The sequence below is a fragment of the Puma concolor genome, chromosome F2 (genome assembly GCF_028749965.1).
Source record: "Puma concolor isolate L17-30 chromosome F2, mPumCon1.1.hap2, whole genome shotgun sequence".
NCBI classification, from domain to species: Eukaryota; Metazoa; Chordata; class Mammalia; order Carnivora; family Felidae; genus Puma; species Puma concolor.
Genome location: NC_141684.1, coordinates 46526758 through 46596695, shown reverse-complemented (window position 1 = coordinate 46596695; position 69938 = coordinate 46526758). Strand labels below are relative to the sequence as shown.

General features: G+C 39.5%; 1 protein-coding gene across 1 annotated transcript; it reads left to right on the top strand.

Moving 5' to 3' along the window:
* Window positions 1–23832: 23832 nt before the first annotated feature.
* Window positions 23833–63960, top strand: DECR1 (2,4-dienoyl-CoA reductase 1). Its single transcript, XM_086695766.1, has 10 exons — window positions 23833–23971; window positions 36018–36220; window positions 38250–38307; window positions 38432–38518; window positions 39479–39626; window positions 55950–56049; window positions 60876–60948; window positions 63033–63179; window positions 63642–63704; window positions 63805–63960. Exons 1-10 carry the CDS (start codon window positions 23921–23923, stop codon window positions 63862–63864), a joined length of 990 nt encoding a protein of 329 aa, XP_086551892.1. The 5' UTR covers window positions 23833–23920; the 3' UTR covers window positions 63865–63960.
* Window positions 63961–69938: the final 5978 nt, after the last annotated feature.

The following is a 69938-nucleotide window of genomic DNA, read 5'->3' as shown; positions in this document are numbered from 1 at the left end:
AGTGAAGATAAAGATTTTACCCCGCGTCAACTCCTTATTTTTGCCCTTATCCAAGCCTTAATCAACTTCTCCTAACTTCTCTACTTCACAACATTACCCTTCCATCTAATCAGGAGCTAAACATTGGGGAGTCTATGCTTCCTTTTCATTTCTACTTGAACCAAACTGGTCCAAGCTCTTCTCTTAATACTCCAGTAGCCCCCTAATTCTTCACCACCCATCTCCTGCATAAATCCATTCTATATCTTGTACACTACAAAATAAACATCCTAAAGCACGCTTGGGATCATATAATTTCTGGTTTTCTAAAGCATTTGTAATGAGAAGGAAAAAAATGTTACTTTAAGAGGCTGGTTTATCAATCTCCATTACAAACATAGATGCAAAAATCATAAACACAAAATTAGCAAATTTAACCAGGTGGTATATAAAAAGGATAATCATGACTTAGTGGGGCTTATTCCAGAAATGGAAGGATGGGTATTTGGGGGAAAGTCCAATATAACTCATCAGAATAACTGGGGGGAAAAAAAATGAAAATTCATATGATCATCTTGGTAGTTGTGGAAAAAAGAATTTGATAAAATTAAACATTTGCTCATGATAAAGACTCTTAGAAAAATAGGAATAGAGGGAACATCCTTGATCTGATAAAGGGCATCTATGAAAAACTACAGCTTATGTTATACTTAAATCATTGAATGTTTCCCCCTGATGTAAACAATGAAACAAGGACATATTTGCTATTACCACTTGTTTTTAACTTGTTATTGGATGCTCCAGCCAATGCAATAAAGGAGAAAAATAAAAGGCATATAGATCAGAAAGGAAGAAATTACACCGTCATTCATAAGACATATGACTGTATACAGTTAAAGTCTAAAAGAATCTATCAGCAACTTAAATTAATAAGTGAATTTAATAGGGTCACTGGATACAATGACTATATACAAAATTTAATTGTATTCCAGAGAATAAATAGAAAATGACACATAAAGTATACAATCATAATAGTACCCAAAGTCATCAAATACCTAGTTATAAATCTATAAAAAGATGTGATACAAAACATTACTGGCTGCAAAACACTGACAGAAATTAAATACTAAATAAATGCAGCTATATCCATATTTATGGATTAAAATGTCATTTCTCCTAAAACTTATCTATAGATTCAAAGCAATTTCAGTAATGTTCCAGAAGATTGTTTGAAAGGAAATTGATAAGCAGATTCTAAAATACATATGGAAATTCAGAGGCAGAGAATATCCAAGGTAATTTCAAAAAAAAACAAACAAACAAACGGGAGTACTTTCACTGCCAGATATTAAGACCTATTAAAAGGTTATAGTTATTAAATCAGTGTTCTATTGGCACAAAGATAGAAAATAGGCAAATGGTCGAGAGAGAGAGAGACCTAAAAAAGATGCACACATGAAAGGTAATTTGCCTTTTCAAAGGTGATACTGCAGAGCAACGTAGGAAGTTGTTTTTTCAGAGGGAGGGGTTCAATAAAAGAACTTGGGGATATTTATCAACACTACAGAAGAAATGAAGGCTGACCACCTTCCTTACCAACAAAATACAAAAAAAAAACAATTCCAGATGGATCATAAGTCTAAATACGAAAGTAAAATAGTAAATATTTTTATAAGAAAACATGACCGAGAAATAGACAAATATTTCTTTTTTTAATTTTTTAAATGTTTTTATTTATTTTTGAGAGGGGGGGAGGGGCAGAGAGAGAGAGGGAGACACAGAATCTAAAGCAGGCTCCAGGCTCTGAGCTGTCAGCACTGAGCCTGATGTGGGCCCTGAACTCACGAGCTGTGACCTGAGCCAAAGTCGGACACTTAACTGACTGAGCCACCCAGGCACCCCATGGCAGATATTTCTTAAACAGGACACAAAAAAGTATTCTCTGGAACCCATAATTCTTAAATTTTACTGATTTGGTGGATCCCCAACAATTCGTAGGGTTTTTCTTCTTATTCTTCTGGAGTAAACATGTTTCACCAAGGCCTCCAATTTTTATCAATCTAACTCGATTAGCATAATACCATCAATGCGGTAGACCAGTGTTGTGTTTTGTGAGATATCCAAACATTTCAAGTCTCTTAGGACTATATTATGACAGAGGGTAGAAAAGACAACATAGCCCTGGGGGAAGACTATAAATATTTTCTATTATTTTTTCTAAGTGAATGCAAACACCTTCTAATCTTACTTTCTGATAAGGTTGGAAAAGAACACATTCATCACATCAACCACTTCAAGCCAGTTCCCTGAGGTTATGTTGCTCTGTTCTTGTAAAGATACCACATGCGGTAGAGCAGCTCTAATTGTAGTTATGACTTGGAGTTCAATTGCAGTAGTCTATTATTTATTCTCCAGGAGCTGTTGGGTCTCTGGAGGCACATGAATGGTGAATTAAATGGATATGATGGGAACCAGAAGTGGCATTAATATCTACCATTCTCCTGTATTGTTTGTATTTAATATATTGGCTGTGCGATTTCAAAGGCTCCTTGTGGCCTTTCGCACTTTCATAACCCTTATCCCATAGGCCAAGAACCAATGTGGGTGTTATACTAACTACCAAATATGTCCTTTCCAACTATACGTTTAGGAGTGGGGAAACAACCACCACATTGGTCCATGTGCTCAGTGGACCTGCTGTATGCCAGATCTGGGCAAAAACTCCATTCATTACCTGCCTCCTGTATACCTCTACTCTAATTGAAGGTCATAATAATATTCAGGGTTCCTAGGTATCAATAATTGTGCCCAACAGTCTTCAAAATATTTAGGCATTGTCTTTTCTTCAGTATATGGTTTCCCAAGGGAATGGCCGTAGGTCTCTTTGGAGAAGAATTGCTGGGGGCATGGGTGCATCACTGTATATTCTCACTGTGGTGTTACAGGGTCCTCCCTCTTGGTGTTCCTAGCTCTCCTTCAACCACTAGGATCTGGAATGATAAACTGGTTCAAGTCAAGAAACCGGGGAAGAGACTGAACCTTTTTATAGAGGCTGCCACTCTCAGCCTTGTGTTCATCCATCCCTGACTTTTCATTTTCATTGAGTATGCTTTCATTGGCTAGCTTCTGTCTTTCCCCTGAGGGGTGCCATGTTCTATTAATCATCTTCAGAGCTCTCTGTAGGTCAAGACCTCTGGCTGCCACTCCATTCTTGCCACGCAGTAAGACAGTTGCACCCTTCTGATGCTGCTACCTGGCCTCTATTGTTTCAAGATTTAGTTATCTTTGTTGCTATCTTTGAACCTATTCTGGTAATAGCATCTTTTATCATCAGCCATGAGGTATGGAGGAGAGCCCACCAGTGAGGCTGGTACCCCTCTCACCAGATAATTCCTAGTCACTTTCATAAATGGAGAATTTGAATCAGAACTTTGTCATCTGGTGGAGTTTCCAGCTTTACGTGCATAACCGCTCTAGCATGCCACTTTTCTGAGCATTTTGCTCCCTGCTTCCGCCATCTGCCATGACAATTCTATTTCTACTTCTCTCAGCATGGGCCACCACTTTCTTCAAGCCTCTAAGAGCCATCATGGAACTATGACAGTCGTATTTTCCAGGGTCCTTTCCAGGGCATTCATTTGTCTCTTCCTGGTGAGTGCTCCCAAATCGATAAACTCTCCCTTATCCAAATTTATTTTCCATTTTCCCCTTGTTCAGGATCCTCAGAATATAGTCCCAAAGGTATTCTCCTTGCTCCCACTGACACGTTGATGGCCTTGCAGCTCCTTTTACTGTAAAGTCACATCTTCTCTTATCAGGCCAAGTCCTTCCCCAGCTGGGTTACACTATAACTTAGCTCTATTTATTTTCTGATTGCCAAGAGGGGTCACGGGGCAATGTTAAAGTGATAAAGGAAAATTTATCTGTCGCTTGGCAACTGCACAAGACTGATGATCAGAGCTTAGAAATTTTTTTTATTTTTTTTAAATCTTTTTTGTATTAAAAAAAATTTTTTTTTTAACATTTATGCATTTTTGAGAGAAGGAGAGAGACAGAGCATGAGTGGGGGAGGGTCAGAGAGAGAGGGAGACACAGAATCTGAAGCAGGCTCCAGGCTCTGTGCTATCCGCACAGAGCCCAATGCAGGGCTCGAACCCACAGATGGTGAGATCACGACCTGAGCTGAAGTCGGACACTCAACAAACTAAGCAACCCAGACGCCCCTCTTTTTTGTTTTTAAAAAAATTTTAATTCATTCATTTATTTTTTTATTTTGGTGGGGGCAGGGAGAGAATCTGAGGCAGGCTCCAACCCCAGCATCAAGACCTACTTGGGGCTCCATCCCATGACCGTGAGCTCATGACCTGAGCTGAAATCAAGAGTCCGATGCTCAACCTACTGAGCCACCCAGGTGCCCCTAGAGCTTAAGAAAAATTTTAAAGGGGGAGACAATGCAAATAGAGTTTAAATTGGTAGCAGATTGGTCTGCTTACTATTCCAGGCCCCCTGCTTTGTGTAGCTTGCTGGCATCTGCTGTCACCTCCTGTTCTGCTGTAAGCGAAGACTGCTAGACCTTTTAAGTCTTCATGAAAACTTTCCTCTATGTCCTGCCTTAAGTGAAACAGAGCTCTCACCCTAGATCAGTTTTTCTCAGCCGGTTCTGGGATAATTGCTCCAAAGCCTCTCCCATATTTACTGACCAGTAGGCTATCCACCATATTTATTGGCCAGGAGGATTACTATTTCCACCTAAACCTACACTTTCACTTTCCATTTTAGTGTATTACTCTTCCCTGCCCTGCAAAATCTCTCCTAGGTCCGAATCATTTTGTGGGAATACACACTCTTTATACATTCTGTTACTGTTACCTATTGGAGGTATACCCATGTCACTTGTCCATATTCGTTGAGGACATCGCCACCTACAGGAGAGTTTTCTGCTCCATCCCAACTCCTGCCAGTATTTTCAAGTAACTGTAAGACACAAATGGGAAACTCATTCTACCCATTTCCCCGACTTTCTCAAATCCTAGGACTTTCACCTGTACTCCCCACACACAACCTCTTCAGTGGCCACCCCTTAGATCATTTCATCACCAGGACCTTCCCCATCTTTAACATGCTACTTTCTGACAAGCTGCCTGGCCTTCTAGGTTTCTTATATGCTCACTCCATTACACCTGCTTTCAGCTTCATCCAGGTCTCTCGGCACTTGATCCCTCCACTTTACCCAGGTGATCAGACTCCTTTTATCCTCCATCATATCCTAGTAAGTCTGGCTACCAGGATCGTAGCTTGAACTACTTTTACTCACAGCTCTGCTTTCAGTACTGGGAGCAGCTCTCAGCACTACTTTCATTCCCAGAGTCTCTGTAGCTCACTTGTCTAGGAGCCTTAACAAACCCCAATCATGAGCCAATTATACAACCACCTTCTATACTGAAGCTTCTGGATTAAATCTGCCTGTCTTTGAAAACGTGAAACCAATGAAAATTCACAAGCTCTAATCTCAGTCGAATTATAGAACAAGACTCATTAGTTCCACCTCTTGCTTTAAAAAGAAAAAAAAAAATCCATTCTTGAGGCACCTGGGTGACTCAGTCGGTTTAGCATCTGACTCTTGATTTCGGCTCAGGTTGTGATCTCATGGTAGTGAGATTGAACCCCAAGTCTGGCGCTGCACTGACAGCATGGAGCCTGCTTGGGATTCTCCCTCTCTCTCTGTCTCTCTCTCTCTCTCTCTCAAAATAAACATTAAAAAAAACCTCCATTCTCTGAAACCCTGAACAACTGTTCTATACCTTTGCCAGTCTCCTCAGATATGACCATCTCCTGTCCTCCTTCCAAAAATAGTGTTTCACATCTTACAGAGAAAATTTTTATAAGGATTTATTTACCATTTCTGCCGAACTCTGCTTTTATCCCTATCATAAGATAAACTTCTTTTCTTTTCTTTTTTTAAATGTTTATTTTTGAGACAGAGAGAGACGGAGCATGAGTGGGGGAGGGGTAGAGAAAGAGGGAGACACAGAATCCAAAGCAGGCTCCAGGCTCTGAGCTGTCAGCACAGGATGTGGGGCTTGAACTCGTCAACTCCAAGATGATGACCTGAGTGGAAGTTGGACGCTCAACTGACTGAGCCACCCAGGCACCCCGACAAACTTCTTTTCTTTTTTTATTTTTAAAAATTTTTTATTTATTTTTGAAAGAGAGAGAGAGAGAGAGAGAGAGAGAGAGAGAATGAGTAGGGGAGGGGCAGACAGAGGGAGATGCAGAATCTGAAACATGCTCCAGGCTCTTAGTTGTCAGAGCCTGATGCGGGGCTTGAACTGTGAACTGTGAGATCATGACCTGAGCTGAAGTTGGACGCTTAACTGACTCAGCCATCCAGATGCTCCTACACTTCTTTTCTTTTAAGATCTATACTTACACTTCATCCTTACCTTCTTATCTCTGGTTTCCAGGTATGATTTGACCCTTCAGTTTGAGATCAATTCTTCCATTTGTAGTCAATTTAAACCTGTCTCCTCTCATTTCTCCCAAGGCTTTGCGTTATCAGTTACCTCCTTCTCCTTCGTATTTTCAATTTCTCTCTGTTTCCTTCACCTTATCTTAAAAACATTTAAAAGATCATCTTGCGCATAGATCAATGTAACAGAACAGAAAACCTAGAAATGAACCCACAACTATATGGACAGTTAATCTTCAAAAGAGCAGAAAAGAATACCCAATGAAAAAAGTCTCTTCAACAAATGGTGCTGGGAGAACTGGACAGCAACATGCAAAAGAATGAAGCTGGACTACATTCTTACACCATACTCAAAAATAAATTCAAAACAGATGAAAGACCGAAGTGTGACACAGGAAACCATTAAAATCCTAGAGGAGAACACAGGCAGCAACCTCTTTGACCTCAGCCATAGCAAACTCTTACCAGATATGTTTCCTGAGGCAGGAGAAACAAAATCAAAAATAAACTTCTAGGACTTCATCAAAATAAAAACTTCTGCACAGCAAAAGAAACAATCAACAAAACTAAAAAGCAACCTATGGAATGGGAGATGATATTTGCAAATGACATATCTGAGAAAGGGTTAGTATCCAAAATATATAAAGAGCTTATAAAACTCAACACCCAAAAATCAAATAATCCAGTTAAAAAATGGCAGAAGAATGAATAGACATTTTTCCAAAGAAGACATACAGATGGCAACAGATACATGAAAAGATGCTCAACATCACTCAGCATCAGGGAAATGCAAATCAAAACTATGATAAGATATCACTTCACACCTGTCAGAATGGCTAAAATGGACAACAGAGAAAACAATAGGTGTTGGCAAGGATGTGGAGAAAGGGGACCCTCTTACTTTTGGTGAGAATGCAAACTGGTGCAGCCACCTGGGAAAACAGTATGAAGGGTCCTCAGAAAGTTAAAAATAAAACTACACTAAAACCCAGCAATTGCACTACTAGGTATTTATCCACAGAACACAAAAAAACTGATTTGAAGGGGCACATGTACCTTGATGTTTATAGCAGCATATCAACAATAGCCAAATTATGGAAAGAGCCCAAATGTCCCTTGACTGATGAATGATAAGCAACATGTGGTATATATATATGTGGAATATATATATACCACACATATATATATACACACAATGAATATATATATATATATATATATATATATATATATATATACATACATACATACATACAATGGAATTACTCATCCATAACAAAGAATGAAATCTTGCCATTTGCAATGATATGGATGGAGCTAGAGTGTATTATGCTAAGCTGAATAAATCCAAGAAGGCAAATACCATATAATTTCACTCATATGTGCACTTTAAGAAACAAAATAAATGAATACGGGAGGAAAAAGAGAGGTAAATCAAGAAACAGACTCAACTCTAGACAGCAAACTGATGGTTACCAGAGAGGAGATGGGTAGGGGGATGGGCTAAGTAGGTGATGGGGATTAAGGAAGGCACTTGCGGTGATGAGCACTGGGTGATGTATGGAAGTGATGAATCACTAAATTCTACACATGAAACTAATAATAACATAGCTGTATGTTAGCTAACTGGAATTTAAATAAAAACTTGGGGAAAAAAAGATAAATAAAAAGACAATCTGGGGCACCTGGGTGGCTCAGTCGGTTGAGTGTCTGACTTCAGCTCAGGTCATGATCTTACAGTTTGTGAGTTCCAACCCTGTGTCGGGCTCTGTGCTGACAGCTCAGAGCCTGGAGCCTGCTTCAGATCCTGTGTCTCCCTCTCACTCTGTTCCTCCCCTGCTTGTGCTGTCTCTCAAAAATAAATAAATGTTAAAAAAATTAAAAAAAAAAAAGACAACCTTGTCATCCTCTAAAATTTCATTAACTTGGTCATCAACTTCTTATTTAAGCTAAAGCATAGGTATAACAGGGCTAGGATTTCATTGTCTCAGGATAACACACAAGTACCAATAAAGGTAGCTTAGTCTCCCTTTACATATAGGTGGGCTTAAATTATATCTACTTTGCAATATTGTTGTTAGTATTAAATGAGATACTACACTATACATCATGGGTATCAAACAAATATTGAGTTCCTTTCCTTCCTTTCTCGTTCCTTAAGGGTAGGGGCTGCATCTAAATCATATTTGGGTCCCTACTATCTAAATCACTTTTGTATATCTAATATTTACCATAGTGATGGATACCTGATGTAACTGTTTATTAAATTGAACTACTCATGGAAACTTTTTTACACTTGTTTCCAATATTTATGTTGAACTGTGAAAGCAAGTGAAGTTTGGGGAAATGAGAAGCATGTGGAGAACCAGTGTTGACCCAAAGTGTATCTTTTTTATTATGAAGATTATCTGAGAGTAAGGAACAAGTGAGTTCTATTTTTATAGCTCAACCCTAATTTCATTTTGCTAGAATTATTTTACTGCAATAATTGCAAAAAATTTAACTTCTGTGTCTTAATTGTTTTATCTTTATATGGGAGTATACAGTATATACCAAGTTAGTCTGTGAATTATTAGTAGAGTTACCCAAACATCAGTGGATTAGTTGAATTAAATTGGCTGTTTAACTATTATTTATTTATTAATGTTTATTTTTGAGAGAGAGAGAGAGAGAGAGACAGAGCATGAGCAGGGGAGGGGCAGAGAGAGAGGGAGACACAGAATCCGAAGCAGGCTCCAGGCTCTGAGCTGTCAGCACAGAGCCCAACGTGGGGCTCGAACTCACAGACTGTGAGATTATGACCTGAGACAAAGTCGGACCCTTTACCGACTGAGCCACGCAGTCACCCTGTATAATTTATTTTTTTTAATTGGAAGATAAAAGGACATCAGACCCCCAAATTGCAAAGTGTAAGACTTGCCTCTATGGCACAAGAACAAATAAGCCTTTGTTTGGGATCATGGGCAAACCTCCCTTCCAGAGGTCATTCAAGAAGCTAATTGAGATTGCTAAGCACTTTGAAAATATGAAGTTTAATATTCACCTAAAATGTGTAAAATTAGATGAGGTACTCAAGCACCAGAGAAGCATAAGAGCTAATATTCTGAAGGAAGAATATTACCTACCAGGTTTTTAAAAGTCTTAATAGCATTTCACAATGACCTTCTTAGTACCTCACCAGGTGGCCTATAATAACTCTGCCAAATCTAATTTATTTGTAAAATCACAGATTTTTAGAACTACTAAAACTAGAACAGAAGTGATTTTAGAGATAATTTACATCAACACCCTAGTTTTATGATGAGGAAAATAAAGCTGGTAAAAGTTTACTTGCCCGGTAGCTGAAAGCCAATCTGTAGTGGAGTCAGGACACAAACAAGATAAGCAGATCTTGTGCTTCTCAGTGCAATCTCTTTGAAGATTTTTTCTTAACGTTTTTATTTATTTTTGAAGGAGAGAGAGAGAGCACGGGGGGGGGGGGGGGAAAGAGAGAGAGGGAGACACAGAATTAAAAGCAGGCTCCAGGCTCTAAGCTGTCAGCACAGAGCCCGATGCAGAGCTCGAACCCACAAAGTGTGAGATCATGACCTGAGCTGAAGTCGGACGCTTAACCGACTGAGCCACCCATGCGCCCCTCTGTGCAATCTCTTTAGATCCCTGCAACAGCAGCCTGGACCAAGTCCTCTGAGCACTCCTGTGCACTAACACTGCAGTAGGTGAATGATGTCAGCCTCCTGTGACCCTTTCAAATGACCTCAAGAAGAAACGAAAAACAAGAAGAACCAGTAAACCAGATAAGTGGAGGCATGCACGCAATATTTTTTATCAGACATGATAGAAACATAATGAATGTATTAAGATGAGCTGAGGGTCTTCAACATGTCTATGTGGAAATTAATAAACATTGGTTTTCACAACTGATCGAATTATATCTTGTGACTGGCAGACCTTGGGGAACTGCTTACAGATACCACTACCCTTTAACCTTTTAATATATAATGCCCTGGAAACTGACATGCTTTGGAGCAGTTCTTTCAGAGCAATGTGAAATACTGTCCCCTGGACTATCGTCCTCAGTAAGATGATGAATCAAGCATTTGCTAACCTATTTTGAGGTCGGCTTTTCTTTTCAGTTCACGCTACCATTTAGCAATCCCCGTACTATGCAGCCAGGAGTGAATGAATGCTGGATCGAAAATGGAGGTGGGAGCATTTTCAATTGTTGTTCCTTTTCCTCAGAATCATACTTCTACCTTTAAGGATGTTACTGATCCCATGGCCAGCACCTCCCACCTAAAGTAGTCAAGAATTCCCCTTTCAGGTGGGCTTTCTTCCAATTGTTCAGTAGTGAAACAAATCGGTCAAAGGATTTCTCATGCCGTCTCCCAGACAATGCTAAACAACTCTCTGGCCCTTTCTGGAAGACATGTTTTTTTTTTTTTTTTTTTATTTCCCTGGCAGTGAGGCCTGAGGCCAGTGTAACTGTGTGACGTTAGGGCTGGGCACTAAGGGGTTTGAAGTTCATTGCCATTGGGGAAACATTGTTAAAACAGAATCTTCTGGCATACCAGAAACCCTTTCCACAAATATAGAAGGGAAAAGGAACTGTTTTATTATCGAATAAGCATAAGCCAGAATTCCAGACAATCTGCTCAAAAGATCGCTGAGAGAAATCTCACCCTTTTATATAGGCAAGCAGATAAAACTCATTCCATAACATGTTCTCCAGATAAACAATGGCTAGTCCTTGAATAAGAGGACTTGACAGCCTCATTTGTCACACATAGCTCATCTTAGGTTCACCTGGCAATTAGAGTAACCATTGTGAATTTACAATGACAAGTTTTCTAAAGTAAATGCTCCAAAAAAAGGGGGAGTCATTTCCCCTATTTTCAACTGAGAATTGTCTTCATATTAATTCATATTCCCACTTGTTAGATCAAAAAAGATGCGACCACCAGTTGACCCGTGAGATGGACCAGGGCACTTCAAAGGCACTTCACACCTGCTCCTGCCCTTGGAATGTGGGTTCAACTTGTCTTTCCTGCTCCCAGAGGCTGCTCCAAGGACACAGCCTTGAGATGGTGATGTGATGTTGAAAACACCTGCACAGTATGCATGACTGAGCCCACTTAGGGCCTTTTTATAAGCTTTTAAGATTTGGAGGGTGGGTGCAGGGATCGATTCATCTTGCCGCTCAAGACGAGCCTCATATGTACGTTCCTTTGCTATTATTAAAATTGCCACCTACCAACATGGAGAGGGCTGTCTCCTTCTTCAGTCTCTCCCCGCCTCTGCATAAGGGGGCTGGGTTCCCATTCCACCACTAAAGCTCCGAGGGGGGTTGAGAACATACACCACTTAAATTGTCAAACTGATGGAAACTGATCACCTTCTTCAATCTCTTCCCCAGGGACAGAAGCTGTGAGCCTTGATTTCATCCAAACACAACTTTGTTTACTTATTTTGGACACTTCATGTTAGGTGTCTATAGAACTCTCTAACAAAAATATGAAACAGCAATGATTGCAATTTCTAGACAACACAAGAACAAGGCATTTTGTAGGCTTTTCCTTTTTTTTCTTCTTCCGTGGGGTAGTTTATCTTCTGGATAATAATCTTGTTGAACTTGCTAAATAGTCATAGCCTGTGGTTCCATGAGAAAAATAAAAACACATTATATAGTGATTTCAGGGGTTTCCCTTAACTCTGGGCTACCTACTGCTCAGTCTCTAAGTACATGATCATAATGAGTGTTTACTGTTCTGTATGTATCATGCCCTGTTGCAAGTGCTTTAAATATATTATTTAAACCTGAGTAAAACCTTTTCAAGTTAGCACTCTTAATATCTGCACTTCACAGATAAGGAAATGAAACGGAAAAAAGTTCTTGACTGCCTAAACTTGACATATCTAGTGAGCCATATAGCTCTGCTTGAGCCCCAACAGTCTGACTCCCATGTCTACACCCCACTAGCACAGTGACAATGCACTGGCGGAGAGCTGGCCCCGGGCTGGGCTCAGACTCCATCACTGTTAGTTAATAGCTGGGCAGTTTGCCTAATTGTTCTTTGCCTCAGTTTCCAAATGAGGATAATAATAGTATAAACCTCACAAATGCTTATGAGGACTAGTAGACATGTAGGGTGCTGAGCACAGTCTGAACACAAAACAATTAAGAAATACTAGCCTTCAGGAGTCATATATCCTCAGGCATTGAAGTCAAACCCCATGGCTCCTGCCTAAGTGAAATAACTCAGGGCATTTGGAGTGACTGCTTTTTTACATGCCCCCAGTCTATGCCTTAGTAGTGCCTATCAGTGCTACAAGTTGTCTAAATTATATTTATGGTACTGCCTTTAGAAGATGGCAACAGCCTCAGTGCTTATTCATTCAACAAATCTGTGCGGAAGGCTCACTATGTACCAAACATTTGCTAGATGTGGGGGATAGAAGGATGTGTAAAAAAAAAAAAAAAAAAAAAAAGACTCCCCCCCACACCCTACTGCATAAAAGAGAGACACAACCACAATTGTATTAAGAGCTACAAAAGGAAAAACCTGAACTCTATGAAAACGTGTAGCAAGGGCAGAGGTGGCTTTACCAGAAGCTGGTAAAACTCAGAGCCCCTTAAGTGCACAGTCCTTTCATCACACCGGGCCATTTATTTTTCAGTAAAATTTGCAAGAGTAAGATACCACAACATTAGTGGTTAAAATAAGTCTTTTCATTCCTACTTTTATTTGTCTTTGGGCCCTGCTTTCTCCTTCCCTCTCAAGATCATGAGAAGCGCCCCAGGTTTGACACAGGCCTTTGAGGAGACCTCTCTGGTTTTCAGACCACAGTGGTTCTATTTTCCCCTAGCTGACTTGTTCTCTTGAAGCCCAAGCCTCTGCCAAGGTGTACCAAGCTTGATGCCCCAACACTTAAGCTGAGTGCCCAGTGCCTAGCCTGCCGAAGTGTATTTTATAGCTATTCTCTTCTGACTAGTGGTAGAGTGTGGGCCTACCTGAAACATTTGCAACCTCCTTTCCTTCCTATGGATAGCATAGTGGTTATGGTAGGCAGAATTCTAAGAGGTACCCATAATCCCTACTACCCGGTATTCACACCAGGTGTAATCTCCTCCCCTTGATTATGGATCAGATTTGTGACTTGGTTCTTTTTTTTTTTTTTTAATTTTTTTTTCAACGTTTATTTATTTTTGGGACAGAGAGAGACAGAGCATGAACAGGGGAGGGGCAGAGAGAGAGGGAGACACAGAATCGGAAACAGGCTCCAGGCTCTGAGCCATCAGCCCAGAGCCCGACGCGGGGCTCGAACTCACGGACCGCGAGATCGTGACCTGGCTGAAGTCGGACGCTTAACCGACTGCGCCACCCAGGCGCCCCTTGTGACTTGGTTCTAGCCAACAGAATATGGCAAAGGTGAAGGGATTTTGCACATATAAGTAAGGTTCTAAATCAGTTGGTTTTTAGTTAATCAAAGATTATAATTATTCTCAGTATGCCACACTTGATCAGGTGGTTATCCTTAAAAGAGGGACTGGGTCCTTCCTGAGATGAGAGATTCTCCTTGCTAGCTAGATGTAATAAGCAGTCACATTGGAGAAGCTCGTATAGAAAAGAATTACAAGTGACCTCTAGAAACTGAGGGTGGCCTCCAGCCAACGGGCAGCAAAAGCTGGGGGCCTCAGTCATATGGGCACAAAGAAATTAATTCTGCCAACAACCTGAATGACCTTGGAGGCAGATTCTTCTCCAATTTAGCCTCCAGATGAAAACTTGTCCTCGTGGACAACTTTATTGCAGTCTTTTGAGAGCTTAAGCATACCTGGATAGTCATAGAGTTTGTCTAGGACTGTCTAGGACCATATCTGGACTTCTGACCCATAGAAACAGTGACATAATAAATATATATCATTTTAAGACCCTAATGTTGTAGTATCTCTGTGGAAACAAGATGGACTCCACCCAAAATTTGGTTTGGGTATCAAGACTGATGATGCCAAACACACACACACACACACACACACCACCACCACCACCACCACCACCACCACCATCACCACCACCACCATCATTAGAATACAAAAAGCTTTATTATTTATGTAGTGAGATTGGTTGGGAGGACAGAGAAGTCCTCCTGAGCTAATCTAAAAATGGTTTGAGAGAGCAAGTATTATGGGCTGAATTGTGTCTCCTTCAAATTCATATTTTGGCGTCCTAACCCCCAGTACCTTAGAATTTGACCAATCGGTCAAATCACCCATTTTAGAGATATGGCTTTACAGAAATAATAAGGTTAAAATGAGGTCATTCTGGTGAGCCCTAATCCAGTGAATGACTGGTGTCCTCATAAGGAGGAGACATTTGGTCGTAGAAATGTAAAGAAAGAAGAGCATGTGAAGACAGTGGAAGAAGACACAAGCTATGAACCAAGGAGAGAGATTTCAGAAGAAACCAACCTCAGTGACATTTTGATATCAGATTTCCAGCCTCCAGAATTGTGAAAAAATGAATTTCTGTTGTTTAAACCACCCAGGCTGTGATGCTTTACTATGGCAGCCCCAGAGAATTAATACGGTAAGGAAAAAAGAGTGGCTTGGGGGTTTTTAGAGTTGTTAGGGGCTGGTTAGGGGTTAGAATGAGGATGCCCACAGATGACAAGGGGCTTGCTGCAGTGCCAAAGGAGGGTGTGTTTGTGCTTTCTTGTCAGCTTGCCCAGCTGACCCAAGACACAAGGGAAGGGGTGGGGGTGAGGCTGAAAACTGAGCATCAACAAGTGAAGTCAGACTTTTGTTACAGTGAAGTTGGTGGTACTTTGTCACAGGAAAAAGAATGTACTGGGAAAGAGCACAGGCTCTAGGTCTGGACAGCTACAATCACATCCCAGCTCTGCCTCTCCAAGGCTGTGGAGCTTGAGTCAAGTTCCTCAACCACTCCGGTATATGCCTCTGGGACATAAGGGAAAGGATAAAGCAAACCTTACAGGGTCGTGAGAATTAGATGAGGGTGGGTTGACAATGGGGCATCCCACTGGTAGACCCTGGGGCCTTACCACTTCAAGGTACCATCTACCACCAACTACAGCGTCTGCATTTCTTTTCTTGAGGTCCTTCTCTGAAGCCCCGATGCTAAGCCCACAGGACAAAAGGGCTGGAGAATCAACATCTAACCCCAGCAGCCCTCAGCTGTTTAAAAAGGAGTGGTGTGTAAATACCCCAGCTCCCTCACTTCTAGGTGAGATTTCTCTGAGACGTGTGTTAGTCTTTGGGCTGCTAAAACAAAATATCATAGACTGGGTGGCTCATAATCAGCAGAAATTTACTGCTTGCAGCTGCAGAAGCAGGAAGTCTGATGCTAGAATGGTCAGGTTCTGATGAGAGCCTCCTTCTGGGTTGCAAACTGCTGGCTTCTCATTGCACCTTCATATGTTGTAAGGGATGAGCTAGCTCTCTGAGGTCTCTTTTATAAGTGCCCTCATCTAGTCACTTCCCAAAGGCCCCACCTCCTAATACCATTGCCTTGGGGGTTAGGCTTTCAGACTATGAATAGTCAGTCCATATCAGCATGTTTTCTCTGAGTTTCCTCGGTGGCATTGGCTCTAGTTGTCCACAGTGTTAGCTAGCTGGATAACCTTGTATCACTTGCCTCTCTTCTCTACTGGTAATTCCCAAATGAGTAACTTGCACTGGATCCTTGTTCCATAATCTGCTTACAGGGAACCCAAAATGAGACAATGAGTTAATATAGTAAAGGCAATGTCAATACCCTCCAGCCAGAGTCCACTAGGGACACATCTACAGTTGAACTGATAGGATTCATTATTTTGCATCAAGGGAGGACACACACCATGGGAAACCATGGGGTGTCTTAGTAAAAGGGTGTTTGCAAGAATCTATTATAGGATTTGGACTTTTGTTGGATAATTTGGGAGATGTTCTAAGGAAGTGGTGGGTTCACTCTAGATTGGATGCTGTCAGAAAGCAAGGGCAATTCTAAGAAGGATGACCTCAGTAAGTTTTATCTAGAGTGAGGGGATACTAGAATGAGATAAAAGTTGTACTTGGTAAGGAAACAGTCACTCATTAGAGCCAAGAGACAGGTTGTTAGATGTTTTGTGGGTAACAACCGTGATCTTGTTTTTGTGCATAGACAAAATTATGAAGTCAGCTCGCTTTGTCTCACTTTTTGATCTTGGAGCAAACTTGTGCAGTTTGTATTCTGTGACATAGTTTATATCCAAAAGGAGATTAGTATGGACTACACGTGAGTGACAGGTCAGGTTCTGAATGTTCAGGCTGCTTTTTGTTTTTCTTTCTCACTACTTTGTGAATTCTCAATGTCACCCACGATCAGTCTGAGCTTGGGGCTTCACATCCATCCTCTTTCAATCTTCACAATAATCCTAAGCTAGGTATGAAAATTCACATTTTAGAAATGAGGAAAGAAGTGTGATCTGAGTTCATGCATTGTGTCAAGAGGTACATTATATTAAGATGGAGAATGATGAACTAAAGATATGCCTTTCTTTTAACGTGTGTATTACTCCTTTTGCAAGAAAAGCAAACCGTCCAACCGGCAGAGCCAAGCTGCCTCTCAGCGATAGGGGGCAGTGTATCCTGCAAGAAAGTCACAGCTGCCTGGAAGCTGCTGCTTTTGTTAGATTTCAGGTGCTTTGCCCCTGGACAAGGGAGGCTGAGTTTTAAATTATTATTTTTTAATGTTTAAATATATAGAAACTACACCAAGTGGTGCTCAGTTCTTCGGGCACGAATGACCTGAGTGGTGCCGGCAGGAATAAAGTTGCTTCCTGGAAAGAAAAGCCTCGGTGTCACAACTCTCTGTGTGGGAATCCCGCTACATTACTTGGGGGCTCGTCCGGGATTCAGAGACAGTGCATTTGCTGCCTCTTTGGCCGCAGGGATACAAACCTCGGAGTGCCAGGAGAGGTGGGCCTCACCTGGCACCAGCAGACCACTTGATCCACAGGAGACTAGCCCTCTTGGACCACCAGGGCAAGGACCTTGTGTGCACCAACGGAACCTGTGAGGCCCAGGAACCAGCTCAGGGAGTGCCGCCTATCAGACTAGTAAGAACCTGGGTTTGTTTTGGCAGACCTGCCCCTAAGAGGCAGAAAAGGAGCCTGATCACCTCCCAGAGTGGCCCTAGCAGTTCCACAAGGGATGAGGAACGAAGTTGCAACTCTAAGGCCCTGGGCGCTGGGCAGCAGGTTGGAGTCACTGTGTGACTATGTGTGGCAAATTGTCTGTCATTTATTTCCTGGATCAATGACTATGATAATTAGAGCCGACTGTCTCTGGTTATTCTACCTCAGAACGGGGACTTTAAGGAATATTCCCAAGCAGCTGCCAAAACTCCTTTTGTTTCAAGGAAATTCCTTGTCTTCTCCAGACTGACGTGGACTGCCTAATTCCACTAGTGGAAAACAAAACAAAACAAAACAAAACAAACCTGGAGTCTGCTCCTCTGTCTGAACTGACAAGATTTAAAACTGGGAATTCTTTCTCTGCCTTTTGCTGGCACCTTGCCTCTTCTGCCTGCCCTTCCCCCCTTCCTGTTTCTGTACTACCTGGGGTACGGCCTACATAACTGGCTCCTCAATGCCTCAGGCACCATCAGCTCCTCCTGCCACCCTAGAGGTCATGGAGCAGAGACCACCCATTTCAGATTTCCCCACCAATGCTCTAGGTAAAAATTAACCATGGGGAACAAATTGTCTTAAATGGACCCAAGTAAAACATATTCAGTGTTTAAGCTAATTTAACTCTGTTGGCTCAAGATAGACAATGTTTTTCAACATAAAAAAAAAAAACTTTTATTCTACCTAGATTTGCTGAAGGTCAAATAAGCTCATGTTACCTCTCTTCCAATTTGTTAGCAAAAAGGTGACTTAAAGTAATGGTTAACTTGGTCTGTCTCATAGTTTTCCTGGGTAATTGTTAAGATAGCTTTCGAAGTCTTTGGTAAAATGTTAAAATTTTTGCTTGCAAGATAAGTTGGGATTATATTCATTGGATATTTAACAAGAGGCTAAAACACTAATTACTAGATGTAGGTCTGTGCTTTTGACTTGTTGCAGAAAAACCAAGGATATTTGGATCTGTTGAAAAACATGCTTTGTGCTTAATTGATTCATAAGTTTGCCATCTAAGAAATTCTAATGTAACAGTTCACAATTGTTTACTAATTAGTTTTCACCAGAGACTAAAGTTTCTAAGAGTTAAAATGCTGCTAAATATAGTTAAGACTAATAAAAACAAACAAACAAAAAACAAAACACAACTCTACATATAAAAAAGTAGATATATATTTAAAAAAGAGTAAATTTGTCCTAAATGAGGCTGGTTGTTTGAGAAAAAAAAAAAAAAAAAAAAAGACATCAAAATCTAAAAGCAAAGGAAAAGTTGTAAAAAGTTTGTAAAAAAAAAAAAATCTTTAAAAAATTTTATATATTGTCAGGAGGTCTAAGGTTAAACCTTTAAATTATGCTAAAATAGCCACTATTTTACAGACACAAAATAAAATCCTGGTGGCCTTCCTGGAAAGATTAAGGGAGGCTCTTATTAAATATATGGCTATCTCCCCTAGCCCACCTGAGGCTGAGACAATTCTAAAAGTCAAATTTGTCACTCACTTGGCCCCAGATATTTGAGGAAAACTGCAAAAACTTGCTGTTGGTTAGGAAAGGACCCTGGAGGAGCTCTTATGAGCTGCCAGTTGGGTATATTACAACCAAGATCAAGGGGAGAATAAGAATAATAATTAAAAAAAAAAAACAAAAAAAACAAAAACCTGAGGCCTTGTTGTGGCCTGACATACTATGTCAGACTAGACTTCTCAAGGTCCTGGAACCAAGTGCCATTTTTATGACCGTTCTGAGCACTAAAATGAAAAAGTCCTCAGAGGGGACAATCAAAATGAAAACCTCATAAGCCATGCCCCTTAAGTGAAGACAATCCCTAGAGACCTGAGTGCCCTCAGGGACCTCTATCTGTGAGAGCTCAGATAAGGGTCTAACCAGGTCCTGGGGCTCTTCATGGTGGCTCCCCTAAACCAACTGTTTATCAGAAACTCAGAGCCTCAGGTAACTCTAAATATAGAAGGAAAACTGGTTGATTTCCTTCTTAACACCAGAGCTTTTTCTGTCCTCTTTTCCATTCCAGGCCAACTATCCAAAAGCAGCATGACGATTAGAGGCATCTCCAGAAAACTTATAACTAAATTTGTCTCTCAGTCCCTGGGATACATATGGGAAAAACTAATTTTTTTCTCATTCATTCTTGGTAATATCAGAGAGCCTTACTCTCTTGCTAGGAAAGGACATTATAACTAAATTAGAGACTATAGTACTACTAACTCCAGAACGAATAAACAATTGTATGAGTTTTGAAAAATTACTGAATATTATAGGCTGTAGGTACCAGGGTTCAGGAAAATAACTTGCCTGCTGTATCAATTATTAAAGGAAACTCAATCCCACCTAGTCTCCCAGAAAAATAAACTGGGGTCTGACTCCTAGACACTGTCTCCAGCCCTTGGAATGGTTACAAACAGAGCAGGGCAATTGCTATTACCAAGCTCACAGAGCTAAAAGATCTGCAAGTAGTATCAGCCTGTGAGGTATGTCTTTTTTTTTTTTTTTTTTAATTAAAAAAAAAATTTTTTTTTAATGTTTATTTATTTTTGAGACAGAGAGAGACAGAGCATGAACAGGGGAGGGGCAGAGAGAGAGACACAGAATCTGAAACGGGTTCCAGGATCTGAGCACAGAGCCCGACACAGGGCTTGAACTCAAGCACCATGAGATCATGACCTGAGCTGAAGTCGGACGCTTAACCAACTGAGCCACCCAGGTACCCCAAGGTATGTCTTAAAAACAATCCTTTCAACCACAAACTTGCTCTCCCAGGCAATCCAGGAACTGGAGACTATCCAGGAAAGACTAACGATTAGGTTTCACTCATCTGCCAAGGTCAAAGGAATTCCACCATCTGTTGGTATGGATTGATACTATTACTAATTGAGTAAAGGCCTTCTCCTACAAGACAGAAAATGGACAGAAAGTAATAAAAGTTTTGCTTTATAAAATAATACCCAGGTTTGGCTTACCTAAAAATTTACAAATTTATAATGGTAAATGGATGCCTTGCCTCTTTCTCTAGCAGAACTCCTGGCTCTTGGAAAAGTTTTACACCTCAAAATAAAGCAGACTGTCTGCTTATACTCAGCAAAACTCTAAATAACACCTCACAAGCATTAGATGCTTGAACATTTTTTAAAAATTAAGTTAGGGCCAAACTCTTGGAAATAGAGCCACTATTGGTTACTTACTGCTTCTGCTCCTCCATCACCTGGGTTATGAGAGATTCCCTGATATATGTTGTTTACAAAGTCAGGGTCTCTCCTAGATTGACAGGTTTGGAAACTGTAGACGCCATCTTAAGATGCCATCTTGTTGGTCAGTAGAATCTTTACTTTGTGTTTTTCTCCTTGTGTCTGCTTTTATGTTGCCTTATGTCTGCCAGTCTTCCTGTAAAACCATACTGTGGGCCACTGGACTGACCCTTGGGTTGACTTTAATTGGTGTACCCCTACACTGTCCCTTATCAGCTTGAAGAAGCCAGAACGGTCATCATCCCTGTTCCCCAACAGCAGTTACAGGCCCTATTCCAGGGGAGAAAGAAATAGGGAAGGCGTTAACATTAGGCAGGGAGAGATAAGGGACCTCCAGGGAGGCAGACTGGAGCTGCAGGTGGGAGGCTAAAGCAACAGATGGGGTTCTCCCCTTAATGAAAATCCTTTATGGTGCCCCCCCATTATCAAGAGCATAAGGGGGGGATCTAAATGAGACAGGCAATCTAACCCTAAGGCAACAGATGTGGGCCCCTTGGTTCTACCCTAACCATCTTACACCACTGGGTCAGGGAGCGATTACCTGTGAGTCTGACCACAGACGCTCACCCCTTTAAACCAGGAGATGCGATATGGCTAAAGGAGTGAAATGTCCAACCCCTAAAACCCCTCTGGAGGGCCCGTTCAGTGTCATTTTGTCCACCCCTACTGCAGTAAAGGTAGCCGAAGTGGGTCCCTGGATTCACTACAGCAGAGTGGGTCCCCGGATTCACTACTACTACTCTCGAAACTCGGAGTGCATTCTTAATCCATCAATGCCATGCAAGCTAACCATATGGAAAAAGCAATCTGCAACTCCAGAGGCTCCAAGAGACTACAACCCTGCTTTAGTCACTCAGGAAGCTGACTATCTGTGCATGGCAGAAGCTTGAGGAATTGACAGTCCGGTGAAACAAAAGACTGTCCTTGCTTTCTGTATCTGTTTCCTTACTGTGATGCACTGTCACACCTTGTTTCTCACTATTATTGTGATTCTTGCTCTACTCTTTGCCATAGGATTGGCAGAGGCTGCCCTGGCCGGCTGAAAATGTGGTGAGAGGTTTCTGTTAGCACTCACCTTCCTTTTGGGTATAGGATACTTCGTTGGTACCAACATGGGGAAACAATGGCTGTAAGAGACTAGAAAATTAGATCCCCACAAACCTTATAGTAAAACAAAACACCCCAGTACCACTACCAGGCATTGGCTCCCCAAAAGCACAATTATTGGGAAAAACTGTCTTGCCTGGTGGGGAAAAAGTTCATCGTCATCTTTATCAAAAACTTAACATGCCTAGGCCAAAGATTTTATAACTCAGCTGCCCGGAAAACCCAATGGTGGGTGACCTCAGATCACCTTGAGCCAGATCCCCACACCCTGTCTAACTTCTCTCATCTCTGAGAGGCCTGGGACAGTGTCAACGAAGTCATCAAATGGCGGGACCCAGGTGGACTAGACTAGATATGTGGAAGGACAGCCTATATAGTACTTCCCTCAATCTGGTCAGGGTCGTATGTGCTGGAAACTATTTGTCCAACTTTCTTCCTGCTCCCACTTGCCAGAGAGAAACATTTGGGAGTCCAAATGTATGGGGACAGAGAGACTCAAAAAAAAGTGGCATGTCTTACAAATTGGCAATTAAAAAGATGATAAATGGCCTCCCAAGTGTATAATCCAACATTATGGCCTTGCCACCTGGGCAGAGGATGGGTCCTGGGGCTACCGCACTCCTACTTAATGCTAAACTGCATAATCAGACTAAAAGCAGTTACAAAAATTATAACCAATAAAACTCCCAGAGCTCTTAATTTACTAGCCAAGCAGCAAACCCAAACACACAATGCTACCTATCAAAATCACTTGGCATTAGATTACCTGCTTGCTTCTGAGAGAGATTTGTAAAAAGTTTAACCTAAACAACTGCTGCCTACAGATAAGTAATGAAAAAAAAGTCATAGAGGCGATCACAAATCAAACAAAAACAATTGCTCTTGTTCCCGTCCAGCCCTGGAACAGTTAAAACCCTAGGAAGTTATTTGGAAGATGTTTTTCAATTTTGGGGGGATTCAAAACTCTCATAAAATTATCCACCTAATTCTGGGAGGTTGCTTAATCGTACCTTGTACCTTGCTTGGCTCCCCTGGTTGTGTGGTCTGTCTCCAGTCTATACTGGTTCCTGACAACATCCCTCAGGACCTCATAATATGAGACAACTTAATCAGACTGCATGTTTGTGTTACCATATATGGGAGACAAAGGAGAAAAAAATATATAAAAACTATACCACGTGGCATTCAGGGCTCAGTTCTTACTGTACGAACCCAACTGAGTGGTGCTAGCAGGAATAAAGTTGTTTTCCAGAAACAAAGGCCTCAGTGTCAGGACTCTGTGTGCAAGAATCCTGCTACAAGGTAGATATTACTACTCTGATGATGTATGATTCAGCGCCACACCAACCAGGAATTAGACCTGGGGTCCAGGGGCGCCAGGGTAGCAGCCATCAAGACACGCCCCGCCCCTACCCCTGCTGGCCCCGCCCCTACCCCGTGGACCGCCATGGCGCCCCTCCCCCCATTCCATCCGCCCGCTTGCAGCTTCCGGCTCCCGCCCATCGCGACCCCTGCCAGCCAGGTTCCGACCACTCTGGCTCCGCCCCCTTCCCATCCTCCTCCCCCTCCTCCCCCTTCTCCCCTCCTCCTCCCAGCTCCCGCCTGTCCCGTCCTGTGCCAGCCCGGTCCCGCCCACTCCTCCCCCCCCCCCCCCCGCCCCGCTCCCTCCTCCTTCTCGCTCCGGTCCGACCTGGCCCCTGCCGTCCCCGCCCCGCCCCCTCCTCCTCCCCACTCTGGTCCGCCCCATCCCCGGCCCCGCTCCTGCCCGCCCCGGCCCGGACACCGCCCCTCCTCCTTCCCTCTTCGGTCCGCCCCGCCCCCCGTTTGGCCCCGCCCTGGCCTCACCCCCTCCTCCCCCCTCCTGTCCGCCCCGCCCCGCCCCCGTCCCCTCACCCCGTTCGACCCGGTTCCCCGCTCCTGCCAGTCCCAATCCGGAAGGTCCAAGATGGCGATGCTAGGCCGAGTTTTCCTTACTCGGGGCCAAGGTCCTCGGAGGGTAAGACGACGGAGCGAAGATCCGGACCCGGCTTGCGGGGAGCGAGGACAGGGGGTTCCGGGCCGCGGAGAAACGCGGGAGCAGTGGGAGCCGGGAGGCGGGGTTGGAGTTAAGAGGGGTCAAAGCCACATTTGCTGTCTGAGAAAGTGTGTGAGGGTCATGCTGTGATTCTCAAAGTTTTCATGTCCCTAAGAAGTTTCAGAGTTGTGTGGAAATAGGTGGAAAGACTGGAGACATTGCACACGTTGGCCCTTTGCGGAGGGAGAGGGACTGGGGGGGGGGGGGGTCCAGAGGAGGCATTGGCCTTATAAGAGACCTTGATTTAAGAGGAAGAGCCATTCATGTGTTGTGCAAATTAAACATTAATACAAGCATATTCACATAAAGCTTTTTATGAAAAGGGAGAAACCCCCAGCTATCTAGACTCCATTTCCCAGAGGTAAAGCTGGGAGAGAAGCATCTAAGGCTGGCTTTTACCTATATCTCCACCATGCTTTGGGAAAGACAACTTGTTTGCTGGTTTGTCAACTTATGTATATCCGTTGGACTCTTAGTCCAAATAGAAAATGCAAGTGAAGGGGCGCCTGGGTGGCTCAGTCAGTTATGTCTGACTTGGGCTCAGGTCATGATGTCAAGACTCCTGGGTTCCAGCCCTACATTGGGCTCCACACTGACAGCAGGGAGCCTGCTTGGGATTCTTTCTCTCTCTCTCTCTCTCTCTCTCTCAAAATAAATAAACAGGCGCAGGGGCGGGGGGGGGGGCGGGGATGAAAGTGAAGACAGAGAGGATAAGGAGAAAGGAAGACGAAAACAAAGCAATAGTGGGGGTGTGTGGGTGCCTCAGTTGGTAGTCTCAGACTCTTGGTTTTGGCTCAGATCATGATCTCAGGTTTGTGAGTTTGAGCCATGGTGAGTTCGAGCTTGTCTCAGGCTGTGTACTGGCAGCTGCAAAGCCTGCTTGGGATTCTCTGTCTCCCTGTCTTAGTGTCCCTTCCTGCTCATTCTCTCTCTCAAAATAAATAAATAAACATTAAAAAAAAAATAAAAGCAAACAGTAGTATCCAAGACAGCCTCTTCCACAACCAAATTCAAAAATCCTAATAAATTAAACCAAAAAGTTCAATTTCCTTAGCTAGGTTGAAAAACTATTTTGCCAGTTGTGAAAAAAAACCCTTTTAAATCAAATAGAATGGGCAGCCATAGTAGTTTTTTTAATTTTATTTATTTGTTTATTAAACATTAAAAAATATATATGTGTATATATATATATATATATATATTTTTTTTTTTTTTTTGAAAGAGAGAGCACAAGCGGGGGCGAGGCAGAGACAGAGAGGGAGACATAAAATCTGAAGGGGACTCCAGGCTGTGAGCTGTCAGTACAGAGCCTGATGCGGGGCCTGAACTCTGGAACGGTGAGATCATGACCTGAGTCGAAGTCGGATGCCCAACCGACTGAGCCACCCAGGAGCCCCTTTAATTTTTTTTTTTTTTAAAAGAGAGACAGTAGCTTCAAATGTGAACACAAGGAAATAATAGTATACTAAATCTCTCAAGTAAGAGAACTTTTCTTTTAAAAAGTGATACTTGTTCAACACCAAAGTTTTGTTGATACTGTTTTCCTTTAAAGGTTTTGGATACAGATCGTTGTAAAAGAAGCTTGTGTTTTCTGGATTCTTCTCAAAGAACTTTCTCTTCCTACAACTCTGTGAGGCAGAAAAGTCCCCAGAGATTTTTTTTTCCCCCACAAATCATTAAGCCTGTAGTAATAAGGTCACACAGACTGTATCCCAGCTCTTCTGACACCCTTAGACAATGAACTCATTTAAAAAGTAATTGTAATCTGACAATTTTGAATTTCTTTTGCTTAAGAAAAATAGAAGTTTTGAGGATTGGGGCTCAGGGCCAAGAGAAGCCTGTTTTGGTGTGGTTTGTTTTCTTGGCACACGCAGGCTTGGGCTTAAATTCCTAGGAGAAGAGACTTTACATCTATGAAGTGGGTTGTTCCAGGGAACATCAGATTTTTGTTAGCAAATACTAGTTGTTACAATTAAAACCTAATTTGAGTAGTTTTGTTACCAAGAACAAAGAGAAAAGTTTCATTTGTTGAGTTCTATTTATGAAGTGTTACATTAAATTGTTCTGTTTAACTAGTAGGCCTAAGTACAAACAATTACTGAGAACTGGCTCTGTGCCTGGCCCTGGGTTGGAAAAATTTTTTAAAAAATGACCTTTGCTCTCATGCTGATTTCAGTTCTACCCTGGAAAACATTCACATATTCAGCTGTTTATCAGGAAATGCTCATTAAGTGCCTATTAAGTGTTAGGCATTCTTTAGAGGTAGTTGGTTGAAAAGCTATGTGTACATCATTAAGTTTCATGTATATTTTTCAAGCTAAGAGATAATTACGACTGGACATTGAAATCAGTTTTGTGGAACAAGATGAGTTTAAGAAAAATAAATTGAAATAGAATAGGAAATATCAGAATTCATCTCAGATAATAAGGTTAAGTTTACTTTGTGAAACTTTTCTTTTTTAATTTTACCATTCTTCCTTTTGTAGATTAATTCTTAGATCTCTAAGATGCACACTGCCAAGCTTCCTTTCTTTTTGTTGTGTTTAAAAAAAAATTTTTTTTAAGTATATTTGTTAAGTTTAGACAGAGAAGAGCCAGTGGGGTAGGGGCGGAGAGAGAGAAAGAGAGAATCGCAAGCAGGCTCCGCACCACCAGCAAGGAGCCCGATGAGGGGCTCAAACCCACGAACCGCGAAATCATGACCTCAGCCACAATCAAGAGTCAGATGATTGAGACTGAGCCACCCAGGTGTCCCCCTTTCCTTTTGTTTTTATCAAGAGCAATAACTTTAGGATCTTTAGGATCTAACTCTTGCTACTGCCTGAAAAAACTGTGGCACTCATTTCCTCACCTTTTTTAGGTCTTTGCTCAAATTCACCTCAGTGAGATCTCCACCCCTATTCTATGCCTTATTTTTTCCCATAGTATGTATTAGCTTATAATATACTATATATATTATTTAATTTACTTGTCCTCCTCCCTCCAAAAAATAATCTCTCAAGGTAGAGTATTGTATCTGTTTTTGTTCACTGCTGTGTTACCATTTCCTAGAACAGTGCCTAGGGCATAGGAGATGCTCCATAAAAACTTGCTAAATATAAGTAAATGAGTTAAATCTATACCAGCTCATAACATCATGTTTATCTCTAATATATTTTTTTCATATAAGCAAATTCCCATATAAAAAACCTTTTGAAGAGTTGAGGTTCTATTTCTTGTCCCCAAAAAAGATTGCCAGGATGTGTGGGTGGCTAAGTTGGTTAAGCATCTGACTCTTGATTTTGGCTCAGGTCATGATATCACTGTCATAAGATGAAGCCCCATGTTGGGCTCTGTGCTGGGCTTGGAGACTGCATAAGATTTTCTCTCTCCCTCTCCCTCGGCCCCTTCCCTGCTTGTGCACTGGCGCTTTCTCTCTCTCTCTCTCTCTCTCTCTCTCAAGAAAGAAAAAGAAAGAAAGAAAAAAAGAAAGAAAGAAAGAAAAGAGAGTGAGAAAGAGAGAGAAGAAAGAAAGAAAGAAAGAAAAGAAAGAAAGAAAGAAAGAAAGAAAGAAAGAAAGAAAGAAAGAAAGAAAGAAAGAAAAAGAAAGAAGTCAGGTAGTCATGTTAGTTTTGGCGAATGTGATGGGTGGGGATCAGTGAGATTACTCAATGAGAGGTTAGCCAGAGTGAAGATCCCAGCTGAAAATATCAAATTGCCGGCTCATTTATCTCCTTGATTTCATCTCCCTTTATTGTGTGGTATTGGTGAAGCATCTGTTAGGTCCACATCTAACTGCCAACAGGTAAGAACTGTAATAAAAATGGGAAGCACACCCTGGAGCACACAGCAGCTACTTTTTCAAGGACTCATGTTCATTGCTATGAGATGTATCGTTACTTAAAAATGTAATTTCTGTCTTGCTACTGGCAACAACTACGTAATTCAGCCTAGCCACTGCAGCTAGGAGTCCAGCTAACTTTCTTTTATATTTGCTCAGCCTTACCTTCAAGTTGCTGTGGCAACGAGATCTGTGTTCTGCAGTTGCTTAGAAGAGCCTCTGTGCAGTGCTCTGCTTTCAGTTAAGGAGAAGGAGAGGTACTCAAGCAATCCACACACGCACAGAGCTCAAGAGTAGCATGGCCTGTGGCAAGCCATGGGTATGGGTAGAGTTTGGGTTCTTCAGTTCTTTTATGGTTTGTAGGGTTGGTTTTGGATTAGTGGGTGGGACAATTCTTCATTCTGCAGGACTATCTGTTTGTACAGGAGCATCAAGTAGAGCATCCTGCCCAGCCTCCTCTTGTATTTCCAGATGTTTCCGGCTAAGAGCCATGTCCACTGTGCTTAAGTGGCAGTGGTCTGGACATTGAAAATAATGCAGGCAAGGCACAGATACGTGCCTTCTAGCAACTGGACAAAATAGACTGGGAAGTAGTTACTGGAGGTTTAACTGTCTGCACAGACTATTGAGTTGTGTTGGGAATGCAGAATTATGCATTTTTCAAAGTCATCCTTTGAAAAATAAGATTGTCAGGTCTTTACCAAGCTGACATCTTAATGTGACAGTCAAGGCCCAGTCTGCAGAGCTCTTTTCCTGTGAATTTGGGTCAGGATCAATTTGTTTTTAAAAAAATATTCGTGTTGACCTAATCAGCAGTACCTCATGTACTTAGAAAATCCAAAAAAAAAAAAAAAAAAAAAAAATTAGGGTGATGTTTCATTGTCTTTATAACTCACACTTCAGTGTGGAATATACAGGACACTTTATTAAAATTTTTTTTTCATGTTTATTTATTTATTTATTTTTTTATTTAAAAAAAAATTTTTTTTTCAACGTTTATTTATTTTTGGGACAGAGAGAGACAGAGCATGAACGGGGGAGGGGCAGAGAGAGAGGGAGACACAGATTCGGAAACAGGCTCCAGGCTCCGAGCCATCAGCCCAGAGCCTGACGCGGGGCTCGAACTCACGGACCGCGAGATCGTGACCTGGCTGAAGTCGGACGCTTAACCGACTGCGCCACCCAGGCGCCCCTCATGTTTATTTATTTTGAGAGAGGGAGAGAGCATGAGCAAGGGATGGGGCAGACAGAGAGGGAGAGAGAGAGTCCCAAGCAGGCTCCGTGCTGTCAGCGCAGAGCCCGATGCAGGAACTGTGAGATCATGACCTGAGACGAAATCGAGAGTTGGACACTTAACTATTTACACTTTAAATAGCACTGATCGTATGCCAGTGTTCTTCTTGCTGACACTTTGTTTTCCTCTATACCCTTTTTTTTTTTTTTAATTTTTTTTCAACGTTTTTTTACTTATTTTTGGGACAGAGAGAGACAGCGCATGAACGGGGGAGGGGCAGAGAGAGAGGGAGACACAGAATCGGAAACAGGCTCCAGGCTCCGAGCCATCAGCCCAGAGCCTGACGCGGGGCTCGAACTCACGGACCGCGAGATCGTGACCTGGCTGAAGTCGGACGCTTAACCGACTGCGCCACCCAGGCGCCCCCTCTATACCCTTTTTATATTGTGTCCTTGCATATATGATCTGATATTGTGTTAACTATTTCTAATCAAAAATTAATTTATGAACATACCAAACACTCAACAGTACAAAAGTATGCAATGACCGTACAAACAGTCCCTCTCCAAGAGATTAATGCTATAAATAGTTTCTTGTGGATCCTTCCAACAATTTTTGTTTATGTATCAACATATATATGGAGATATTTTCATTAAAAGAAACCACACAAATGAGAGCATTTTATATATATTTCCCTACCTTGGATTTTTCCCTTAACACATGGTGCCTCACGTTGTTGGTACTCAATAAATTTGTTGAGCGATTGAATAACAACATATTGTTATTAGAATAGAATATATTCTATTAAAAGATACACAGTATTGTGTTATATGCATGTGCCCTAATTAATTGAGCATCCCTTTGGAAATGCAAATAGATTGTTTTTTGGTCTTTTTTGATTGCAAACAGTGCTTTAGTAAATATGTTTGTTTGGCTCATCTGAGTGCCCTGTATTTCTGAGTCCCTAAGAGTGAATTTTGAGATATGCTTGTCAATTTGTGCAAAAAGCCACCTGGTGTTTTGATAGGAATCGCATTGAATCTGTAGATCAATTTGGGGAGTACTGCCATCTTAACAAAATTAAGTTTTTCAATCCATGAACACAGGATGTCTTATTTATTTAGGTCCTCTTTAATTTCTTAATGGTGTATAAAGTTTTTAATTTATAAATCTTGTACTTTTATTAAATTTATTAGTAAGTGTTTTATTCTTTTTGATGTGATTGTAAATAGAATTGTTAAGTTCATTTTGATCTTAGTGCCTTTCTTTGAACATAGCTTCTTCCTCCCACCTGAAAGAGTGAGTTTATCTGTTGGATTAATTCCTAAATGTTGAGTTGCTGGGTCAAAGGATATGTGTAGTTTAGTCAACATTTTGATATGTGTTGCCAAATTGGCCTCCAAAGAAGTTGGCCCAATTCATTTCAACAGATTGTAAGAATGACTTTAATCAGATATTTTTTAGTATTCCCAATCTTTTGTGAGAAAAAAGATACCTTCTTTGTCTAATTACATCACTTGGTTGAAGGTATGGTTGTATATATTTTTTGCATGTGGGCTATCTTTTAAGGTCTTTGCCCAGTTTTTCTATTTGCAAATGATCTGTTCATACTCATACATCAATAGATTTGGATTAATATTTAACATGGCATAATTCAGAGTCTTTGGAAGTGACTATTTCAACTTCATGAAACACGTGGCAGAGACCTGGGTTGTATCCATAGCTGCATAAGATTCTACTTGTCTTCTCTCATGTACTTTGGATGGCATCGGACCCTGGCTGATCAGCATTACAGAAAATAAAACAGGCATTTACTGAATGCCCAACTGGTGTTAGAAATCCTATTATAAAGGGGAGGCTGGCTGGCTCAGTTGGTTAAATGTCTGACTCTTGGTTTCAGCTCCGGACATGATCTCATGGTTCCTGAGATGGAGCCCTGCATCAAGTAGGGCTCTGCCCCGACAGAGCAGAGCCTGCTTGGGATTGTCTTTGCCCCTCTCCCCTCACTCTGTCCCTCTCTCTCCTTCTCTCTCTCCCTCTCCCTTTCTCTCTCTCTCTTGTCTCTCTCTCTCTCGCTGCCCCTCTCCTGCTGATGCCCTCCCTTTCTCTCTCTCTCTCTCTCTCAAATAAACTTAAAAAAAATTATTCCTTAAAAAAACAAGACACCCTATTATAGTTATGAATGGAGACTGTTCTGTCTTCCTGGGTGCTCACAGTCTGGTGCGGAAGGCTAAGAAAGACTAAGATCCTGATGGAGGGAGGGATTCATTTGGCCCATTTTTAACAGACACACATGTTTAAAAGTGTCAACAGTTTTTGACACTTTGGCTTGGTTTTGAAGGCTGATTGAGAAAGAAAGTGGCTAGTTTAGGCAAGTGAGAAATCAGCAAAGACCGAGCAAAGACCAGAAGGTGAAAGTTCTTGGCGAGTTTCAGGAAAGCTGAGGGGTTGGTGAGCATAGAATAAACCTGTAAGTGGTGAAACTGATAAGTAGGACTAGGAAGGTAGGTTGAGGCTGTATTGTCCAGCTTGAATGCCAGTAAAGAGTTTAATTTTTGTGTTTTCAACTCTAGAGGACATCTGTACTTTTGAGGTATGCGATTTTAATGTGGGAGCCCTGTCAATTAGTAATGGTGACAATGATAGTGAGATAACTAAGCTAAGAGCTATTTAAATATGACCTTTAGCCCACAACTTCTGTGTGAGTGTCTGTTATTATAGGATTTTTACAGATTTGGAACTGGATTTTCTTAATAGTATACCTCGATCATTAAACAATTACTTTTACAGAAAATTGTTTTAGATGAAACTTCAGAAACTTTTCTGTGGTACAAAAAAGAACAAGAAAAAAGAAAAAAAACATTTTCCCCTTTTCTATTTTGTATTAGTTTCTTGGGTTTTATCTAGATTAGGAGTCATGCACTCAAATGCCTCAAGTTCTGAGAGGCTCTATAAATGACAGTGATTGCCCACTGAAAAGAGTATACTTTGCCCGTGTGAGTGAGGATTGGGCAGAGCTTAGGTCTTGTCTCAAGTGGGCATTAACTCGGCCTTATTGGAAGCTGAACCTCAGTGTCAGTAGAGCTTCTGATTTTTATCTTAATTCACTCAGTATCTAAATATTGGCTCAAAAGTTTTAAGACATTGGGGGTGCCTGGGTGGCTCAGTTGGTTAAGTGTCCAACTTCAGCTCAGGTCATGATCTCAACGGTTCATGAGTTTGAACCCCATGTATGCTGACAGCTCAGAGCCTGGAGCCTGCTTTGCTTTGGATTCTGTCTCCCTCTCTCTGCCCCTCCCCCATTCACACTCTGTCTCTCTCTCTCTCTCTTAAAAAATAAATGAACTTAAAAATTATTTTAAAACGTTGGGCAGGCCTAATAAAACATCTGGCCTAGGATCACCAATCTGCCTTTATTGTAGGTGTTTATTCTAGACATTTGAGACTAGCCAAAATACTTAGGTAATTTAAGAATAAATCTCATTGCTATACAGTCCTCATCCTCCGGGGAGAAGACAGTCAAGACTCTTAAAGAATTGCCATTCTGAGGATTAAAAGTACAATCACTTTTCATGAGTTTAGATGGTATTGTTTAGGACCACATGAAGGAGATAGATATTGTTTATATGATGTGGGGGAGTCGTGCATATGGAGGCAGATGATAACTGATTTTCTTTTTCTGGGAGATTGTAGAACTTCTAATTCTAAAAGTGAATTTGTTTGCCAAAATGGAAGATGAGAGAGGGTTGTAAGAATTTTAGGTTTTAAAGATATCCAGAGAACTCAATCTTGATATGCAAGGTATTATTTCTATTTTCAAAAGACAACTGATTTCTAGAAAAAGCACAGAGCAAGATTTGAAAACTTAAAAGTCTATTTTGAATCTACTTTTTATGACTCAAAAAGAAATGGCAAGGGCACCTGGGTGGCTCAGTTGGTTAAGCATCCGACTTCGGCTCAGGTCATGATGGCACAGTTTATGAGTTTGAGCCTGGCATCGAGCTCTTTGTGGATAGCTCGGAGCCTGGAGCCTGCTTCAGATTCTGTTTCCTTTTCTCTCTGCCCCTCCCCCCCTCACACTCTGTCTCTCAAAAATAAATAGTAAAGCAATTAAAAAAAAAAAACAAAAAGAAATAGTCAAAATGCTATTTCAGGTTGCTCAGAATTCTTTGTAGAAATAGGAGACCGAATACAACAAGATTCTATGAGGTCTGTTCACCTCAATGGGTCTTAATGTTGAAATGAACAAGTTGTTTGTAGACAAATAGATGGCTTGAATTTAATATTCAACAGCATATATGCTATGAATTATTAGAAGGTAATGTGAATTAAAGTAGCATATCAATTTCTTCACTTTTGGTTTGGTGGGAAAGATCAGTGTTGATTAGATCAAATAAAATACAACAGGTAAGCCTGTGCTAAGTAGTAACCTAATACGTTATAGACACTTATTAGGAACTGTTAATCAAACTGATTATTTTTACCTGTACATTCTTCTACCATTTGGGAGGTTGAGACAATGTTTTAGGATAAGAAAGTTTATATGCAAATATTTTGCATAATTTATCTTTTGTAAAGCACCACATCACATTCCCTGTACAAAGCAACACTAAATAAATAAAAATTCATTTTAGAGTCTTTGGAAAATTGGAACACAGTTTTTTCATCATTAGTGAGTAATGACAGACTCCCTAAGCTACTTGTGCAAATTTCCTGTTCTATCATCTTAATGTAATATTCTTGGAGGCGGTGGCAGCCTTAGGTAAAACTGCTATTTATGTAGAGAAAGATTATTGTAGGTTGCTTGGATTATTCTGCTTTGGCAGAGGATACAAAAAGAAAATGCTTTGTCAACCTGAAGCCAAAGGATGTACAATGACCAGCCTGGAGCGTAATCAGATTTACAAATTCATCCTCACCAATTATTTTGTACATGCTTTCAGATTTTGTCTTTCAGTAACATGTTTTTCCTGATTGTAAAAGCAAGTCATACATATTGAAAAGATAAAAATGCTAAAACCCAACAAAAGGCAAAAATAATCATCCATAATCTCATCACCTAGAGATAGTAATTGTGTAAGGAATATATGGGTGGACTCTGAAGTCAGACACATCTTGGATTTGAATCAAGTCTTTTCTACTTATTATTTGTCTTTAAAAGTTAGTTACTGGGGCGCCTGGGTGGCTCAGTCGGTTGAGCATCCGACTTCGGCTCAGGTCATGATCTCGCGGTCCGTGAGTTCGAGCCCCGCATCGGGGTCTGTGCTGACAGCTTGGAGCCTGGAGTCTGCTTCGGATTCTTTGTCTCCCTCTCTTTCTGTCCCTCCCCTGCTCATGCTCTGTCTCTCTCTGTCTCAAAAATAAATAAGACATTAAAAAAAATTTAAAAAAAAGTTTGTTACTTGATCTTCCTGTGTTTCACATTTTTCATCTATAAATTGAGGATAGCAATAGAATTTACCTTATAGGATTGTTGTGAGATAATTCATTTAAAGTCTTTAGTAGACCTTGGCACATAATTAATGGTGAATCTACTACTTACTGTTATTTCATTAGTCTTTTTCCCAAGCATATATTTTTATTTACAGTTAACATATTGTATACTTCTTTTTTCACGTAACATCATATCATAAGCATTTTCTTGTGTAATTTCCAGTTGATAAACAGCCTTATCCTAAATCATTGACCACATTTCCAATTATTTCCTTAGGAGAAATTTCTAGATACCCGAGACCAACTGATAGCAGCTCACTTAGCTTATAGGAATATTCTAGCAGGAAATGATACATTTTGGAGTTGTAGTCTTGCAACCATGACCTGATGGAGAACATCACATGCCTTTTTGGTGTGATCATTAAGCTCTGTAGGAGTTCAGTGAGTAGAGAGAGGAAATATACAAGGTAATGATGAGGGAGGGCTTTGGAGCCTATCAGACCACATTTGAATCTTGGTTCTGGGACTTGGGCAATATATTTAAAATATATTTAACATAACTGTCCCCCCCCACCCCCCCCCCCCCCACCTCCACAGCACAGTGAGGTTAAAATAATACCTGTTTCATGGGCTGGTGAAGATATCGAGTCTTGACACATGATAAGCACTTAATGAAATTAGCTCCTTATTGTTATTATGTTCAACACTTAAAGTTTGTTTTTATAATTAAAGGTGAGAAAATGGCAGTGATTTTTACAAGTAATGTGAGAATGTAAGTTGTAAGGCATAAGATAGGGCAATGCAAATGTTTTCAGTGTAAAATGTTTTAATTTTTTCCCTGTTTTAAATATAACAAATAATTATCTGTTCTAAATTTATTATCCAGAAGACAACATGGGATGAGATATTTGATTTAATAAACTTATAAGGACTTGTAGTAATTTTCTTCAGTGATTCAAAGATGGAATGTGATTTTTATCCAAGTTATTCTTATTGAAAGATGAATGTGCTTTATGTCAGTTCGTTTTATATAAATTTAAGCAAAACCCCTGTAAATAATAATGCTAGCATTTATAGAACATTTAGTATATGCTAAACAATGTTCTAGGTATTTTACTTATGTTAATTCATGTAATGCTTACAATGTCTCAAGAGTAAGGTTCTTTTATTGTCTTCATTTATGGAAGAAACTGAGGCACAAAGAGGTTAAATCACTTGCTGAAGTTTATACAACTAAAGAGAAAATATGTCCTATGTGGTCTTTGTCCAAAGCCCATGCTTTTACCCATTCCACTGTGTTACTTAACATTCCAGTGGGGAAAAAAGTAATAATTGGTTAAATACGATACCAGTACGTTTACAGTGAGTTTGTTAATCCAAGAGTTTGATTAATAGTGAATTCAAGAGTAAGTTTTTTGAAATTCATCTATTTTGTGGAAATGCACGTGTGAAAATTTCAATTAATCTTTTTTCCCTTTCAGTTTTTCAGTTATGGAACAAAAATATTGTATCAAAACCTTGAAGCGTTTCAGTCTAAATTCTTCCCGCCCCTTCGAAAACCGATGCTACCACCTAATAGTTTTCAAGGAAAAGTGGCGTTTATTACCGGGGGAGGTACTGGCCTTGGTAAAGGAATGACAGCTCTTCTGTCCAGCCTAGGTGCTCAGTGTGTGATAGCCAGCCGGTAAGTCACGCTCACCAGTTGCCTGGCAAGAGTCTAGTATAAAACATTTCTGTGCCACAGTATTGAAAACACTATATGCCAGAGTTTTTTGATTTTCATCATCATTTTCTGTGAATATCCTTTAGATTATTTAAGTAAATCTCCTTGGAAAAATCAGTTATACTTGTAATGATAGAAATGCAGATGGGATCCTGATTTGCATTGGTTCAGTTTAGGATTTTTCGACTTTACAATGGTGTGAAAGTAATACACATTCAGTAGAAACTGTACTTGAAGTTTTGAATTTGGAACCTTTCCCAGGCTAATAATATGTGATGAGATACTCTGATGATGCTGGCAGTGAATTGTAGCTCTCAGTCAGCCACTCAGTCATGAGGGTAAATAACCGATACACTTCCGACCATCTTGTGCCCAGATAAACCTTCTGTTTTTCACTTTCAGTACAGTATTCAGTAAGTTTCTGTGAGATATTCAACACTTTATGATAAAACAGGCTTTGCATCAGGTGATTTTGCCTAACTATAGGCTAATGTGTTTAAGGTAGGCTAGGTTAAGCTATGGTGTGCAGTAGGTTAGGTGTATTAAATGCATTTTCAACTTACGGTGTTTTGAATTTATGGTGGGTTTATTGGGTGTAACCACATCATTAACTTGAGGAAGATCAGTAATGATTGATAATGGATAAGTTAAAAACTACTGTATTGAGGCTGCTTTTTTTTTTTTTCAATTTTTAGATAGGCTGAATAATAATCTGAATGACAAGTCACAATGTAATTTACAAAGGGCCAAAGGAATCTCTTTCAGATGTTTCCTTTCATGCAAATTGGCCAGAACATTTTTTATATTGTAACATTTTTGCAAGTATTAAAATCTTATTTTCTTTGTAACACTACATAATTTATGCTTATGGTTTATTTTTCATGTTTCTTTCGAGAGTATGAAACTAAATGCATATAATGCTTTTATATCCATAAATTTGGTCTAAAATCTACTAACATAAATTTTATACATAACAGATTTCATATAGTATAATATAAGCTTACATTATATCATAAATGTATTTTCTTTCTAAAGCAGGCTTGGGCAAGGGAACAGAAATTATTGTAATTAAGAAAATTTATTTACTTTTTTTTTTTCATGTTTTAAGTTTTAATTTAAATTTTAGTTAACATAGTATAATATTGGTTTCAAGAGTAGAATTTAGTGATTCATCACTTACATATAACACCAATGCTCATCACGAGGGCCCTTCTTAATATCCATCACCCAGCTAGCCCATCCCCCTGCCCACCTCCCCTCCAACAACCCTTTATTGGTTCTCTATTATTGTTAAGAGTCTTTTATTTGCCTCCCTCTTTTTTTTTCCCCCATTCTCTGTGTTTATCTGTTTGGGTTTTTAAATTTCACACATGAGTGATATCACGTGGTATTTGTCTTTCTCTGATTCACTTATTTCACTTAGCATAATTTTCTCTAGCTCTATCCACATTGTTGCAGATGGCAAGATTTCATTCTTTTTGATGCCTGGGTAATATTCCATTGTCCATTTTGTGTGTGTGTACACACACACACACACACACACACACATATACACACACACACACCGCACTTCCTTATCCATTCATTAGTTGGTGGACATTTGACATTTGGGCTCTTTCCATAATTTGGCTATTGTTGATAATGCTGCTATAAATGTTAGGGTGCATGTACCCCTTTGAATCAGCATTTTTGTATTAAGGAAATAATTTTAAACTATGAGTAGATATAAAGCAACTAGTTTAAAAGTAAATAATTCAATAATTGAGTATCAAGTATACAAAAATTATACTAAATTAACTTGTGGAAAGTAAATTCATTCAAACTGATTTGTTTATAGATACAGCTTTTGTATTTTGTCAAAAATGCATGTGTTTAAGCTATAGATTCTCTTTGTTTTTAATTTATGGAATTCAGTTTATGGAATTAAAAAGAAAAATATAATATGAAGTCATTTCAGAATTCATGCAAAGTACCATATTTTTATTTCTAGAAAGATTGATGTTTTGAAAGATACGGCAGAACAAATTTCTTCTCAGACTGGAAATAAGGTACATTAAAAAGAGTTATTTAATTCGGATTTACCAATAAAACATGCTTAAGTAACTTTTTCGTGCTTTTGGTTTAAGAAGTCTGGAAATTGTTGGATTTCTTTTTCTCTGTGTTATTTTTCAGGTTCATGCAGTTCAGTGTGATGTGAGGGATCCTGAAATGGTGCAAAACACTGTGTCAGAACTGATCAAAGTTGCAGGACATCCCGACGTAAGTTCAGTGCTGATGAGGCCAGAACAGGATGTTGATAACACCCACAAGAGTACTAAGGATGCACTCAGGAAATAAAATATGTACGTGAGCAAGTGCTGTGTTGAGAAGCTATTTTGTTTCTTAAGGGAAGAGCCAGCTCTGCTCAGAGCAGGGAACAGTTTAGGTGAACTGCTATACCATTTCCTTTCAGAAATACTTAAAAAATGCATTTACAGTCATATAGAATAAACTTGATTTCACTTTATTTAATAAGATTATGAAATAAGAGCAATTATCCAACAACACAATATCTAGTTTAAATGATTCATGCTCTTTGCTTTTCCTAATAACTTTTGATTATCTCCATCAGTAGAGGAGAATAATACAAGTAAAGAAATCAATAAAATACTCCAGGTTTTTCCTTTTAAGACCCGAGTTGTGTATGAGTATTTGGTTGTTGTTTGGTTCACATATGGGAAAGAAGCAATTTCCTCCAGTAGTCTCAGAGAGCGCTCTTCTGAGTTAAAGATATTTTCAGACAGACCAGTAATATTGAGTCTGCTAATAGAGCTAGGTAGAATCTTTACTGATAGTGAAGAAACATGTTATCAAGCAAGAATTTCATTGGGTAAAGTAAGCCAAAATGTCACCAGAAATTAAAAGGCATTTTGAGATTCCTTGAAATACAGTGTAGATAAGTGGTAGACATGCTTAATCTGTATTTGTTTTCTTAATGATAGATTCTACCCTAATTTTGAGACAGGGAATAGGATTCTGAAATGTGGTAAATAACACAGGGGATTTTTACAGGCTCAAAAAAAGTAAAACTGAACCAAATCTTGTGGTTTTATTTCATAGCAGACTATCAATTTTACCTTAATGGTATTTGGATTAGTATGTTTTAGAAGTAAAAACTCTGGAGGGAAAATGTTCTTCCTTATCTAAAAATTTCTATAACTTGCCTTATTGCTTTATTAGATTGTGATAAACAATGCAGCAGGGAATTTTATTTCTCCCACTGAAAGACTCTCTCCTAATGCTTGGAAGACCATAACTGACATAGTTCTAAATGGTACTGCCTATGTGACTCTAGAAATTGGAAAGCAACTAATTAAAGCACAGAAAGGTATGTTTATTAATTCTTCATATATTGATTGAGTCCCTACTGCACACAGGTTCTGTGATAAGTCCTGGGATATTTACAGAAGTCAATAAGACATTGTTGGTATCTGTGCAACTCATAGGCTAATGGAGCAGAAAGATACCTAAATAATTACTGGATGTTATGATATGAGCTGTCATAAATATACATTTCATGTATGTTGGAAACCCAGAGATAGGAATGACTAACTCTCCCTAGGATGATTATCAGGTTGAGGAACAAGACACAATTTGAGCTGAATTTTCCAAGATCCTGATGTGGAGAAGTTGGGGTGAAAGGAGGGTGGCAAGTAAATGAAAATGTCCCAGGAAAGAGACCTGATAAACAGACATTTAGGGATTGATGAGAAATTTGATGTGGTTAGAGATAAGGAGGCAGAATGGTGGGAAATGAGTGGGGATGTGGATTGGGTGTAATTGGGAAAGTTCTCAATATCAAAATAGAAAATTTGATGTTGGGGTACCTGAGGGCTCAGTCAGTTAAGTGTCTGACTCTTGGTTTTGGCTCGCGTCATGATCTCATGGTTTTGTGAGTTCGAGGCCCACACTGGGCTCTGCTCTGGCAGCGAGGAGCCTGCTTGGGATCCTCTTGTCTCCCTCTCTCTCTGCCCTTCCCCCACTTGCACTGTCTCTGTCTCTCTCAAAATAAATAAATAAACTTAAAAAAAAAGAATAAAAAAAGAAAATTTGATGTTACTTGTGAAGGAAATGGGAGTTGTTTTCTTAGGGATTTCTCTTGAAGGTGTCTCCTTCAAGTCATGTCTTGGACTTGATTGGAATGGATACTGACAACAATGTGGGGGGTGGAAAAAATTAGGGAGACCATTCCAAAGGGTTTGTCTTTTCTTTTGGTATGTGGCCACATGACATGAGGGATAAATTAGGAGACATTTAGCAGATAAAATCAATAGGCCTTACTGATTACATGAGAGAATTTGTGCTGGGTGAGTAGTTTGGATGATGATGACATCGCTGTGATTGAGAACACTGGGGAAAATAGATCTGCAAGGAAGTTACTAGAACATTTCTGTTTAGTACTATGAACAAACTCTATTCACGAAATATAAGTAGTAAATATATGTGTAATTTATGTATGTGTGTAACGTGTGTACATACTTATATGCCTAGAATCAGAGTATATTTGTTCATTTAATGGACACTTACTGATGACTTTTGTGTAACAGGTCCTGTACTATATGCACAAATGACAGAGGTGGATGAGACTCTGTCCCTGAACAAGGTGGGGGGAGGGTGCGGTGGGACTTGAAAGGGGTATTTCTTAGGGTAGAGAGCATTCTGAACAAGGAAAAGGGGGAAGAGTCCTTGAGGCTTGTGGAGAGAAGGGAAGGCATGGAGTTGGCCAGGTTCCTTCTGGTTCGGAAGCCTTTGCCTCATTAGATTCCATTTCTTCTGTACAGTGTGGATAAATCTCAAGCCAGCTTGAGAAAAAACGTGGGAACAGACAGAAGGATGCTGGAGAGGTGCTGGCTGTTTTTGTATGTGTACAACTGCCATCTTTTGTCCCTGAGCTCATTGAAATAGAAACTTCAGGTCACTTACTCCAGTTCCATTTGGCGCTTCCAAGATTTTTTTTTTTTTTTTTTTTGATCTTTTTCTTTCTCTGTCCTAGGATCCTTGACCTGTGTGCCTTTTGTCTCTCCTGTCTCCTATTTTTTTCTCCTTATCTCTTACTCATTTCTCTATTTCTTTCTCTGTCTCTGTCAGCTCTTCATTCTTGGTTCCCTATTTCGTTCTTCATCTCGGTCTCTCTCACCTTTGTGTTTCTCTGCTCCATTGTCTCTTTTATTCCTTCCGCTGCCCATCTCCGTGACTCTTGATTTTTGTCTGACTCCCCCTTCTTTTCTCATTATTGTCGTTCATTTTAACAGACTATGATCTATTTTTACTCATCACATTGGATTAAAATTCTATGGGCTTCATTAAAAATACATGAGCTAAGACTTTTAAAGATGGAAGCCAGTTTTTATTCTTCCAAGACTCCTGTCAGTTATTGATGCCATAACCTGACAGAGTTTGAAGGACTTGTACCACTGGGCTGTGGAGTACAGTGCACAGGGCCTATTCTGGTATTGGAGCGACAGTCAAGGAACTTAGGTGCTGATGATCTCTGAAGTGTGTCAAAGTGGAAGTCAGTTCAGAAGGCAGGCAGTCTTTGGTAATTTGTGGTCAGAAGTATGTTAGGTGGTCTGGAATCTAGGAAATTAGTTAAGGTTCTATATCCAGGGAACTCAGACTAGAGAAGGGAAGGCAACTGGAAGGCAGACATTGGCTGGCAGGGATTGGTGATGACATATGCCCTCGGAGAGGGGATAGCAGATGACTGAGGATCACCAGAGAGGTGACCTTAGCAGAGGCAGAGAAGCTAGAACTAGGACATTATTAAAGTATGTTTCTAAGTAGCATTGAAGCAAAGTTAATAATTATGAACAAATAAAAGATTTAGGAAACTCCTGGGGTGTCCAGGTGGCTCAGTTGGTTGAGCGTCCGACTTCAGCTCAGGTCCTATCTCACGGTTCGTGAGTTCGAGCCCCGTGTTGGGCTCAGTGCTGACAGCTCAGAGCCTGGAGCCTGCTTCAGATTGTGTCTCCCTCTCTCTCTTTCCCTCCCCCACTTGTGCTCTGTCTCTGTCTCTCTCTCTCTCTCAAAAATAAATAATAAACATTAAAAAAAAAGATTTAGGAAACTCCTAAAGACGTTAGCCCAATGTACTCTTATAACCACAAAGGTTGGTAAATACATAGCTGATCCTTATTGGGAAGAATATTGAAAATATTATGCTGAGATCCATTAATCTCTAAGGTATCACGTATCAATGTAAAAATTAGTGAACAGTGTGGAAAAGGATACCTAATTTTATTAAAGAATTGAGAGAACTTGCAATGAAGAGAGACTAAAAAAGACACTAATAGAGGGTTTTATTTAAATGTAGTTGAGGAGACTACCTGTTGGGATGAGCACTGGGTGTTGTGTGGAAACCAATTTGACAATAAATTTCAAACTAAAAAAACTAAATAAACGTAGTCACAAAGGACATGGATAGGATAAATACTGAATTTTTACATGAAACCCTAGATCACTAGAAACAAGAGATACCTCCTGAAACTCAAAAGAGGTGATTTAAGGACGTGTAAAAAGTATTTTATTGAGGTAACACTAATAATACTTTATACCACTGTGGTACTATTTAATTTACAATGTACTTTTATATATCAGTGTGGAAATAGAATGAAATCAAGACTATTATAAGCTTATTAAAAAAGAATAAATAAATGCCAAACATAACTCAAATGTATTAATTTTAGCTTGTTAAAATTGAGGTAAAATTTGTATATAGTGAGATCCACAGATTTTTTGTGTTCAAATTGAACTTTTAATAAGCTTATGCACTTAGGTAACCATCGCGCCAGGCAAGACATCTAACATTTTCACTGCTCCCAAGGGTTCCCTCTTCCATCTTCCACTTACTCCTCACTATCTTAGTTTTTAATACATTTTTATTTGGTTGTTTGTCTTTTCATTATTGATTTATAGAAATTCTTTGTTTAATCTGGACTGAGGACTTTGTCAGATATAGTATGTCTTTAGAATATTTTCTCCCAGTCTGTCGCTTGTCTTTTCATTTCCTTATCAGTGTCCTTTGATGAGTTGAGGAAACTAAATTTTGATAAGTCCACTGAACGGTTTTGCAAATTGGCTCTAGGAGGTTGCTTTCCCAACAGCAATTTATATGCATTTGTGCCACATTCTGGCCCACACTGGATTGGTTATATTACATTTTAGCCGTCCTCTGTAGTTGTCCCTCGTTTGTGGTGTTAACTTACATTTCGTGACTAATGAAGTTGTGTATCTTTTCCTGTGGTCTTTGCATATATTCTTTGATGAAGTGTCTGTTCTAATCTTTTGTCCGTTTATTTATTAGGTGTTTGTCTTAGTACTGATTGAAAAGTTATTTTACATATTTTGAGTATAAATCTTTTATTAGATACATGCTCCGCAAATATTTTTTTCTCAGTCTGTGATCTGTCTTGTTCTTAACAATGTCTTCTGAAGATAAAAGGTTTTTAATTTTGATGTTGTTCAGTTTAATGAAACTTTTCTTTTATGACTCATGCTTTTTGAGTTGTATCTAAGAGATCTTTCCTTCACCCAGGGTCACAATTAATTTCTCCATTGTTTTCTTCTGGAACTTTTATAATTTTCACTGTTACAATTAGGTCATGATCCATTTTGAATTAATGTTTGCATGTGGTATGAGATAACAGTCAGGATTAATTTTTTGCATATATCTGTCCATCCTTTCCTCATTGAAATACTTTGGTACTTTGGTGGAAAATCAGTTGAGATAAATGTAGGTCAATTTCTGACCTCTTTATTCTGTTCAGTTGATACATCTATCATTATTTGATTACTTAGCTTTATAATGTATACATATATATATATAGATTAGCTTTATATTAATTTGACATCAGGTATTGTGAGTCCTCCAACTTTATTCTTTTTTCAAAATTGCTTTCACTATTGTATGTCTTTAGCATTTTCATATAAATTTTAGAATTCAATAATTTTTACGAAAGAGTCTTCTGAAATTTTGACCAGGAGTCAAAATTTACAGATTTATACATTATAGATTATAGATTTATAGATTATATTGAGGAGAAGTGATATTTTGACAATATCGTCTTTCAGTCAGTCTGCATGCAGTATCTTTCTATTTGTTTAGGTCTTTAATCTCTGTCAGCAATGTTTTGCTCTTTTCAGTGTGTAGGTCTTATTTCTGCCAAAGAATTTTATATTTTTGGTGTTATGTTAAAGGATATTGTTTTCTAAATTTTATTTTATAATTGTTTGCTTCTAGTATTTAAAAATATGGTGGACTTGTTTTTGTACATCGACCTTTTTTCTGTGAGCTTGCTAAAATTAATTAATAGTTCTTACAGCTTTTTTGGTAGATTCCTTAGGATTTTCTATATTCTTGATAATCTTAAAAAAATATTTTAATGTTTATTTATTTTTAGAGAGAGAGAGAGAGAGAGAGAGAGAGAGAGAGAGAGAGAGTGGGGGAGGGGCAGAGAGAGAGAAGGAGACACAGAATCTGAATCAGACTCCAGTCTCTGAGCTGTCAGCACAGAGCCCAATGTGGGGCTCGCACCCACAAACTGTGAGATCATGACCTGAGCTAAAGTCAGATGCTTAACTGACTGAGCCACCCAGGCGCCCCTATTGATAATTGTTTGTGAAAAAAGTCAATCTTTATACCTTCCTTTCTAATCTGTATTTAGTTTCCTTGCCTTATTTTACCAGCTGGGACCTCCAGTATGATGTTGAATAGCAGTGGTGAAAGTAAATGTTTTATCTTGATATCAGGAGGAAACCACTCAGTCATCATTAATTATGAGTTTACCTGTAGGTTTCCCTAAGTGTTCCTTATCAGTTGAGGAAATTTGCTTCTGTATCTAGTTTGCTGATTTTTTTTTTTTAATCATGAATAGGCATTTGTCAAATCTATGTTTATTGACATGCCCAGCTTTAAAAACCTGTTAGTATGGTGAATTCCATTGATTAATTTCTTAATTTTTTTTTTTAAATTTACATTGAAGTTAGTTATCATATAGTGCAACAATGATTTCAGGAGTAGATTCCTTAATGCCCCTTACCCATTTAGCCCATCCCCCCTCCCACAACCCTTCCAGCAACCCTCTGTTTGTTCTCCATATTTAAGAGTCTCATGTTTTGTCCCCCTCCCTGTTTTTATATTATTTTTGCTTCGCTTCCCTTATGTTCATCTGTTTTGTCTCTTAAAGTCCTCATATGAGTGAAGTCATATGATATTTGTCTTTCTCTGACTAATTTCACTTAGCATAATACCCTCCGGTTCCATCCGCGTAGTTGCAATTGGCAAGATGTCATTCTTTTTTTTTTTTTTTTTTTTTAATTTTTTTTTTTCAACATTTATTTATTTTTGGGACAGAGAGAGACAGAGCATGAATGGGGGAGGGGCAGAGAGAGAGGAAGACACAGAATCGGAAACAGGCTCCAGGCTCTGAGCCATCAGCCCAGAGCCTGACGCGAGGCTCGAACTCATGGACCGCGAGATCGTGACCTGGCTGAAGTCGGACGCTTAACCGACTGCGCCACCCAGGCGCCCCAAGATGTCATTCTTTTTGATTGCCGAGTAATACTCCATTGTATGTATGTATGTGTATGTATGTATATGTATATATATACATATACACACACCACGTCTTCTTCATCCATTCATCCATTGATGGACATTTGTGCTCTTTCCATACTTTGGCTATTGTCGATAGTGCTGCTATAAACATTGGGGTGCATGTGCCCCTTTGAAACAGCACACCTGTATCCCTTGGATAAATACCTAGTAGTGCAATTGCTGGGTCATCAGGTAGTTCTATTTTTAACTTTTTGAGGAACCTCCATACTGTTTTCCAGAGTGGCTGCACCAGTTTGCATTCCCACCAGCAGTGCAAAAGAGACCCTCTTTCTCCACATCCTCACCAACATCTGCTGTTGACTGAGTTGTTAATGTTAGCCATTCTGACAGCTGTGAGGTGGTATCTCATTGTGGTTTTGATTTGTATTTCCCTGATGGTGAGTGATGTTGAGCATTTTTTCATGTGTCAGTTGGCCATCTGGATGTCTTACCTGGAGAAGTGCCTATTCATGTCTTTTGTCCATTTCTTCACTGGATTATTTGTTTTTTAGGTGTTAAGTTGGTAAGTTCTTTATAGATTTTGGATACTAACCCTTTATCAGATATGTGGTTTGCAAATATCTTCTCCCATTCCAATGGTTACCTTTTAGTTTTGCTGATTGTTTCCTTCACTGTGCAGAAAGAAGCTTTTTATTTTGATGATGTCCCAATAGTTCATTTTTACTTTTGTTTCCCTTGCCTCCAGAGACGTGTTGAGTAAGAAGTTGCTGTGGCCAAGGTCAAAGAGGTTTTTGCTTGCTTTCTCAAGGATTTTGATGGCTTCCTGTCTTACGTTTAGGTCTTTCATCCATTTTGAGTTTATTTTTGTGTATAGTGTAAGAAAGTGGTCCAGGTTCATATCTCTGCATGTCGTTGTCCATTTTTCCCAGCACCACTTGCTGAAGAGACTGTCTTTATTCCATTGGATATTCTTTCCTGCTTCATCAAAGATTAGTTGGCCATAGGTTTGTGGGTCCATTTCTGGGTTCTCTATTCCGTCCCATTGATCTGAGTGTCTGTTCTTGTGCCAGTACCATGCTGTCGTGATGATTACAGCTTTGTAATACAGCTTGAAGTCCATAATTTTTGAATTTTTAAACCAACATTGCATTCTGAATCTAAATCCTGCTTGGTTATGATATATTATCCTATTTGTATATTGGTAGATTTGTTTCACTAAAATTTTCTTAAGGCTCACTTTTTCAGCTTCCAGCTATTACTTTTAACTGAGGTTCTTAGAGCTGTAACAGTGCTTTTTCAGTTTAGGGATCAGCCAATTATTTGAGGGCAATTTGTATGCAAATGTTGCTTCCTCTTTTCACCTGCTCTGGCAGTCCTCACCTCTGTTTTTTGTGAACAGATGATGTGTTGGCTATAGCCCTGCTTTTTGAAATTGATTATCATGTTTAAGCTATGTCCAAAACATGTCTCCTTCATGTACCACTGTCAAAAACATAGTACATGAGTGTTCAAAACAGCCTGATAAATGTCATTTTTGGCTGCTTATCAGAATTTTAAATTACTTGTTTGGGCACCTTGGCGGCTCTGTCAGCTGAGCGTCCGATTTCAACTCAGGTCATGATCTCAGGTTCGTGAGTTCGAGCCCATGTTGGAAACCTGGAGCCTGGAGCCTGCTTCAGGTTCTGTGTTTCCCTCTCTCTCTCTGTGCCCCTCCCCCTCTTGTGTGTGTGCTCTCTTTCTCTCTCTCAAAAATAAATATTTAACGTTAAAAACATTAAAAAATTAATTGACATTAAGTTAAAATATTGGCCACATACCCATTATTGTCTTTTAAAAATGTGTTTGTCTGGAGGCACCTGAGTGGCTCAGTCAGTTAAGTGTCCAACTTTGGCTCGGGTCATGATCTCACAGCTCATGAGTTCAAGCCCCTTGTTGGGCTCTGTGCTGACAGCTTAGAGCCTGGAGCTTTGGGATTCTGTATTTCCCTCGCTCTCTGCCCCTCCCCTACTCTCACTCTGTCTCTGTCTCTCTTTCTCTCTCAAAAGTAAATAAATTAAAAAAAATTATTTAAAAAATATTTGTTTGGATTTTATTCAAATAAAACATTTTTTCTTAAATCCTATTATAGGTTAGCCTACCCAGATATTGTACTTGATTTTGGACTAACTTTGGTAATTGAGTCACATGGATTACTTTATACCAAGAAGCTAGAATTCCTTCCACATAGGACCATTTGAGAATTCTGTAGTCATCACTGCCACTTATATAATTACTAAATAAAGGTAGAATACCCAACAGGTGTTAGAATATGGAACAAGCAAAAAGCAAAATATTATTTGTAAGGAAATGTTTTAACTTTAGCCGTATTTTATTCCTCTCTCCCTTCCTTCTTCCTCCTTCCTTCTTGCCTTTCATCTTTCCTTTTTTTTAAACACCAAACAGGGGCGCCTGGGTGGCTCAGTCAGTTAAGCGTCCGACTTCAGCTCAGGTCACAATCTCGCGGTCCGTGAGTTCGAGCCCTGCGTCGGGCTCTGGGCTGATGGCTCAGAGCCTGGAGCCTGCTTCCGATTCTGTGTCTCCCTCTCTCTCTGCCCCTCCTCCGTTCATACTCTGTCTCTCTCTGTCTCAAAAATAAAAATAATCGGGGCGCCTGGGTGGCGCAGTCGGTTAAGCGTCCGACTTCAGCCAGGTCACGATCTCGCGGTCCGTGAGTTCGAGCCCCGCGTCGGGCTCTGGGCTGATGGCTCAGAGCCTGGAGCCTGTTTCTGATTCTGTGTCTCCCTCTCTCTCTGCCCCTCCCCCGTTCATGCTCTGTCTCTCTCTGTCCCAAAAATAAATAAACGTTGAAAAAAAAAAAAAATAATCATAAAAAAAACACACCAAACATTTATTGTTTATTCTGTATCAGATTTTGTTCTAAATGCTAAACATTTATTAGCTCATTTAATACTTGCAGTGACTGTAAAGTGTGTACTATTTTATTCCCTTATAGTTACACGTGGCTCAGAATTAGTCTTTTTTATATATGAGGTAGATGCTTTAAATTCTCAATTCTCCATTCCTGTCGCCACGAGTTCCTAACTTACCACTAAGCACGAAAGGTGATGCTTTGTATATGAAACATTTCTGAGAGCCACAAAAACAAGAGGAATTGAGGGCGTATTTAACAGCTCTTTCGGTTATGTCTGTCAGCTTTACTACTGGAATAAAACAAGATGACCAGTCATTTGGCAAAATCACTGGTATGGAAGCAAGTGCACCTTGTTGCACAAGCAAGGAAGAGGAGACCAGGAGTAGAGTGTGGCCTTCTTATTTTTCAGTAGTATGAGTGCAAGTTAAATGCTGTCTAGATTTTAAAGAATATTAGGGCCATATGGACACATTTCTGTGTATTGTGTCCAGTCCTTCCTTAGAATACTGGGTGCATTTAAAGAATGTTTAAAAGTACGTTTCTACTCATCATTCAGAATTTATTAGGACAGCATCAGTATCATTTTCAAAAATCACTTTTTGCCAGAGTTATCTCACTTAGTTTGATGGCACATTTCAAATTCATTTGTTTAAAATTTTTTTAAAAAATTTATTTATTTTTGAGAGAGAGAGACAGAGAGAGAGGGAGACACAATCCGAAGCAGGCTCCAGGCTCCGAGCTGTCAGCACAGAGACTGACATGGGGCTCGCACTCGTGAACCGGGAGATCATGACCTGAGCTGAAGTTGGGTGCTTAACCGGATGAGCCATCCAGGCGCCCCTCAAATTCATTTGTTAAAATTTCTTGTAGCAACCATGTACCTTACTTGGGTGTATTATGAAGATAATATAAAGGTAAAGTGATTTGGAAATTTTGAAGGGAATCTTTTTTTCTTTTAAACTATGTAATTGGAAGTTTCTTAGGCAGTTTTAGTAGTGGTTAAGGGTGTAGGCTCTAGAATCACACTGCCTGTTCCCATCCTGCTTACATCACTTGATAGTACTGTGAATTTGGGCAAGTTACTTTTCTGTGCCTCAGTCTTTTCTTCTGTAAATTGGGGATAATATAGAACCTTCTTCCTAGGATTGCTGCGATGGTTAAATGAACTAGTGCGTGTAAAGTGTTAAGAACAGTGCCTGGCCCAGGCTAGTGCTCAGTTAAGTGTTAGCTATTAAAGAAAACGTTATGTTCCACCAAGATAAGTGTATGTTTACTACTTCAGTTACAAGGGTGCCATGAAATGCCTGAAGTTGAGACCAGGACCCATAATTAAAGTAGACTAGAAAAACCAGAGTCCTGATACTACTTATTGTAATTAAACTTTCAAGTTTCAATCTATGTGAATAATGTGTTTATATTAAATGTTCAACTGAGATAATTCTTTACTTTAGTAGATGATATTTTTTAGAAGAGTTATTCTGTTTTTTTAAGTTATATAATCCTCCTTTGAATAACTTTTAGAGCAATGATGATTTTTAGATTTAAATTTAATCTGAGCTTCTATTGAAAAATGGCTAAGAGGGGCGCCTGGGTGGCGCAGTCGGTTAAGCGTCCGACTTCAGCCAGGTCACGATCTCACGGTCCGTGAGTTCGAGCCCCGCGTCAGGCTCTGGGCTGATGGCTCAGAGCCTGGAGCCTGTTTCCGATTCTGTGTCTCCCTCGCTCTCTGCCCCTCCCCCATTCATGCTCTGTCTCTCTCTGTCCCAAAAAATAAATAAACGTTGAAAAAAAAATTAAAAAAAAAAAAAAAAAAAAAAGAAAAATGGCTAAGAGATGAGGTCTTCTGTGCCCTAATCAAAAAGGCAGAGCAGTGCAGTATTTTCTCTTTTTGCCATGATTGTCAGTAAAATTAACTGCTGGCAATAATGGAAGAGGAAAGCCACAAAGCATAGCTCAATTGTGTGTTTAGGAAGTATAAGGAGTTCAGTGTTAGGTATGTGTAACATATAATGCCTGGAGAGGCAAGAAATGAGGGTAAGGGGTTTGGAGTTTACCCTCTGGAGATTAGTAAAGTTTAATTGAAGGATCTTAAGAAGAGATACGTTCTGACTGGAGATTGAAGCATGATTTATGATTGAGGGGAGAGCCCAGTGAAGAGAAGTGTTAAAGGAGAAAGAAACAAGAACCAATGAAAGGATGGTCTAGTCCCTGGAGCTGTGAATTAGAAACACAGGTGTAGGGTCTTACTCTGGATAATGAAAGAGCTGATGAGCAGTGTTGAGAGCCAGGTGAAATTGCGGATGTATCTTTCCAGTGGCATTCACGCACAGTTGTAACAGTGTAACAGTCCCTTCTAAGAGTGGAGAAGGCAGTTCTGGTATTGAGGAGTTGAGGATTGAGGTCTTCAGACAACATGGTAGCTAGGCATTAAGTGATTAATTCAGTAATTGTCTACGTAGCAAATAGGCAAGTTAGACCGGGAGTGAATTATAAGCCTAAGGAATATGAGAGGAAAAGCACCCGGAATTTATAATGAGGTCTTAAGGAACACATATAGTATGAGGGTGTGAGAGTGCTGGAAGGGCAGGATCCAGAGAGTGAGGGAGGCACTGTAGCAATATTTTGGCATGTAATGGCAGAGCTCAGGTTGTGGCAGGGTAGCAGGGAAGCTTGTTGGGGATGAGGAGATCGTAGAGCTGTGAGATTTCTAACCTTCTCCTCCTGGTGCTTGAAATCTACCAAGATGGGGGCGCCTGGGTGGCGCAGTCGGTTAGGCGTCCGACTTCAGCCAGGTCACGATCTCGCGGTCCGTGAGTTCGAGCCCCGCGTCAGGCTCTGGGCTGATGGCTCAGAGCCTGGAGCCCGTTTCCGATTCTGTGTCTCCCTCTCTCTCTGCCCCCCCCCCCCCGTTCATGCTCTGTCTCTCTCTGTCCCAAAAATAAATAAACATTGAAAAAAAAAATTTGAAATCTACCAAGATGATGACAGAGGTTGAGTTTGAGATGTGGCTACAGATCCTTGTATAGGTTTAAAGCCAGGAGTCAAATTTCAGTGAAATTGGCAGAGTAGCTAGGAAGTCAGTTGAAGTTACAGTTAGTAATTAAAAAGCTGGATATTATCAGTTTCAAAATGGTGCACTTTTTTTTGCATGAGGGTAAAAGATTGATAGGTAGCAACGATTAATGAGCAATCTTTAGAATGTTTCTTTATTTTTGAGACAGAGAGAGAGAGAGAGAGAGCGAGCAGGGGCAGAGAGAGAGGGAGACACAGAATCAAAGCCCGCTCCAGGCTCTGAGCTGTCAGCACAGAGCCCGAGGCGGGGCTTGAACTTACGGACCTCGAGATCATGACCTGAGCCGAAGTCAGATGCTTAACAAACTGAGCCACCCAGGTGCCTCTAACAATCTTTATTTTGACCTTTTAGCACTATTTTTCATTCTTTAAAGTCCTGCTGTATTTTTCCACTGTGCAGCATTAACCCTATTGGAATAGTATAGTTTCCAAATTTTACCTCCTTTTTACACTCATAGAATTAAAAGAAGCACTGTCATCTCATTGCAGGCAGTGGGTGACCCAGATCTTCTAGGTTGAGAAAATAAAACCTAAAAGGAGAAAGAAGAGGACAACATCTTTTATATAAAATGGCTTAATTCCTCTTCTCCCACACCTTAATAAACATTTGTTTAATGTGAATCAGAACTTATAGCACTTTATGTTTATTTATTTTGAGAGAGCGAGCGAGAGTGGGGGAGGGACAGAGAGAGAGGGAGACAGAGGATCTGAAGTGGTCTCTGTGCTGACAGCAGAGAGCCTGATGCAGGTCTTGGACCATGAGCTCATGACCTGAATCGAAGTTGGACGCTTCACCAACTGAACCACCCAGGCACCCTTGGAGCACTTTCTACTGGAGCATTTGCTTTGTATAAGCAAAAGTAGCTTTACTGATTTTGCTGTAAGAGTGATGCGGTTCGCCTCTGTTGTCAGTGTAGTGTGATTGTGTACATGAATGTTCAACATCCTTCCTTTTGCACAGAGTGATTTTGGAAGGAAAATAATTTTCACAGCACTAAAAGAGGCTGAGTTTGATATACAAAAGGAGTTACCATAATGACTATCTTCTCATGTCCTCAAAATGGTACTCCTGCCCCCTTTTCCACCCCCGTATTGTCCAGGATGTGCTGAGTTTTGTTGCTACTTTGGAAAATGCAGAGGGGAAGAGAAGCTAGATATTTTTGGAGGAGGAATAAAACTTATCTGAATATTCTTCAAATTATTTTTATTGTAGTCTTTCACACTTATTGTCCTTTAAATTTCTTAAAGCATATGTTGTTTTATAAGATATATATATATATATGTCCACGATATATTACACTTGGAGTATTATCTAGTTTAGTGGCTAAAAAAATAGAAAATCAGTGATTTCTTAGCAGCTAAAGATTATTATTTTAAACTTTCATTCATTTAGTCAATTTATGGAGAATGTAATATGTCCCAAGCACTGTTGATTACTGTATGTTTTGTGTCACTTTCTAATACAGCTTTATACTGTCAGTTATTTTCAAAAGACATTTGGAAAACAAAAACTGTAAATATTGACTGATTTACTGTTTCTGACATTCATCATTCCATCTGAAGATTTGAGTTTCTATTTAGTATCATTTTCATTTTGCTTGAAGAACTTTTTCAATATTTCTTTTAGTATGCGTCTGCTGGCATTGATTCTTTCAGATTTTTTTGTCAGAAAATACACTTTCATTTTTTAAAAAAAATTTTTAATGTTTATTTTTTGAGAGAGAGAGAGGGAGAGAGACAGCATGAATGGGGGAGGAGCAGAGAGAGAGGGAGACACAGAATCTGAAGCAGGCTCCAGGCTCAGCACAGAGCCTGACTCAGGGCTTGAACTCATAGACTGTGAGATCATGACCTGAGCTAACTTTGTTTCTGATGATGTCAGTGAATAGTTTTGTTTTGTTTTTTGTTTTTTGTTTTTTTTTTTTTGAGAGAGAATGCCAGCATGAACAGGGAAGGGGCAGAGGGAGAGGGACAGAGAGAATCTTAAGCAGGCTCCACATCCAGCACAAGGGTTTGGTCTCACTATCATGAGATCATGACCTAAGCCAAAATGAAGAGTTGGATGTATAACTGACTGAGCCACCCAGGTACTACTGTTAATGAATATTTCTAATATCTGTTCCCTTGTTTATGTTTTTTACTGTTTCCTCTGGTTCTATTAAGATTTTCTCTTTGGGGAACCTGGTTGGCTCAGTAGGTGGAGTATGTGACTCAATCTCAGGGTTGTAAGTTCGCGCTCCACATTGGGTATGGAGATTACTTAAAAATAAAATCTTAAAGAAAAAAAAAGATTTTCTCTTTATCACTGGTTTTGAGTGACTGATATGATATGCCTTGGTATGGTTTTCTTTGTATTCATCTTACCTAGGATTTGTTTAGCTCCCTGGATCGATATAGATTTTACCAAATATGAAAAGTTTTCAGTCTTATTTCTCCAAGTGACTTTTCTTCCCCTTCCTTCTGGGACACCAATTGTACATATGCTAGCATGCTAGATACTGTTCTACAGCTCACTGAAGCTCTGGTTATTTTTTTCCCTTCCCAACTATTTTCCTTTCACTCTCCTCCATTTTCACTGATTGCTGATGCTATGTCTTCAAGACAGTGGATCTTTTCTTCTACAAATAAGCCCATTCATGTAATTTTTCATTTCAGATATTGTGTTTTTTTTTTTTTTTTTTTTTTTTTTGCTTTAGAATTCCTATTTGGTTTATTTTTGTATTTTTATTGATTTTTTATTATACTCATTTTCCTTGAAATCTTTTAGCATATTTATAATATCATTTTAAAGGTCTTTGTCTGCCAATTCTATCTTTTGTAGCATTTCTGAGACTCTATTAACTGATTTTTCTCCTGGTTATGTTTGTGTCTTTTTTGTGTAGCGATTTTTGACTGCATGCTATGAATGTTATGTTGTTGAATGTGTGTGTGTTTATTAAAATTTTCCTTTGAAATGTGTTGAGTTTTATTTTAGCAAACAGTTCAGTTACTTGTGGATCAGCTTGGTCATTTCGGTATTCATTTTTAAGCTTTATTTGCATCCGTGTAGGGTAGTCTTTACTTTTGAGCTAATTTAACACTCCTAGTAAGGCATGGCCTTTCTGAATTCTCCACTGAAAGTCCTAGATGTTCAGTGAGGCTACTTTGAACTCCCTTCTCTCCCAGCCCTATGTGAAGTCTGGGACTTGCTCAGCTTCCAGCTCCCTGGCACTTGTTCTTCACCTGGCCTCGTGAAGTCTCCTCCTAGACACGGACAGCTTGCTGTTTGACCAAAGACTCAAAGAGACACTGTGCAGATTTCTAGAGTTCTCTATCTGCATACTTCTCTCCTTGGGGGATCTCTCCTCACAAATTCCAGCTTCCTCAGTCTCCCCAAACTCTGATCTCTGTCTCCTCAACTCAGTGAGAATGCCATATTTCACTTGTATTTCTCTTCCTTATCTCACAGTCTGTATAGTATATGTGTACGGTGTGTGTGTGTGTGTGTGTGTGTGTGTGTGTGTAGTATTGTATGTTTGTGGTATATATTACATCGTAGAGTATATAGTATATGTATCGTACCTTTAGACAAAAATCTGGAGTGGCCTGAGGGCTCACTTCATGTGTTTTTCTTCTCTCGGGTCACTGTCTTTCCCTGCCTGCTGTATGGTATCTGAAAATAGTTGTATCATGTAATTGTATGTGTTATGTAGACGTTTACAGGAGGAGGGCAAGTCCATTGTGGCTGGAAGCCGAAGTCCCTGCTAATATAGTTGTGATTCTAATTTATTCTTACTTAAGCGGGTGCTTGGTTAATGGAAATCCCATCCAGCTGACTATGCAGGGGGTTATATAAGGCCATGCCTCTGAGGTTTGGGCCTCGATATTGACGCACCCGGTATAGAATGTCGAGTAAACACAGACTAGGCTGCCTTGATGGACAGCAAGATTACTAGCAAGATGTAGCAGTTTTAGAGATTACTCTTTCATTAATTTAGGGCTACTGAAGTTTTACAAAATGTTACATTTTTGTTATATCCTCTTGAATCAGATCCCATTCTTATAAACCATGCTTTCCTGACGTGCATAGATTTGGCCATATTGTTAATTACTATATCCTTTTCCAATTTCAGGAGCAGCATTTCTTGCTATTACAACCATCTATGCTGAAAGTGGGTCGGGTTTTGTAGTACCAAGTGCTTCTGCCAAAGCGGGTGTAGAGGCCATGAACAAGTGAGTACTCCTATGTTAATCCCATCACTGAAGATAAACCGTGTACTTTGGTAGTTCATGGAGCTAAATTTCTTCATTCTAGTCTCCATCCAGAGAAAAGTAAACAAAGATTAATTTGGATTTACTTGAAAACATACTTTCTGTTTCTTGGATGAGTCCTATTTGTCAAGGTCAGCACTGCCCGATAGAACTTTCTGCGGCAATGGAAACGTTTTATAACTCGGCACTATCCAACAGCCACATATGAACCTTTGAATTGTGGCTACAGTGACTAAGAACCTAAATTTTATTTAATTTTAATTACTTTAAAATGAAAATTAAGATTAGATAGCTACATGTAGCTAGTGGCTATCATATTAGATAGCACAGGAGTACAGCCTTTTTGTTCTCCCATATACCTTTATCTTTAGTCTGTTTCTGACCTCTATTAAAAACACCTTCATCCTTTTATTGTACCTGCTGTGTGAGATTCATAGGACTAACATAAACCAGTCACCACTGCCAGATCTTGTGGCCTTTCCTCAGCAGCATATGATAGCTCTTTGAATCTGTTCCCCATCAACCTTTGCCACTGTTTTTGTGGTAATGTCAGTTGTCATCATGGCTTACTGTAATAGCCCTCTAATGTGTTTCTCTGCTACCAGTCTTTTCCCTCTTTATTTTTTATGCATATTCCCACCAGAATCATCTCTCTAAAAATACAGGTATGCCTATGATACTCCCTAGCTAAAATCTTAGATCATTTTTCCATGACTCTTTAGAGTAAAAGCCAAAACTCACTATGGCATTCTAAATAAACTGGTCCCTGACCTTTGTTTATTCACTGACTAATTGGATAAATATTTATTTTGTGCCTTTTGTGTGCCTGACACTATGCTGGGTACCAGCGATACGATACGATAGTGGTAGAAGTAGAATCGTCCTCACCCCCACCTGAGTGTATAGTCTTATGCCATTTTTCTTGTGTTTTAATTTCCATTGAACTGTTCTGTATTTCCTTAAATATGCCGTGCATTTTCATCTCTCTGTGCTTGGGCTATGCTGCTGTTGGAATTTGCTGTGATATTTTCCCTACTTTCAAGGCTGTCATCATATCACTTCCTCTGTGATGTTTTCTCTCATTTCTTTAGAACAGAATGAATTATTCTCTACTCTGTGCACCCTTAAAACTTTATTTTTGTCTAGTGAGAAGACTAACACACCAATAAATAAATGCTACCCATTGTTATAGATTCTAAAATGAAGGTAGTGTACCAATGAGGGGCACAGGGAAGGACACGCAAGACTCCTTTTTAACATCCTGTCCAAGCTGTCTGACTTCCCCACTAGAATGTGAGTTCTGTGAGGGAGAAGCCTTATTCATCTCTATATACTTATTTCTTGGCAAGGTCTGATGTGTAGCTCTTGCTCCTTGCTGGCTGAACTGCACAATTATTCTCTTTCCCAAGTAGTCTCAAAATTCTTTTTAACGTTTAAATCAGTAACATATATTTATTTGAGATACAAAGACATAGTACTATACTTACAAGTCGAGTCTTAGTGTGAATAGAGATAATTACCTTTTTTTTAAGGTCAGATGGTATTAGAAATAAGGAATTAGAACTTGACTATTTTGGCATCATTTGTATAGTATCACTATTTGTCTTGGGTGCCTGGGTGGCTCAGTCGGTTAAGTGTCCAACTTCTCTTGATTTCGTTCGGCTCAGGTCATCAACTCATTCGGGAGATGGAGCCCTCCATCGGGCTCCGTGCTGAGCATGGAGCCTGCTTAAGATTCTCTCTCTGTCCCTCTCTCCATGCCCCCCACCCCCATCACGTGTGCGTGCTCTCTCAAAAAATATTTTCGTCTTGTTAGGACCTTTGATCTTGTTAGAAGTTTCAGTTTCATGTCCTTTGAGGTCTATGATTCTGTGCTGCTTGTTCTTTTGTTTTGTTTTGTTTTATTACTGCATAGTGTATTGCATGAAATAGATACTCAGTGAATGTGTACTTCCTCTCCAGCCTGCATTCCCATCAGTTCTCTTCTCATACTTTATGGTACATGGTCCTACTGAATAAGGCCTTATAAGTCCCCAAATACTGCATGTTGTTTGTGCCTTTGTCCTTCACTCATTCTGGCCCATATGCCTGGGCTATCTTTTGTTTTCCATCCTATGCTCTGGTATCTCCCATCCTGTTTTCCTCCCCCTTGCCTCTCACCATAAACTCCTCCTCCTTCAAGTGTTAACTCAAATATCACCTCCTCCAGGAAGCCTTCCTTCTCACTCTCAGTAGACTGAAGTACTTCTTCCTTTAAGCAGTCATGGCACACCTTACATAATTCCCAGAAGAGTAACTACTTTGTGATATAACTGAGCTGGCTTCTTTTGAGAGAATAAGACTGCTCTCTTGAGAGCAGGTACTGCCTTTCTTTGAGGGTAAGTAACACTTATAAAGTGTTATCAGCTCACAGTAAGTACACGATAAACATCTGTTGATTTAACAACAATAATGGCTAACATATAATGAGTATATTATACTTAGCATCTAGTCACGCAAAATGAGCTAATGAGGTGGATTTCTTATCATGTTATCAGAATATAAACTAGTTTAGTGAGAGTTAGGACTGGAAAAAGTGTATCTGTTGCACCTCTCAGCAGAGATTGGATAGCTTTTCCTCTAGGCATGTTTCCTTAATAGGTTGCTCAGTTTTTCACAGGAAGCCATAAACTCTGCTTGGCTCGGTAATTCTGTTAGGACATGAAGTTACTACTTTCCTAGCAATTTGGAGCAGATGCACTACAAGTACATGCCAAGGGTAGGTATGGTCATGAATTCTGTCAAAAGTATCACTCAGGGAAGCAATCTTTATGTATGATTTGCCCCATAGAGATGCAATCCACCCATTCTCTAAAATGCACCCATGGATTAAGACAGATTAACAGACTGTGTTTGGAGCACCTGCCCTCCCACCCCCACCCCAATAGAATGAATTTTGCTGAATTGCTGTTTGTGGGTTTTTTTTTTTTTTAATGTTTATTTATTCATTTTGAGAGACAGAGAGAGCACACATAGGAGGGGCAGAGACAGGCAGAGACAGAATCCTAAGCAGGCTCCATACGCTATCAGCCCAGAACCTGTCTTAGGGCTCAATCTCATGAATGGAACCATGAAATCATGACCTGAGCCAAAATCAAGAGTGAGAGCCTTAACCAACTGAGCCACCCAGGCACCCTCTGATTTGGCCTTTGAATTGATCTTGTTGGGTCATGTTAATTGATTTCTTGTAGTTCCATAAGACTTATCTCTTTGTATCTATTGCAAGTACGCAGTATTGTATTATTACATTACACAATTTTCATTTTAGAAGTCTTCTTGAAAGAAGTGTTTTTCTGATCTTTTTTTTTTTTTTTTTTTTTTTTTTAATCAGGAACAGTTGTGCTTTTCCTGAGATATTAGCTTGCTTTTTCCTTATGGGCACTGCAAAGTGTGTAACTGATTAGGTTTCATTTTTGCATAGTGTCATGGAAAGAATGGATGCAAATTTGTGACCCACGTATTGTGATTATATGGAATGCCATAGAACATTTAGGTATTAGCTCCATTCTTGGTTCCTTTGTGTTTCCTTATCCTTTTTTTATCTTCGTTCCTTCTTTCCTGCCTTCCTTCTTCTCTCTATTTCTTTCCTTCAAATGATTTTATCTTCCTTATTTGCATTATTTATATATTTTTCAATGGTTACCCTAAGTCATTTTTTAAAACTAGATTAAGTATATATAGACACAAATGTACATATGAATATAAATTCCAAAAATGAGACAATAAAAGTTAAGACCTGTCTATCAAGTAGGGTTTTAAAACAGATTGCTTCAAGTTTCCATGTTTTCTATTATTGTTATATTTTGTGTCATACCATTTAGTAAGATTTTGTTAGGTTCCTATTTCCTTTTGAGTGCAGTTCAACAATTATATTAAAGCCTCATTAAACATGGATATAGATAGTATTTTATATCTTTGTAATTCATCTCTTACTTAAAAGCACTTGTGATGCTGTAAACATTGTAATCCAATGGGCTATATATAAGTCAAGCTATTTTGGACTTTGTACATGTAGGACTGAACTCCAGAAGATGTGGGGGAGGGCATGATTCTCTCACTCTTCATGCTAAATTGTGATACTTACTCTAATAATGTATTTTGATATTGGACTTGGTTTGGCAGTGTAAATGGTGGGTGGTAGAGCATAGTGATTATGGAAGGACACTAAAATGTAAATGTGGTAGGGTCCCCTCCCTAAGGAAAGAAAAGAAAAAAAAAAACCTCAAGGCAATCCGGTTGTATACGCATACATGACAACATCCTTCATGACCTTGTAACATGGGACACTTAATCAGACTACATGTCTGTATGTTACCATATGTGGGAGACAAAGAAGTAAAAAGTATGTAAAAAACTATGCCACGTGGTGTTCGGGGCTCAGTTCTTCAGAAATGAACCCAACTGAGCGATGCTGGCACAAATAAAGTTGCTTCCTGGAAAGAAAAGCCTTGGCGTTAGGACTCTGTGTGAGAATCCTGCTACATAAATAGTAGATATTAAAACAGAGTGATTAAAGGTACAAATTCTGGAGCTAGACCACTTAAAGTTGATTTACGGGCTGTGTGACCCAGAGCAAGTGATTTAACCTCTCTGTGCCTCAGTTTCCTTGTCTATAATATGGGGAATAATAATAGTACGTACTTCGGGGTTGTAGTCCCTGGCATGTAGTGAGCATGCAGTGAGTCTTGGTTGTTAGCATTTTTAGCATATAGTGTAATATTTCAGAATCTATGTTTTTTAATTTTTAGGTCTCTTGCAGCTGAATGGGGTAGATATGGACTACGATTCAATGTGATTCAACCGGGGCCTATAAAAACGAAAGTAAGGTTTAGTTTGCCTAGTATCTCATTGTGAATGATTAAGGAATGAAATATTGGTAGAAATATTCTGATTGTTGTGTGCAGGACTTGTCAGAGATGTCTGAGCTTGGAGCCCTAGTGGTAGAGAAGAGGGTTTTGCCATTATCCACTATAAGTTAGGAGGTGGACAGGAATACAGCAGCTATATAATTTCTTGATAAGATCTATTTCAGTGTCGTAATCTTCTGGGATCTTTTGTGCCATCAATTTTGGTATTTTGTCTGATTTGCGTCAGTGATCTGTTATTACCCTATATTTCTTAATCCTCACCGTATTTTAAGGATTCTTTCTTTGATTGACATCCTTTTTTTTTTTAGTTCCTGGAAATGGAAGTATATTTTTATTTTAAGAGATGTTCTAGAAGGTTCTCTGCTCTTGCGATAGGTAGCGTTTTCTTTGCTCACGTCTCTGCCTTTCACTTTCAGACACTCAATTATGCATGCCATTTGACTCCCATGTCTCTGATTACAAATCTTTCTGATGGTGTGCATTTCACCTATAATTAATAATCATTACAGATACTTACTGCAACTTATAATGATCACTAGTGCTGTTACGGTTGCTACTCAGAATGTCCACAGGTTCTGTGTTCTCTCACATTGCCCCAGATAACTTCCCTCTCACTTTCTGTTTTCATGTGAAGCAAGAATTTACAACACTAATTGGCATATAGCTCTGAAGGCCTCAGTGGAGTGTGATCACTTGTTCTAGTTGTATCAATAAATACTTTAGAAAATAATGCTAGGGAGCATTTGGATTGTAGGTAGTTCTGGGTATTAAATATCAACGAGGAAATGGCTGTATTAGTTTCTTTAGCAGCTTGAAGGGGGGGAAATGGAAAGGAGTGACTGAAACTTGGCTATCTTATTTGACACTTCAATAATAAAGAGTCTAATACAATTAATGGAAAAATAACTCAAAAGCCTGTATTAACACACGTGATTCAGGGCAGCACTGTGCTGAGCGCTATCCGAAGAAAACCCTGGAGTCACAGAGCTTCTTTTTAAGCCGTCACTAACTGGGAAAGATCACCTGCATTTCATTTACTTATTTAACATATATTGAGTGTCTGCTGTATGCAAAGGTGCTGAGAAAATACAAAAACATTTGTGCCAGAGTCCTTGCTGTCAAGGAGCTTGCAGCGTAGCAGTAGAGGTATAAGTTGTACACAGATAACACGCATGTAGCTTTAAAGAGTTTAAAAGAAAATTGAAGTCTAGAAACTCTGAAGCAAGCACTGGTAGAGCCAGGTAGCCCGTTGCTACCCTTTGTCTCCACCGGTTGATTCGTGCGCAGGGAGAGCTGGAGGACCCCCCAAGGAGCCTCCCGAGGGCTTGCTCTGTCTCATACCTGTTTTATTGAAGACAGCTGTCACCTCAGCTCCCAGGCGTTGATACAGAGAAACCCAGTCTTTTATGTATTTATTTTTTGATCCGTGCACATACGTACTTCACCTTGGTCCGCACCTTCATATCATTAACAGAAGGCAGACATTGTTTGGCAAATTTAGTTTTTTGGTTTTTTTTTTTTCTTTAAGACCTACTTGAATTTAGTATTCCTCCCTACTTGTTTTCCTCCTTTCCGATTATTTTGAGAAGAAAGGAGGAGAAAAGGAATTTCCCCTGAAAGGTTTCCTACTTGAGGTACTTTTCTGATTTCTAAATCAAATGACAATATCACTACTACGTCCAGCACACTGGGCTTGTAGGTATTTCCGAGTACTTTCATATACCTTTTCTCCTTTGATGCTTATAACAGTCTTGTGAGGTGGCTAATGACAGGTATCCTTATTTTATGGATGAAGAAAACAAAGGTAAAAAGGTCGTATTTTCTGGTAATTTTTTTTTATGTCAGTATAAGATAAAATGTCCTGTTTTGAGCTAAAATGAATATGGAAGAATTTGGCAATCTCCTCTGTTGTTTACAAGGCCTAAGGTATGAACAGGCTGCCATAGTAATATTCCATTTCTTACAAACTTGTTTCTTAGATAGGAAAGGAGTTGTGTTAACAAAAAACGCGACCTAACTATTTTCTTAATATCTAAGGGTGCCTTTAGCCGTCTTGACCCAACTGGAGAATTTGAGAAAGAAATGATTGACAGAATCCCCTGTGGTCGGCTGGGAACTACAGAAGAACTTGCAAATCTTGCTGCTTTTCTTTGTAGTGACTATGCTTCCTGGATTAATGGGGCAGTAAGCATTGTTTCTCTTAACTTTTGGGGGTTGTGGATTTGGGGTGGAAAGGCGTGTTGTGGAACGAGTCCTGACAATATTGAATATAAATATGATTTAAAATATTTATTTAGCTGCAAACAATATAAAATGTTAATGTAGATTGTTTAGCCTATGGAATTTCTTCATGGATAAATTAATTTTATTAAATGCAAATTACCTTGGAAGACATGCCTTTAAGATGATTTTTAATATCGGGTAGAATTTGAAATTGTGGAGATGGGGGGAAAAAGGATTCTAAAATGAGTTAATCAGATTAGGTTTAATCATCACTTTTGTCTTCAGAATTTGGGCTTTGATTGAAAGTGCCGAGGAGATGTTCCATCCAATCAAGATGAGAGAATGTCTAATGGTTCAGAACCGTTTTAAAAGGCGTTAGTTTCAGAATTTTTGCTTTTTTTTTTTTTTTTTTTTTTCCTTCAGGTCATTAGATTTGATGGTGGAGAGGAAGCATTTATTTCAGGGGAATTCAACAGTCTGAGGAAGGTAATGCCGTTTTGTGAATATAATATAATATTAGCAGCTAAGATACTAAGCTTTAAAAATATGCAAGAACCACATTAAGTTGGCTTTCTGTTTGTGTTAGGTCACTAAGGAGCAGTGGGACACAATAGAAGGACTCATCAGGAAGACAAAAGGCTCCTAAGATCACTCTGGCCTTCATCTTGGTTACAGTGGAAATGATACAGTCTATGATCTTTTGAATATTTTCAAGTCTAATAAATTGTTAACGAACAAACACGGCCTGGGTGTGTATCGTGCTGGGCCAGCTGTAGGTACACATTTTATATTTAAAGATCTATAAGATGGGAAATTATCCCTTCAAAAGTTTTTTTAAAAATAAAAAAGGCTAGTGAGTAAAGGCTTTGGTGGAGGTAAAATGCTTGGAAATGCAGAGAAGGAAACAGATATTATAACTTGAAAAAGTCAGGAGAATCTTAATGGTCAAAGTAGCATTTGAGTTACATATTAAACCATGCCTATGGGGATGGGGCCTAAAAAAACAAAAGTAGAGGGTATAAAGTAGATTTAATGGACTCTGCCTTTTCATTATATTTCCTTTTTTTAAATGTTTATTTGTTTATTTTTGAAAGAGAGAGCGTGCATGCTAGCGGGAAGAGGGGCAGAGAGAGAGCAAGAGAGACAGTCCCAAGCAGGCTCCACGCTCAGCACGGAGCCCCACCTGGGGCTTGATCTCATGACCCTGAGATCATGACCTGAGCTGAAATCAAGAGTCAGATGCTTAACCAACTGAGACACCCAGGCACCCCTCCATTATATTTCCTTTTCACTGGACTTGTGAATTATCTTCTTTAGATAGCTCAATATTAATTCAAAGAAAATTTTACCGGGACCTATTTTATAGCCTGGCATTTTATATGGTACTGAGTATACAACATGAACAATCTACAGCCTTGCCTTCTTGAAATATTATCTAGCAGGATAGAGAGACCTATAAATAATTATTTTTGATGCATTGTGATAATTACTATTCCAGCAGTGTTGAAGTGTGGAAGAGGAAGTAATTCATTCTGACTCTAGAGTTTAGAGAAAGTGACACCTAGGAAATAGTATTCCATCTCAGCTTTAAAAGAAGAGTAGATTTCTCTAGGTAGAGAAGATGAACAAGCTTATAAAATATTTTTGTGTGTAATTTCATTTCATTTCATATTGGGTTTGACTAATTTGTCATCCTGAGGATCAAGTAATAAAGCCATCTAGTCTATGTAGCTATAATTTTGAGCTTATATTAAAAAAAAGGTCTGTTTGGCTGTCACAGGCATCTCTCATAAACATGTTCACTGGACTATCCCCATTGCCCAAATTACCAAGAGAGGGGACCAACTTCCATCACACCTCCTCTGAACAGATCTGCAAAGGAATCTAGTGTTCCTGTTTGAATATCTATGTTGTAAGCCCCACACGGACACTCTTACTATGTTCACAGTTAATTGTGCATATAAATTATATTAAATTGTGTACATAAATGGGTAATGTTATAGTTTTGGAATAAGTGGCCTTGACATTCTCAATTATACTGGGCCTTTTAGGATGTCACATGTCTTCACGCTCTCACAATGCAGGTACCCAGTTTGCGTTTTACCTTTAATGCTAACCCTCATTTTCCTCTTGTCTGCCTACATCTTTGTTTTCAAATTATCAGTACCTCTTATGGTGTAGGAAAAAATAAAAAGGTGCCAGTAGTTATATAAATGAACTTGTATAAGTTTCATCACTTCTTCTTTCCCTTGTTATAAAGTTCAGGATTATAATACCTGTTTGGCGGGGTTCTTATGAGGATCAAGTGAAAGAAAATACTGTAAAATGTAAAATAAACAAATGAATGGTGGGCCCTCCTGTCATTTGACCCTTTCATTTTTAAGACTTGTTTATCGTAGAAAACATGAGAATACAAACGAATAGGAAGCATTAAAAACTAACTTTTGGGGCGCCTGGGTGGCGCAGTCGGTTAAGCGTCCGACTTCAGCCAGGTCACGATCTCGCGGTCCGTGAGTTCGAGCCCCGCGTCGGGCTCTGGGCTGATGGCTCAGAGCCTGGAGCCTGTTTCCGATTCTGTGTCTCCCTCTCTCTCTGCCCCTCCCCCGTTCATGCTCTGTCTCTCTCTGTCCCAAAAATAAATAAACGTTGAAAAAAAACAAAAAACAAAAAACAAAAAAACTAACTTTCTAGGGGCGCCTGAGTGGCTCAGTCGGTTAAGCGTCAGACTTTGGCTCGGGTCATGATCTCACGGTTTGTGAGTTCCGGCCCCTGTCGGGCTCTGGGCTGACATCTCAGAGCCTGGAGTCCGCCTCAGATTATGTGTCTCTCTTTGTCCGCCCCTCCACTGCTTGCAATCTGTCTCTTGCATTGTCTCAAAAATGAATAAACATTAAAAAAAAAAAAATTAAAAAAAAACTAACTTTCTAAAGAAAATACCTGTTAATACTTTGGTATATTTGTTTTTGGTCTTTTGCCTTTTAATTTAATTTTATATTTTATGGAAGTAATTTGTTTATATAATTTGCACAGAAAGAGAACTACCACAGTCCATAGTAAGCTCCTCAGCTTTTTAAACTTTTTTTCCTGTAATATACACTCTTTCCCTCCACTAAATCTACCAAGAAAACCATATTTCTAATTTTGCTTAAATTAGTATTCAGTGTTTACATTTTGTATAACTTCATAACTATCGTTTTTTTCCAGTGTTTTTTCAACTTTCCTCTTTTTTTTTTAATAGTTGAGAGTGTATGATAGATCAGATACTGTTTTTTTAAACAAATCTGATTTTTTTGTATTTCATGGTTTATATATATCATACTTGATTTGATTCTTTATTCTCAGAATTGGTTATTTTTATTTCCAGTATAGTATAGAAAACTATGATGAGCATCTTTGTGCATGAAAAACCTTTCAGAATTTGGAATTTTTTCCTCCTGACAGATTTCTGGAAGTCATATTATTAATCAAAGGTTATGGAGCTTTTAAAGACCCTGGATACACATTTTAAAATTGTTATTCCTAAGATTTGTATGGGTTAAGAGCACCCTGAGCTGTGTGTGATTGTGCCAGTTTCCACAAGCACCTGCCAACATGCGGTGGTCTGATTTTCAAACTATTTCCTCATTTCATAAGTAAAGGATAAAGCTTCTCTTCAAGTATGTGTTTATTTGTTAGTGATATTGAATACTTTTCTACACGATTGAATGTCCCGTTTGTGTTTTTTACCTGTTGGTATCTTCACTGGGTATCATAAAAACTTTGTTTTGTCCAAATTTTTAGACACATTTTTCTTCTATTAATCATCTCTTAGAGTTTGCTTCTTTATTATATTCTATTGCAAATGATGAGTGAGGAAGAAGAGCTTGCAAGCATGGAAGAGAAGGCCAGAAAAGAGAGATTACGAGGCTATCAATTCATTGAAATTTCTTGCTAGGAAAGAAACGTTTTCAGGAAGACTGCAAGACACATTATTGATGAGTAGTCACTGTATGTAATGACATACCACCTTGGGGCTGTAACCACATCAATGTTTCATCTTAAGAATTATTAGTTTGTCACTCTACTTAGTACCTTTTCAAAGGGTCCTGCTTCCAACACACTAACGGAAGAGTTAATACTCAGTACATTAAAATAAGGATTGTTGGTAATAATATCACCGATCTTATCATTAATATATGAAAACACCTTCAGGAAATGTGTCACGTATGGAATAACAGTTGTCATATTGTTCTTATGGAAAAAACTAAAGCAGCAAGAATTTAAGTGACTTTGAACAATAGAATTTTAGAGCCGGAAAACCTTAGAAGATACTTCTTAACCCCTTCATTTTATATCTGAGGGAACTGAGAACTCAGGGAAGTTATGATATGCCTAAGGTCACTCCAGTCAAGGTCGTTTTCTTCCCAATTAGACCATTTCTTGGGATCCTAATTTAAAACCAAGAGGCAATAACAGGGTCTTTATGACTTACAGTTCTATTGCAAAAGCCTTCAAGGGGAAAAAGCTTATAAAATTTTTTGTTCTTGATCAATTTTATTATTTTGTTCATTGAACATAAAACTATTTATTAGGCTTTCGTGAATTCATTCTCAACTTCAATCCCTTTAACTTGAATTTTCTTCTAAAGTCTTCTTTTTTTTAATGTTTGTTTATTTTTGAGAGAGAGGGAGAGAGAGACAGAGCAGGTGAGGGGTAGATAGAGAGGGAGACACAGAATCCGAAGCAGGCTCCAGGCTCTGAGCTGTCAGCACAGAACCATACGCGGGGCTCAAACTCATGAACTGTGAGATCGTGATCTGAGCCCAAGTCAGACATTTAACCGACTGAGCTACCCGGGCGCCCCTCTTCTAAAGTCTTCTATTTCTCAACTGTGAGGTAAAATAATCCTTGTGTTTGGAGACAGGATAAATGGCACTTAGCATAAAATCAACTAATTCTGGCAGAGGAGATCTTGCCTGCTCTGCCTCACACTCTGCCCTCTACCCAGGCTCTGCCACAGCAGCTTTCCTTCTGTTCCTAGGGGTTCTTCGACCTACAACCTTTGCACTAGCTGCTCCTTTGTCCTAGGAATGTGCTTCTCTAAATCCCTGCTCACGCACCATTAATTTCTTGAACCTTTTTGTTTGATGTATGATTTCTTAAGGTACAGAAACCGAATTATCGCAAAATGAATACACATGTGTCAACACAACCCAGGTGAAAAACAACATCATCAGGAGTCCGGAAGCCTTGCTTGTGTCTCTCATCATGACTTAACCTGCTGTAAAACGGGTCACTTTCTTGACTTCTACCACCATAGCTAAGCTACTTTTGAAGCTTATATAAAGTAGAATCCTATGCCTTGTATTACCCTGTTTCTGGTTTTTATCTGTGTCTCAATTCTTTATGCATTCTCATTGCTACATAACAATGTGGTATGAATACACCACAATTCATATGTTAGTCCTGCTATTGGTGGGCATTGGGGTTTCTAGTTTGGGGTTAGGCCAAATACGACGCGACTGTAAGCATTCTTTTGGTGACAACGCAGACCTTTCTCTGTTAGGTTGATAAAACCTAGCAGTGAAATTGCTGGGATATAAGGCGTGTATACGTTCACACTTACTAGACACTGCCACAGTGCTTTCCAAAATATCCCAGTTTAACCTCCCACCCGGCAGTAAGAATTTCCACTGTGCCACGCCCTCACCAATACTTAGCATTTAAGATCTCTTTATTTATTTTTTTTTTAAGTTTATTTCTTTATTTTGAGAGACAAAAAGTGCGATCGGGAGAGGGGCAGAGAGAGAGAATCCCAAGCAGCCTCCGCAGAGTCAGAGCAGACCCCGACATGGGGCTCGACCTCACAAACCCCAAAATCGTGCCCTGAACCGGAACCGAGAGCTGGACGCTCAACCGACGGAGCCAGCAAAGCGCCCCTCAGCATCCCTTTAATTTTAACCTTTCTGATAAGTGTGTGGCAGTATCTCATTTGTTTTAATTTGCATTTCTCATTACTAATAAAGTTGAATCCTTTTATTTATTTTGGCTGTTTAGAGAGCTTTTTTATTTGTAAAGCCTGTTCAACTTTCTTACACAGTTTTTCTATCGGGTTATGCTTTTAAAATTAATTTTTGGAGTAACGTTTATATATCTCTGGATAAGTACCTTTGTCAATTATATGTGCTACAAATTGTTGGAGGAGGTCATCGGGAGGACGTGACCGCTGGTTGACCCGAGAGCTGCACCTGGGCAGTCAGAGGGTTCTCATCCCCTTGGAATGTTGGTTCCACGTACCCACTGTTTCCTGGCTCGAGTGGTTTTCAAGCATGAAGCCTCGAGTCAGCAACGTGTTGTTGAAACTACCTGGACTCTCTGTTCGTGCTCTTTCTCCCTCAAAAATGAATAAACGTTAAAAAAAAAAAAAAAAAAAAAAGATTCCGGTGGGTGAGTATGAAGATTTATCCGTCCTGGGGTTATTCAAGACAAGCCTGAGTAAGTTCCCTTGTTTATTACTCTGCCACCTATAATTTGGAATCCTGTTTCTTTCTTCAGTCTCTCCCTGCCCTCCATGTATGGGGAGGAATTTCAGATTTCACCTGGAAAGCTCCCAAGGTTTTGAGCCAACCCAAATATCTTCTCACACTCTGATGTTGGATTTTTTTACTTTCTTAACAGTGACTTTTTTTTTGAGGGGGGGGCAATAGAGTTCTTAAGGTTAATAGGGTCCAATTACTCAAT

What these genes read in the sequence shown, in the direction of transcription:
- DECR1 (XM_086695766.1), top strand. Translation starts at nt 23,921, where the DNA reads ATGGCGATGCTAGGCCGAGTTTTCCTTACTCGGGGCCAAGGTCCTCGG. An exon ending in CTTCTCAGACTGGAAATAAG is followed by an intron (nt 38,308 to 38,431) that starts GTACATTAAAAA and finishes GTTATTTTTCAG; the next exon opens with GTTCATGCAGTTCAGTGTGA. An exon ending in GGTGTAGAGGCCATGAACAA is followed by an intron (nt 56,050 to 60,875) that starts GTGAGTACTCCT and finishes TTTAATTTTTAG; the next exon opens with GTCTCTTGCAGCTGAATGGG.